The sequence below is a fragment of the Momordica charantia genome, assembly GCF_013281855.1.
Source record: "Momordica charantia cultivar OHB3-1 chromosome 10 unlocalized genomic scaffold, Mcharantia_2.0 BLBB01000010.1, whole genome shotgun sequence".
Classification (NCBI taxonomy): domain Eukaryota; kingdom Viridiplantae; phylum Streptophyta; class Magnoliopsida; order Cucurbitales; family Cucurbitaceae; genus Momordica; species Momordica charantia.
The window spans coordinates 13,742,837-13,814,925 of record NW_028275158.1 but is presented as its reverse complement, the minus strand read 5'-3'; the positions used below and the strand labels follow the sequence as shown (position 1 = coordinate 13,814,925).

At 37.8% G+C, this 72,089-nt stretch overlaps 2 protein-coding genes, 1 long non-coding RNA gene, 2 other non-coding genes and 1 pseudogene across 6 annotated transcripts; 1 reads left to right on the top strand and 5 right to left on the bottom strand.

The window, feature by feature from the left end:
- LOC148208609 (uncharacterized) overlaps positions 1-1,687 on the bottom strand; it is a 2,961-nt pseudogene extending 1,274 nt beyond the window's left edge.
- Positions 1,688-7,244: 5,557 nt separating this feature from the next.
- Positions 7,245-9,920, bottom strand: LOC148208608 (uncharacterized). Its single transcript, XR_015788457.1, has 2 exons — positions 9,251-9,920; positions 7,245-9,160 (listed from the first exon to the last, which is right to left on the bottom strand). It is a non-coding gene; the product is annotated as an uncharacterized LOC148208608 (long non-coding RNA).
- A 7,922-nt stretch (positions 9,921-17,842) lies between these two features.
- Positions 17,843-17,949, bottom strand: LOC148208607 (small nucleolar RNA R71). The gene has a single exon (XR_015788631.1). It is a non-coding gene; the product is annotated as a small nucleolar RNA R71 (small nucleolar RNA).
- A 13,726-nt stretch (positions 17,950-31,675) lies between these two features.
- Positions 31,676-31,782, top strand: LOC148208606 (small nucleolar RNA R71). Its single transcript, XR_015788583.1, has one exon. It is a non-coding gene; the product is annotated as a small nucleolar RNA R71 (small nucleolar RNA).
- A 14,426-nt stretch (positions 31,783-46,208) lies between these two features.
- Positions 46,209-56,203, bottom strand: LOC111023901 (syntaxin-51). Its single transcript, XM_022301402.2, has 6 exons — positions 55,993-56,203; positions 54,976-55,173; positions 47,793-47,998; positions 47,613-47,713; positions 47,478-47,522; positions 46,209-46,415 (listed from the first exon to the last, which is right to left on the bottom strand). The coding sequence occupies exons 2-6, from the start codon at positions 55,164-55,166 to the stop codon at positions 46,284-46,286; spliced, it is 675 nt and encodes a 224-aa protein (XP_022157094.1). The 5' UTR covers positions 55,167-55,173; positions 55,993-56,203; the 3' UTR covers positions 46,209-46,283.
- Positions 56,204-56,610: 407 nt separating this feature from the next.
- On the bottom strand, positions 56,611-63,765 carry LOC111023898 (DNA topoisomerase 1 beta). 2 transcript variants are annotated; one of them, XM_088118831.1, is made up of 16 exons: positions 63,491-63,765; positions 61,862-63,052; positions 61,507-61,701; positions 60,843-60,923; positions 60,133-60,192; positions 59,855-59,949; positions 59,535-59,691; positions 59,316-59,441; positions 59,133-59,213; positions 58,943-59,033; positions 58,707-58,840; positions 57,880-57,948; positions 57,711-57,799; positions 57,404-57,511; positions 57,150-57,318; positions 56,611-57,033 (listed from the first exon to the last, which is right to left on the bottom strand). In XM_088118831.1, the coding sequence occupies exons 2-16, from the start codon at positions 63,005-63,007 to the stop codon at positions 56,965-56,967; spliced, it is 2,670 nt and encodes an 889-aa protein (XP_087974957.1). In that variant the 5' UTR covers positions 63,008-63,052; positions 63,491-63,765; the 3' UTR covers positions 56,611-56,964. The 2 variants fall into 2 exon arrangements, with proteins under 2 accessions (XP_087974957.1, XP_022157086.1); XM_022301394.2 differs by having other exon boundaries at positions 57,404-57,507; positions 57,710-57,799; positions 63,491-63,764.
- Positions 63,766-72,089: the final 8,324 nt, after the last annotated feature.

The window sequence follows — 72,089 nt, the reverse complement described above, 5'->3', positions numbered from 1 at the left end:
AAGAAACAAAGGAAGATACAGGAAATGGTAAACGATGCATTTTACCACAGAGACAGTGTTAACAAACACAGCTAGAAGATTTACAGTGAGGTAAATTTAAACTACGAAGTATAGTATTGAGAACAGAGTGATTGTGATGGCCTAACTGGTTATGCCATGATCAAGAGGATACCGTTGAACTAACATGAGCAACAGGAGAACGAGGGATAGATAACGGGTTCCTCAAGCCATTAGAAGGAATAGGATAGGGACCATTAATACAAGGACCTTGGAAGAGTATCATGCCCGAAGACCTGTCCTGAATAAGAAAATAATCAGAATGGAGAACAACAAACAATTATTATCGAGACAAAGCTGATGGACAAAAAGCAAATTGAAGGAAATTGTGGGAACATAAAGAATATTTGTAAGATTGAGAGTAGAATAAAGAGTTACAAGAGTACCACAACCTGTATGGGCAATAGGCAGATTCTGACCACTACCAACACCAACCTGATCTTCACCACAGAGACATTGGCTAACTGACTAAGATCAAGGGTCACATGAGCATTGCATCCTGAATCAGTAAGCCATGAGGAATACATCGGAGAAAGAGTGGCAAAGTTTTGATAAGCAACCATGGCAGCTAATTGGGCAGGGGGATGACACCCTTGGAAACTATAGTTCATTCGATTGAAACAATCGAGAGCCGAATGGCCTGTCTTATGGCAAATCTGACAAACAATTCATCCAGTAGAAGTGTTCAGGGAAGGAAGAAGACCACGACCACAGCCAACATTGATTGAGGAATTGCCAAAAGGAAAGAAATTACCCGGAGTAGAAGGCTTGCCTCTGTTGGAAAAGCGTGATTTACCAGAAGATTGATCACGACCACGGCTGATATTCGGGCATATTGGTAATAAAAGTAGCCGGAGCAAAAAAAAAACTCATCATGCTTGGATTGTTTATCTATTGAAACCTCTTCAGCAACAAGAAGAACATGGAGTTCAACAAAAGTGACCAATTGACTTCGTGTGCGCATAGAGGTGCGAAACATATTATACTCAGGAGGCAAACCGTTTCAAGCATAAATCACCAAGTCTTCATCATCCACAATAACAGCAACATTAGCTAACTTATCTTTAAGTTATTTGATGCGTTGAATGTATTGGCCAATAGACTCAAAAGACTTCTTCATTATGGTTTGCAAATCTGATTTTAGACTCACAACATTTGAGCGAGAATCAGAGGAATAGTGCTTGACCAAATTATCCCAAATCTACTAGGAAGAATCAGAGTCGACGACATAAGCAAGGGCGGCAGGGGAGATTGTAGCATTTATCACCGTCATGAGGGCATGATCTTTCACAATCAAGTCTTTAATGGAGATGGAAGACAGAAATGAATCAGAGGAAGATTTAGAAGAAGTCGATGGTGGAGAAGGTTTAGTAATTGATCCATCGATGAAGCCAAGTAGCTTGTGCGCTTTCAAGATCGAGGTTAACCGAAATTTCCACAGAACAAAATTGGTCGCATCAAGTCGGATCGATACAAGGTTGCATATGTTCGACAAAAGGAAGATTTGGGAAGAAAATTCCTTAGGAACAGACGATTCCGCCATGCATCTGTAGTTGAAGAAAGAACGTGTAAGGCAATGGACGCGTGGAAGAGGATCAAGAAGACGCAGGTCAAAGGCTAAACTGATACCATGATATAATCTCTCAAATATCAGAGAGTATTCCTTGTTATTATAATAAGAGAGTATTTACAGATATTTATAGACTTTAAGATACCGTGATATATAACAACTACTCGTAAACTAATAAATAACTAAACAACGGATATTAGTTATTAGTCACACACAGTGACTAGTTTTCTTTTAAAAATGAATTTGTAAACCACTTGAATGAGCAATCGGGTATGGGATAAAATTTTGGTGAATTTGTTGGTAAATACAATTTAAAAACACAAGTAAAAATATATTTAAAAAGTCAACCCTCCTACTAATTTTGAGTTCTAAAAAGATGAATTACACCTACCAAATGGGGCCCATAATTATGCTCAATTTATGCATTGGTTCAGCTCTTATTTCATACCGCTTTCGATTTGTTTAGAAGCTTAGGCTAGCGTTTACATCTGTCTATGAAACCCTAGAATCCTAAATAAATCAAACTTCAACTTATGTTTAACAAGTAAGAGAGCCTATGTCTAGGATCTTGTTTTAGTTCTTGTTTCTAAGTAACTTCATGTTTTACCTTGATGGAATGCGTTTGAATCTAACCTTTTCAAAATTAAATTCAAACTAATGTGATTTAACAAGTGGTCAGTAAGAAAATCAACTGGAATAATTATATCAATCAAAATAAACAAAGAGTGTGTAATATGTCGTGCTCATTGATAGATGTAATTTATAATGATAAGAACTAAAGAATCCGTAGGAGGGTTGAAGAAATGATTTAGCTACTCATGGAAGTAAAAGAAATAAAATAACAAGAGAAGGTAACAAAATAATGCATTTCCATTGAAATTAGAAAGAATGTACAAAATTAGAACAAATTGAATTGTAATAAAATAAACAAAGAATAATTGTAGAAAAAATAATTGAACAACAAAACTTAAATGCACTACAAAAAAACTCAAAAACTAAAGTTTGATAACAAAGTAGAAAGGACGAACAAAAGCATGGAAAGTTAGGTGGTTCAGATGATCCTTCCGAGCTTCAATTTATAGGCTTGGGGGAATAACAAGTTGATGAATTCATAGGAAGTTGGAACCAATTATGGTTGTAGAGATTTGAGGAAGTGAGACCAAATCTTGGACTAATTACTTGGTCAAAAGTGGTTATTCACATTTTGATAATCTAGGCATCGAATGTGGCTGAAGCCTTGTGAAGCTGGTTCTTTCAAAGTAATGTGGCTGACGCATTCCTCTAATAAGTTGGGAAATCTAGGAGTGCGATGCGCCTGACGCATTCTGATCATAAATCTTCAATTTTTCCTTACAAAATAAACATATTTACACAAATTAGCCTTCATTACCTATAACTAAATGCTCAAGTCCTTAATCACAAAATAAACACATTTTTACTATCTTAGATGCATAATCATATACTTTTCATCCTAAATAACTCTCAACTAAGCATGCAAATCTATTCTTTTTAGCTTTTAATCAAGGCTTATCAATTTAAGATTTCATTAACCCAAATCCAATAAACTAACATCCAAGGTTATGTCATGTAACTGGAACAATATATAACAGATATATAGTATATGTTTAATATACATCATATATATTTAATATAAGATGTATATATATACAGTATATATTCGGTATATAGGTCAATAATGTTCCAGTAGTAACCTAAAGGGTCAATAGTATATGGATAAGGTTGGGTACCTTATCTTGGTAACACTATGGATACGGCCTACTTTTTAATAGTTACAAATTACTTGATCCAGGTCATTCTTGTGGAGACATGCACGTGGGGGTATCATATAAAATGAGTTTGTATAATACCAGACCGCGAAATAATTAATCATTAACTGTAACACCGTTAGCTAATAGATTAATATTTCAGTAGGATGACTAGGTAACTCGATCTCAATCCTTAGTCAGTTATGGGCTCCTGCCTGTTAGGGCTCGTCCTTTGATTTATTGGGTTAGACTGGCCCGAGTCGCCAACTCAATATTCCTACCATTTTGAGGACAATACTGAGTGGGGAGTTGGGAACATAAGTTCACAAGATGGAATTCACTCCTCCCTGATTTTAGGGAAGTAGATGACCCTTTAGTGCTGACTCCGAGACTTGAACAATGGGCCCGCCCTCTCACTGACCCGAGAGGAACTTCCAGTTATTGGTTGGACCATAAACGGGTTATTCATTAGAGGATCAACGGTACTTAAGGTCCAAGATGTAACATAGGGGAAAATGGTAATTTGACCCAACTGTGATTACGAACACTCGTGAAGGATTGACTTACTGATAATGATCAAAATTCATGCATGGACGAAAAATATTCTACAGTAAGAAGAGTGCAGCTATGGGTTTTTAGTGGAGTGACCGACAGTTAACGAATGTTGATTAATATGGTTAATGAGTTTAATAAATTAATCTTGTATCGTTGGAGCTTCCGATCTGTAGGTCCATTAGGTCCCCTTACTAGCTCGTAAATGATAGTTTAAAACATTTAGTCTTGAAAAGAATTTGAATTGTTCAAATTTGTCAAAGGGAATTAAAGTTAATTGTATGAGATGAAATTAATATAATGTAGGTTGATACATTATAATATAAAATTAATTTTGAATTGGATTCAAAATTATGAGAGATATGGGTATTATAATTTGATTCTAATATGGTTGATTAGTTTTAATTTAATTTAATTAAATCAATTTAATTAAATTAATGTGATATGTTAACTTGGTTAAATTAAATTAATAATTGTTTTTGTAATTAATTAAATTAGATTTAATTAATTATTAATTTAATTAAAATTATTTTAATTAAATAAAAGGAAAAAAAAGGAAAATGAACCTCCCATGGTGGGAAGTGAGGAAGCGGTGAGTGGAGAAGTGGTGACTTCCCCCACACTCCTCTCTTATAAAAGGGAGGTTCTCCCCTTCCTTTATCCCCGGTTGAATGAGTTTCGAAAACTCTAGCGAAAATCCTCTCTCTCAATGTCTCGATCTCCCTCGTAGTTTTAAGACGGTTCCCACAAATCAAGTTCTTAACATCTAAAAGATAACAAGGAAGGTCTTTTGGTGGCGTTGGTGTCTACATTAAAGAAGTGTCTTCAAAGGTATGTTTCACTACTTCCTTTTAATCACGCTTATGTCTTTTCTTTGTTGTAATTCCAAAACAAGATCGAAGCACTCACATTCACACGCTTCTGCTGCGGGATTCGATCCCTTTAAGACCTACTTAAGCTCGACTCCTTTATTCTTGAAGCCTCTATCAAGTGGCAAGCTCATCCCATACTTGGTAGTGTCTGAAGCCACTATTAGCATAGCCCTTGTGAAAGAAGATCAAGTGTTGGGTTTTGTTCCCTAAACTCGTGGCTTGTATAATGAACAAATTATTTATTCAATAAAATAATAGTTATTTTATTTGCATAACTCAAAATCCAATAAACAAACATCCAAAGTTATTTGATGTAATTTGAACAGTATGTGGTTCACATACAGGTGAATCATGTTTCAGTAATAACCTAGAAGGTCAATAGTATATGGATAAGGTTGGGTACCTTATCCTGGTGACACTATGGAAACGACTCACTTTGTAATAGTTACAAACGATTTGATCCAAATTTTTCATGTGGAGACATGCGAGTGGGGTATCCTATACAATGAGGTTGTATAAGACTGAACCATGAAATAATTAATCTCACTTTGTAACACCGTTGATTGACAAGATTAATATTTCAAAGGGTGACCATGTGTAACTCGATCTTAATCCTGAGCGGGCTACGAACTCCTGCCTATGACAGATCTTCTTTCGATGTGTATGGGTGAGAATGGCACGAGTTTCCAACTCAATAACCCTATCATTTTGAAGATGAGACCGAGAGAGGTGGGAACATAGCTACGTAAAATGGAATTCACTCCTTGTCCTATTTTTGATAAGTAGATAAGTTGTTCCCTTAAGTGCTATCTTTGGGTTTTGAATAATGAGACCCCACCCTCTCATTGACCTGAAAGGGATTTGATTTATGGTTGGACCATAAACAGATTGATCATTATAAAATCAGAGGTAATTGAGGAGTGAGAAGTAATTACAGGAGTAAATGGTAATTTAACCTAGCTGTAATTACGGACAACTCGTGAAGTGTCACCATCATAGGTACTCAAGATATTGTGTCTGGAGAGGTAGATAGATAGGACTACTAGTTGCTCGATCAGGGCCCTAGCTTTATTGCGAGCCAAAAACCTCAGCAGATCCTATAAAGAGAAATCCTCTCGGAGAAAGTTTTTGTCGCCGTTAAAGTCGAGAGAGAAGTCTCTAAAGCCGCTATGGTCTGGGCTCTCACTCACGTCGTCTATCCTGGAGACTCTATTACGCTGCTCGCCCTATTAGCTAGCCGGCGGCAACCATGGAAATTCATTAATTTCAGCCTGTCTCGGGTACTCTATTGTACGGCGAAACTCGCTAATAATATATATCTGTTTTCTCAGGAACCAGACCTACATGCTCGAAGAAGAATATATATCTCTGGTCATATTCTTGTGTAACTTCTGTCGTCCTGTTCATTGTGGTTCCTCGGCCCTGCTAGTCATTTGCTTGCTCGAACTGTACACATTCAAAGAGGGAACAAGCTAAACAAGCAAGCCATCCAAGTTTATAGAGTCGGAAGTTCAAAAGAACTTCCAGGTTTCCCTGTGACTAACTTAGCACACTTCTGGTGGTAGCCATTGAGCTAAGTCTCCAAAAAGAGCCACTCACATATATAGGCATTACGGAGGAGCTTCGCTTTCTGCTTCGGTTGGCGCGTTGCAGTAATGAAAAAAAGAATGAGATTAGTTCGGTCTTAAGTCTTTGGGTGAATTCATTTGGGTATCGAAGTTTTCATTATTGCCATCCCTTGCTTGGCAGCGGTGAGCTTGATAGTAGCATAGGTCGATCCTCGGGTTGTTTTTTTAGGGCTAGAGCTTGATTCCCACTCCCAGTAGTCTTTCTTCAGTAATTCGCTTGGAAAGTAGTCTTTCGTAAGCAGGAACGTAGCGCTTCGCAAGTGAAGGTGCAGGATGTGCTTCTTCCCTTTAGAGCGGCTTCTGTCATTTTCACATAAATGTTGTAATAAATCCTATCTCTACTTTTGCTAACGGACGCTAGAATTGGGATATCGAGAAAGAGGGAGGGTTCAACAAAGAAAAGTAAGAAAACGTAAGCCCTTGTTTGGTTTGTATAGGCTAGGTTTACGTTTTTCAACTGCATCGTACCGTACGATGATGGGAGAGGTCCGTACCTCCTTTAGATATCTCGAGCCCCCGTGCTCCTAATGTCGAGCTAGAACGACAACTACCTTGGAATCTGCGATCACACATGAGTACCTCGCCTTCCAAAAAAAGCGGCTGCTAATTGGCACTAATGCTAATGGGGACCATCGATCAAGAAGGACTTCGGTGTGAACGCCCCAGAACATTTTACACTATTCTAGGTAACGTTATCCATTTTCCCCTGTCAAATATTATTTTCTAAATTCGAAATAGACAACTCCCTGTGAACAAGTTATAGAAACATAGTTCCAACTCAATTCGATACATCAAACTATAACAAAAAAATAAAACATCAATTCTATAAACTATCATCCAAGCGTCCCCCGGGACAACACCACCAGGCAACATCCATTATTCCAACTAAACGTTTTCAATGAATGGAAGAAAATAAAAGAAACACTTATTCCGAATCAAGTTTAAACAATAGGTGGGATCTCCCCTCAATTCACTTGAAACAAAAGTTTATTACCAAACAATCATGCAAAAACCACCTAATCCTAAACTAAGCAATTAACACTACGCAGCCTATGGTCCTCTCTTGTCATGTCTCCTTTACGTCATCGCCATGGTCGCCAATGAACTCTCCACCTGAAAACAACAATTCTAGAGGGGGGGGGGGTGAGTATATAAAATATACTCCGTAAGTAGCCCTCATCAAGCACACACAAACATCATGCTCAAAAGCCATAAAGAAAACATACATCGTCATGCTCAAAACCATAAGAAAAACATACATCGTCATGCTCTAACATTACATTATGCGAACAACTATAGACATGCTCTACAATGACATTATACATTCAACCATAAACGTGCTCTATAACACCCGATGCTACCCACCATCATATGCAAATCAACTACAGTCCACATGGCACCCTAGCACTTCAAGCAACTCTATGTTCATCTCAACGATTCAAGCTTTCCAAGACCATTCTGTTGGCAGTGTCGGCCCCTGACCATTTTTACCCAGAGCCCCGACACTAGTGCATCGACCCTCGACCAATTATACCCGAGGCCTCGATGCCTTTTCAACTATTGGCGTACTGGTCCTTGGCCTCCAAGCAACTCCTAACCTATCACACTATGTTAGTCCTCCAAGTCTAACTCCTCGACTCGTATCGACCCTTGCAATTTATTCCCAAGGCCCGACATTCATCTACAGAGGCTTGGCGTTCGACCTTGCCATTTATCCCCAAGGCTTGAACTGTGCATCGACCCTCGACCATTTATACCCGAGGCCTCGATGTATTACAACCTATTGGCCCTTGACCATTTATACCCAAGGCCCCAATAGTTCTCTTTTCGAAAGACTCCTCGCATCGACCCTCGACCATTTATACCCGAGGCCTTGACGCTCCTCTTTATCCAATATTGGCGTATCGACCCCCCGACCATTTATACTCGAGGCCTCTATACCCAATTAGTGACGTATCAGCCCCCGACCATTTATACCCGAGGCCCTGACACTCACCCATTCACTTCATAACTTCCAAAACTCCACATATCATTTCTAGCCTCCAACCAAGATTCCAGTACTAATTCCCTAATAACACCAACCCCCACAACGCTCATCAACAACACTACCACTAGTATGATTCCAATGCATCTCTCAGCTCACCAACACAATTCAACATGCTTCCACAACATAAACATCATTCTAATAGCAAAACAATAAACCAAACATGCCTTCACAACATATCAATTCTCAACAACAGGGCCATAGTGAGTCCGGTCAAAATAGAGCATAGTCAACAATTTTTTTTTACACGATTGGAACTCAACACAATTTACCCAAGCACTCATTATCCAACATCTGTAATAAAAAAACATTGCTAGGTATAATAAAACTATAAGGCATGCCAAACACTTCATACAGATTTCAGACAGCAAACATCCCCACCATAAATTCATTTTAACGAATATTCTCTGCAAACACACATCATTCCACGACAGATCTCAGCAGCTCGACAATACAAAATTTCTACTATTATCACCAACAGACATTCAACACTACCCAGACATACAAACCAACATAAACAAGAGTTACACTGCACAACAACGTATCAGAACCAATATTAAATATCATAAACAGTACGTCGGCAACCAAATAATAAAACATCAACACACGCACCCGCCCCCGTGCTACTTACAAACAATTGTCCTAAAGCTCCTAAGCTTGTTGAACACTTCCTAAAAGAAAAGAGTACGATCTCGAGGTTAGAAGCCAATTAGGAACATTTAAACATAATTGAAACCAAGTTTAGGTGAGTCGTTACCTACCAACTCACAGTAAAACCTCTTGGGTTAGAAATGGGTTGACGCCGAAGATGTTCAGGCGCCCAAAAACAACCTGCAGTGGCCTTGTGCTTGCTGGTTCGACGCTGGAAATCAATGAGTAATGCCGATTTGGGTTCGAATCAGAGTGGGTAACTCAAATATAGTCCCGTTTGGGTATGGGTTACTCGAAACCAACTCCGAACAAGAACGAGTCAACACCAAGTGTCACCGGAACAAGGAAACCTTCGCTGTTGGCATTGGGATTGCAAGAACGGGTCGTCGGGGCTTCGATTCGTGTGCTGGCCGCGGCTGCTGAGAAGTCGTCGGAGATCGCCCAAATCGCCGCTGCCATCCACCTTGCTATGCCGCCGTGGGACGCCGGGAAACACGAAGACGGCGCCGCTTAACACACTGTGCCGCCGCCGTCGGAGTCGTCGAGGGACGGGTTTTCGCCTAACCAAACGCGCCGCCGTCGAGGAGAACAACGGATTGGGTCGCCAGATCTGAAGCAAGAAGGGTGAAATCGCCGGTGAGTTGCTACGTTCGTGGGTCCACCGTTCGCCGCTGCTGTCAGGGTCGCCGCTGCCGTGCTCGCCGGAGGGACGCTGCGCAAGGAGGCTGGGGCGACTGGTTTATCGAAGAAGAAGAAGAAATTTGGGGCTGGCAGCTGGAGAAAAACGAAGGTAGGGGAAGGAAGAAGAAGAAAAGAAAAGAAAAAGAAAAAGAAGCAAAAAGAAAACAAAATAGGTTTAGGGTTTTCTTTTTTTTCTTTTTTTTTCTTTTGTTTTGAAACCTATAGCCCAATTCCCAAATCTCAAATGAGGCCCAACGAGCAACACAAAGTCCCAAAACAATAAGCCCAAAATTTCATTTCGGGAATCAAATAAACCCACAACAATCTGAAATAAAACAGTTAACTTAAACTCTAAAAGCCAAGAATAATAATCCAATGAATAGAAAATTAAGAGTCCCAAACCATGGATTAAGACCTAAATAAAAATCTTCTGCACTGATCGAGAACATAATTTGTCCTAATCCAACAGAAATAAACTAAATTCGAATTTACCCAACTCAGAACTCCAGAATTATAAAATCCAAGAATTAAAATTATCAGTTTCGGGCAAAAAAAATCCAAAGGCACTAATGATATCTTAAAATAAACATACCCGAGAATGCGGGACGTTACATTCGGAGACAGCAATCTAATTTCGAAAAAAAAATAGAAATATAGGGCCAACTCTTCTAATTTCATTGCGCCTCTAACCTTACTACGCTACCCAACCTGCTGATAAAAGGTCGAATTTCGCAGGGCAGCAGGCACGAAATGCCGATCAAATCCGTTAAAGTTCGCCTAATCAAAGCAAGCAAACAAGAAGATCTGACTGAGTTGATGATGGACCGGATCTCGAAAGGCGAGAGGCTTTCATAAAGACGTATGAGAAAGGGAGGGTCGAGAGAGGCTTATTGCACGATCCAACCAACTCAGGTAAGCTAATAAATGCTGCATAAGAGAGTGGGAGGCCGGCCCCTGCCCATCTGGAGGTGCACACCCATTTAGAAAGATATCAAAAGGGGTAAAGAGAAAAGAAAATGGAGAACTACCAAATCCAAGTCATTGGATTTGTTCGTACCATTCTGTCATCGATCACTACTGGGTCGGTTGGTGAGTCACCCAAAAAAAAGCATCGATCAAGGTCAAGCATATATGTTTTATGAAATGATCAGCGGTCTCATTGATGCTATGCCCTGCATCGTCTTCGTCTGTGTTTATTGAGCTTTCTTCACTTCAGCGCTATGCGCTTTGCTTCGCTTTATATTTATAGAAGAGAGAGACCGTTGTCTTGAGAGTGAAAAGCAAGCGCAAGCGATAGAAAGTCTCGTCCCTCGCGCGTTCGCGCGAACGACTATAAAATGGTGATCTCATTAGATCATTAGTGAAAGAAGGACCAACGACGATCCTATCCTAAAAGAGAAGGAGGAGTAGGAGAAGTCAGTCTTCTTTGAAGATCGAGGAATAAATCGGACAATTATGCCATTCGGAAGAAGTCTTCTACAGAGGGAAAGCCTGTTACGAGTAAGTGGAGAGGAAAGATCTTCAGAGATTCTTATCTCATTCCATTCTAGTGGTTTGACCAGTAACCAATGGCGAAAACTCAAAAATCCATGGTTTCCCGGTAGAACCATATTTCGCCCAAGTTGTTGCGAAACCGGAAAAAAGAAGTGGTTTTTCGCACAACTTGCTCATAGTGCAGGTCCTACTTGTATATTGTATTTGGCCGAAGAAGTATCGGACAGGTTGGAGTTCTTACCTTCTTGGGACTCTATGGACCAAGATCTGCTTTCATTATATGGGCAATACCGATCGACTTTAGTAGATCATATGGATGTAGAAAAAGCTTCGGACTTGAATGAATTGGAAACATCTCTTTTCCATTTCTATTTACCCAGTTCATATCTTTCTTTCGTGTGTTCCCGGGAGGAATTCGATCTCGGGATACCACCTAAATAACAGCGGCCAGAGGGTCAAATAGGTCGGGAAGAAAGAGTCGGAGGTCGGGTCGGACGACATACATCTTGGTTGGTTTCACCACCACTAGAGATTGGACATATATTCAATCTTTATTCGATGGGACAAAAAAGAGATTATTATTAAATAATCATTTTTTTCTATTATTATTTAATTTAAATAGCTGCAAGACCAAAATAGGATGCAAAAAAGCGAAAGCCCTTCTTTTAACTTCCTCCCAGATACACGGCTTACATACCCAGCTCAACATTCTTGGAAAACAATCGAATCGAGGGTCCGGTGGAAAATTAGCCATTCAATCTTGTAAACTAATCGAGACCGAAATTGGAAAAAGAGATACGAACGGAGAGGAATAACCAATCGATGAAGGAACATGAAACCATTTTGTTTCAATAGAGGTACGAGAAACGGTTGCGGGCAATGAAGTAGGTGAAGTGGTTGGATTTTGCGAGCTGTTCCAACCACGGCTGGATGTGATTCTAAGAGCCGAACGAGAATGAATACCATACAGAAGAGTCAAGACCAGGCTCCCTAATAGAATGTTTAACCGATCCATTCCGGATCGACTGAATTGGTACGAAAGTTTTAACATGGGAAAACCACAGAAAACACAACTTATTTGAATAACCCGTGACCTACCAATTGTAGAAGTAGGATCTTTGGCAAGCAATAAGCACTTAAATAATACAATTCGAGTGTACCATATTCTTTCTCATTTTGAGGAAAAGGTGTGGGAGGAAAAGGAAACAACGGAGGGATCCAAATCGGACCTAAATGGGAATGACATGAAAAGTCTTTTTCAAAACCTAGCATTAAGGGCGTTACGACGATATACGAGAGGAATGGAGAAAAACTTGTGATTGGTGTGGAGGGGAAGATCCGTTTATGATATAGTGAAAGAAAGAGTCCTCTCATTTCCTTACTTCTTCGTTCTTTCTAATTCATTCACTTCAAGGCTGGTTCTGAACGCCGCGTAACATCATCTTCAACCAACCTCCACCGCCTTGTCTTATCCCGCCCTTTCGGTGCGTTCACGAAAGAATTGCTTATACACTAAATAGTTGCAACTATATGCTTACTAAAAGACTGACTTAGGTCAGCGTGAAACTAAGAAAGAGAGATGTGCCTAAAGCGGCATGCAAGCAAACTGTGCAAGCTAAGAGAAAAGGAGAGATGTTCTAAATTACTATCACAATCAAGCCGCCCCCTACCCTATCTCTAAAACTCTAAAAGGGCCCGTCACTTCGTTCGTACCTTCTTGGTTTAGGCTTCCAACTGAACTGACTTTATGGCCTTGCCGCCCGCCACTAGCAGAAGCTAAGCACTTGAAAAGCGCGCTAAGAAACGTTGCTTCTGTCGGCCTTTCTGTGCAACAGTCCACCAGTAGCGTAGGAGAGGGTTACCGTACATACAAGAGTCTTCCCGTTTTTACGTAAGCTTTTTATTACCAGTCAAGTAGTACAACAGCAATATCTCATCTTATAGCCCGGCGCGGCGGGTCACCTTTTGAATTCGGTAGATAGAAGAAACTATTATCGAGATAAAAACGAGAGAGTTAGAGTAGGTGAGTGAGTGAGTCCTCACTGACCTGAGCGATTTCGATAACCTAGCAGGCCTTATATTTATTTGGTAGGTAACATCGCCAAAGCGTATCATCAGATTTGACTACGAAGGAAGGCACTCGAAGTGAGACGGCACCGTCTTGTGCAACGTAACGATAATTGGCCCTCTATCATCTTCGAGACGGTAGACTTGGTAAAAGGGCCCCGACGGATTTCCAGAATTCGAGTTCGACCGCTGCAGCCCCTTTTTGGGGGATCAAGTTCCCGGCCTGAGACGCGTTCGTTGACAAAACCACCATAGGAATAGAGACCTTTCCCTCGAGCGGAGGCGAACTGATCAACGAGAAAGAGGCCCTACTCACTACAAACGAATACACCACAAGATCGAACTGCACTCATACCTCTCTCGCATCAAGTTGACCGACCCCCCCTACGTAGTGATTCTATCAATCATGTACGTAGGGGGGCCCTCCATTCTAATTGGTATATCATGAAAAAAGAAAGCCATTTGCATCAGGCGTCTCGTTTATTCATTTAAATTCAATGAAAAATACTTTCTTTATGTTTTCGTGCATTTACTTTCATTTAATTATGTTCTAAATTAGTTATCAACCTCCTTGTGGAATGCCTTAGTCAAATGATTTGATTTTCAACACGCTCGGGATTTTGGCCAGATTGCATCTGGCACTTTTTTGGATTGGTTTCTAAAAACTTCTCTTTACGTCTTTTTTCCATTTGGCCAGTGGGAACTTGATTTATATACTAAAGCCCAACCTTGGGAAATGTGAGTTAGGTAAAATAATAGGAAACCAATATGGGATGTGACTTAGGAATAAGCGCATAAAATATGGTCCTAGGCATAGGCCCTCTGACCCATAATGCAAATGAGTTGGTAGATATTCTCTAGGATTGTAATCACACATAGGAATATGATTGTAGGTTACCCTAGCCTCTGCAGCAACCAAAAGCGGTAGTGAAAGAGTAGAACTCAAATCCCAAGAAAAGTCAGGAATTGCGCCTGGTGCATTTTCCCAACATAGTGTGTTTTCCATGTTTTGCATCAAAACTAAGGTAGGAGACAAGGAGGTTGAGTTTCATTAAATTGCTTGATAGTTAAAACCCCAAACAACAACATTTCACCATTATTTTCTTCCTAAATCACAATTGCATATTTGAACCATTTCACTGCATTACTTGATTTTGAAAAGCAACAAGTCCCTGAGGATTCGACCTTGGATTACTTCTGAGTATTACTTGTGACCGTATGCGCTTGCACGAGTCTCTAATCTTTTTAAAGGTAGAGAAAATCCCAACACCTTTCTCTATCTTGGAAAGGTGACCCGCCGAAGACGGGAGCCCTTTAACATGTTTACGAAGACCTCCGACTTATTAGAGAAAGGGGGTTCGATCAGTAGAGGGGACGACTTTACCTCCCCCGAAGAAAAAAAGCCCCGCTCGAAGGACGACTGATCCCGTTGATCATATAACTGGGAGGGAACGTGTCACATTAGAGGTGAACGATCAAAGATGTCCTCTAATTACCACGATGAGGCTCCTTTGATTTTAGTAGACTAAGCTATGAATATGAATGAAGAAATGAATGCCGGGCTCTTTCTTTCACTGCTAACCCCAAGAAGTTTCAACATGCTGATACTTTCAGTTTCGTCGAGCCCCGAGCTTGTGGTCCTCCTTTTAGTGTGGGTTCAATTGGATGAATCTGTCAAGTCAAGGTCAACGTACGTAGCAGCAAGGATGGTGCATCGCCTATTTCTCGTTCTTGCTCGGGAGCCAAAACGAAAACGCCTGCTACCTACTGTACTGGACCTTCGACCAGGTATTCGACCCTTGTCGAATCGGAACCAACCACCCCACTCTAATAATAGGAGAAAGGAAAACGCTTGAACAGTTGAATGGTCGCCGTCCTTCCGTACAGAGATATAGATTCATTCTTCGTACCTGGTCCAACTTCACAACCCTTCGCGGATTGGTCTGAAGTCAGTCTTGTTTGGTAAGACGGAATTTGACAAAGAAAAGAGAGTGCTCAACCGGAACAACGGCCAACAAAGACCGTAATTACATACATAACAGCTCATCCCCTTCCCTTCCCTTCTTTAAGGCTTTAAGGTGGAACCTGATTACGCTTGTTTACATGCGTAAAAAGAAGGTTTTAGATGCTGTTTTTACAATGTTTCAGTATTGTTTCGGATTTTTCTCGGTCGTTTGAGTTCCAATTCATGCAAAATTCATATATTATGGTTTGTGGTTGGCTTATATTGTATTTATGACATTTTAGGACCATTTGGGTGTGCAAATTAATCAAAAGAAGCAAAAAGACGGAAAAACTTACATGGGAGGCGCCAGGCGCCTGGGAAGCCTGCAGAAAAACTGGTTTTCTTCCAACTTTGCCCTTAATGAAACGCGTCTTCCAATGCGTTTTGGTGGTTCCAACCGATGCATACGTGTAGAAGAAGTGTTCCACTATCAGTTTGAGCACGATTTGGTCAGTCAAAAGAGTTGGAAATGGGTGATTCACCATCGTTTTAGGACCTACCTAACCAATTCTGCACAGCTATAAATTCCAGCAACTTCTCCACCAAAATCATCAAGCCTTGCTTCCTTCTCTTGATCATTTTTAGTGTTTCTTTGTTGCTTTCTAAGTACTTTTGAGTTGCTTTCATTAGTTACTTTTGGTTTTTAAATCCCGAGCACTTTACATTCCTTTATTGAGCTTGTTTTGTTTCCATTTGTACTTAGTCATTTTCTACTTATTCAAATATATAAAAATCCAGCACTTTGCTTATCTTCCCTTTTTTGCCTTTACTTTATTTTTAGTTAAGAGAGTTGTGTTTTTGGAGGAAAGAGCACGTGACACTCCCCCTTGCTTGAAAGAGAAGGGCGAAGCTCTCAATCCCGATAAAAACTCTCCGTTAGTTAACTTTTGTTTTTCACACATGCATTCCACATTCAACCATTTTACTTGCTGTATTTTCTTCAATATGTCTTTCTAAATTCCCGTCTCTAGCCCAGTTATGGATAGTTAGCCTTTTATGTCTAAAAAGGGTTGCTAAGAAGTAGTGTTTTTGCTTTCCATTCATTGCTCAACATGTTCTCCCAAAAAGTTAGGATTTAGAGAAGGCCACTGTAAGTCTTAACAAGTCAATACTGAAAAGGTTGCTTATTTGCATTGTTGAGTGGTTAAACCGAGGAGAGGAGCGCCTTAGACATAAGGGTTTCGCTTAAGTAGCCTAGACATAGGACCTTAACCCGAGGTTGCGACTATTTCCATCCTAAAACTAAGATATCTCTCATAATAGACATATTAGGGAATGTCTTAGGACTTTGAACTTGCTTAGACATAAGTCAAGTGAGAAGCGTAGTCGTTGGTTTCTAAAGTAAAATGCATATTATCCTTAGCATGTCCTTGATTCTTTGTTGGCTAACTTGAAGTAATTCGGGCTAGGTTTTATCATTATAAGTCCAAATCCCAAATCCAAAACCATTATTTGTGACCACTTCCCATTTTACAAGAATCACTCATTTCAACATTCACTATTCTTTAAAACTTTAGAGTTTGGAAATTATTTAGAAGTCCTTGAGGATCGATACTTGGATACTCCATCCATTTTATATTACTCTGACAGGTGTTGGCTTGCATCTATATAATTGTTACCACGCTTAGTGCGTACGTTCAGCATAAACGCCCAGTCAAGTTTTTGGCGCCGTTGCCGGGGACTTTAGTTTTAAAATTATTTTCAAATTCTTTTAGTTTTTATTTTTGTGAATTGTTGTTGGGTGTAATTTCCATCCACCGTTTTTGTTCTATATTTTTGGTCGTTTATCTCACAAGGGTAAGTTAAAGTGCATGAGCACAAGATCTTTTCTTCTACCCCTTGACCCTGAGATTGAGCGGACCCTTCGAAAAGCTCGAAAGGAGCAAAGACTTCGAAAACAACTAGAAAAGCAAAAAGAGAGAGAAGGTGAAATCAGTCCTGAAAGTGAGGTAGAGAGTACGAGCACATCAATGGCAGATATTCCACCTCGTGATCCGGTTGATCCACCTGCTGTTAACGGTAATATGAGGGATCATGCGAGAAATGATGAATTCAACCATATCCAGATGGCGGACAACAGAGACGTGGCAATGCGAGAATATGCCGCCACGGCTTTTCAGAACTTTGATTCAGGGATAGTCAACCCTATTCCAGCCCACGCAAACTTTGAGCTTATACCAATGATGTTCCAAATGTTGCAGACAATTGGACATTTTGGAGGGCAGGAACATGAGGATCCACATGATCATCTGAAATCATTCATTCAAATTGCAAATGCATTTCGATTACCTGGTATAACAGACGATGCTCTGAGACTAACACTTTTTCCATTTTCTTTGAAGGACCAAGCTAGAGCATGGCTCAATGCATTTCCACCGGGATCCATCACCACATGGGGGTCGGGTCGTTAGTGGAGAAGTTCTTAACAAAATTCTTCCCACCTACTCGCCACGCTGATATCAGAGAGGAGATCATCTCCTTTAGACAGTATGATCGTGAACCTGTTCACGAGGCGTGGGAGAGATTTAAAGAACTAATCAGGAAATGTCCGAACCATGGCTTGTCGGCATGCATCCAGATAGAACATTTCTTTAGAGGTTTAGATCATCCTACTAAGATGATGCTAAACAATGCTGCCAACGGAGCCTTTACAAAGAAGACATTCAACGAGATAGTTGACATCCTAAATGACTTAGCTTCACACAACGAACTATGGTGTTCGCAAAGATCTAGGGCAGCACCAATGAAGCAAGATCCAGCTAGAGTTTTGGCTCTGGACATTGCGACCTCGATGCAAAAAGAGATGGTTACAATGAACCAGAGGCTAAAAGAGATGGCATTGGGAATAAAAAATCCATTAGCCACGCCGATACAACCTGTGCAGTCGGATTATTGCACTCCTGCCCCTGTTTGCCAAGTCAACGATCTCATTTGTTCATTTTGCAGTGAAAACCATATTTATGATAATTGTCCACATAACCCTGCTTCTGTTTTTTATGTAGTACATGGGAACAATAGGAACTTTAACCCATATTCGAACACCTACAACCCAGGTTGGAGGCACCACCCTAATTTCTCATGGGGAGGTCAAGGAGGTTCGAGCGGTTTTAATCAAGGGCAGAGCCAACAGAACAAGCAGCCCTATGTTCCACCTACACAGCAATACATCCCACCACCGCAACAGCAGTACAATCAGAGAACCCAGACTCTACCAGTTCAAAATAACAACTCAAATCTTGAGAATATGATGAAGGAGTACATGGCCCGAACCGACGCAGTGATACAATCCCAAGCGGCATCAATGAGGAATTTCGAGACCCAATTGGGACAGCTCGCCAATGAATTGAAGAATAGACCACAAGGTTCTTTTCCAGGCCATACTGAATTACCAAAACGAGAAGGGAAAGAACAGTGCAAAGCTGTCACCCTCAGGAGTGGACTGGCATATGATGGACCAACAATGCCAACAACAGATGTACAGATTCCATCCACTGAACCAACTGTAAAGATACCAGAAAATCCAACAACACCAGAAAAAGAAAATATTAGAAAAGGTAATGAGGACACCCCGAGTGTTCCTCCACAGGTACAGCCTTCTTTTACCCCTACTCCCCCGTTTCCACAAAGATTAGTTAAGAAAAATAACGATTCCCAGTTTAGAAAATTTTTAGATATTTTAAAACAACTGCATATAAATATACCATTAGTAGATGCTCTAGAGCAGATGCCAAATTATGCTAAGTTTTTGAAAGATATAGTTTCTAGGAAGAAAAAAATAGGAGAGCATGAACTGGTAGCCATGACAAAATGTAGTAGTGAAGCTGTAGGCAGCCCGCTACCCATGAAATGTAATGATCTTGGCAGTTTTACCATTCCATGTTCCATAGGAGGAAAAAACTTAGGTAGGGCATTATGTGATCTAGGCGCTAGCATTAATCTTATGCCATTATCAGTTTTCAAATCTTTAGGCATAGGAGAAGCTAGACCTACTACGGTTACCCTCCAACTAGCAGATAGATCTATCATAAGACCTGAGGGAAAGATAGAAGATGTTTTAGTCCAGGTGGACAAATTCATTTTCCCTGCGGACTTTATCATTCTAGATTGCGAGGCAGACTTAGACGTTCCCATTATTTTGGGAAGACCATTTATAGCAACTGGGGATACAGTTTTTAATGTGAGGAAGGGAGAAATTACAATGAGGGTAAATAATGAAGAAGTTAAATTTAACGTTCTAGATGCCATGAAATTACCAGGAGACTTTGAAGAGTGCTCTGCTATAAATAGCTTGAATCCTATTATGTTTGATGACTTTTATGACTTATTAGTTACAGAGATTGAAGAAGAGCTTGATAAGATAGCAGAAGGACCAGAAGATGTGGCTAATCCTATTGAAAAAATACAAAAAGAAGAATGCAAGTCGTTACTTCCGTCCATAGTGGAACCACCCACGTTGGAGCAGAAGCCATTGCCGTCGCATTTGAAATATGCGTATCTAGGGGATAACGACACTTTACCAGTTATTATAGCTTCCAATTTATCACCTACTAATGAATATTCTTTATTGCAGATTTTGGAGAAGCACAAAAAGTCCATTAGATGGACGATAGCAGATATCCGAGGGATAAGCCCGGCCTTTTGCATGCACAAAATTCTATTGGAAGAAGATGCTAAGAACTCTATTGAGAGTCAAAGGCGGTTGAACCCGAAGATGAAAGTGGTTGTAAGGAAAGAAATTCTTAAATGGCTTGACGCCGGTGTTATATACCCAATATCCGACAGCAGCTGGGTAAGCCCAGTACAGTGTGTACCAAAGAAAGGGGGTATAACCGTGGTGGCCAACGAGGAGAATGAGCTCATCTCAACCCGAACTGTGAGCGGGTGGAGAGTTTGCATTGATTATCGCAAACTCAACAAGGTAACAAAGAAAGACCATTTTCCTCTCCCGTTTATTGACCAGATGCTCGACCGTCTGGCAGGTAAGGATTTCTATTGTTTTTTAGATGGATATTCGGGTTATAATCAAATTACTATTGCTCCAGAAGATCAAGAGAAGACAACATTTACGTGTCCGTATGGTACGTTCGCTTTTAGGCGAATGCCCTTTGGACTATGCAATGCACCTGCGACTTATCAGAGGTGTATGATGGTCATCTTCTCTGACATGGTAGAAAATATTCTAGAAGTTTTTATGGATGACTTTTCTGTTTTTGGAAATTCTTTCGACGCTTGTTTAGTTAATTTGGAGAGAGTATTGGAGAGATGTGAACAAACAAACCTAGTCCTAAATTGGGAGAAGTGTCATTTCCTGGTACAAGAGGGTATTGTTTTGGGTCACAAAATTTCCAAGCAAGGAATAGAGGTAGACCACGCTAAGATAGACATCATTTCAAAGCTACCTCCTCCTACAAATGTCAAAGGGATTAGAAGTTTTTTAGGGCATGGGGGATTTTACCGCCGCTTTATAAAAGACTTTGCTAAAATTTCTAAACCCTTGTGTCAATTGTTAGAACATGATAGACCATTTGTTTTTGATGATGACTGTTTAAAATCATTTGAAATGTTGAAAGTTGCTCTAAGTTCAGCTCCTATAATTATCGAACCTAATTGGGATTTACCTTTTGAGCTCATGTGTGATGCCAGTGATTATGCAATAGGAGCTATGTTAGGACAACGTAAAAACAAGATCTTGCATCCTGTGTATTATGCTAGTAAGACTCTGACCGGTGCACAACTCAATTACACTACTACTGAAAAGGAACTGTTAGCAGTTGTGTTCGCCTTTGATAAGTCTAGGTCTTACTTGATAGGCACAAAAGTCATTGTTTTTACTGACCATTCTGCTTTAAAATATTTATTTGCTAAAAAAGATGCTAAACCACGTTTGATACGGTGGATTTTGTTACTTCAAGAGTTTGATATTGAAGTTAGGGACAGGAAGGGTACTGAAAACCAAGTTGCTGATCACCTGTCTAGATTGGAATCCCCGCTCTGTGATGATAGAACTGTTATACGTGAACAGTTTATTGACGAGCAACTCTTGCGAGTTGATTCAGTTCCGTGGTATGCCGATATAGCAAATTATTTGGTAAGTCGAATAGTTCCTTATGAGTTCAACAAGCAACAGGTAAAGAAATTTCTAAATGAAGTTCGATGTTATCGTTGGGATGAGCCTTTTTTATATAAGCTAGGACCTGACAATATCTTACGCAGGTGTGTCGCAGAAGAAGAGCACGAGGCGATATTAGACGCTTGTCATATGTCTCCATATGGAGGACATTTTGCAGGACACAAAACCGCAGCCAAAGTTTTGCAAAGTGGGTTCTTTTGGCCCACTCTGTTCCAAGATGCACATAAGTTTGCCCAGGTTTGTGACAAATGCCAACGGACAGGTAATATATCTAAACGCCACGAAATGCCTCAAACCCCGATCCTGGAGATTGAAATATTTGATGTGTGGGGTATAGATTTTATGGGTCCATTTCCATCTTCTAATGGTAAGCTTTATATATTGTTAGCAGTAGATTATGTTTCGAAATGGATAGAAGCGATTGCAACTGCTACCAATGATTCCAAAGTTGTCATTCGTTTTCTGCAAAAGCACATTTTTACGCGTTATGGAACCCCGCGTTGTCTGATAAGCGATGGGGGGGCTCATTTTGTGAATAGGTCTATGCAAAAGTTGCTGACTAAATACAATGTGCGTCATAGGGTTGCAACAGCATATCATCCTCAGTCGAATGGGTTAGCCGAAATATCTAATAGGGAGATAAAAAACATTTTAGAAAAAACTGTAAATCTTAACCGTAGGGATTGGTCTTTTAAGCTTGATGATTCACTTTGGGCATATAGGACAGCATTTAAGACTCCCCTCGGCATGTCCCCCTATAGGCTAGTTTTTGGAAAAGCATGTCATTTGCCTCTTGAGCTAGAATATAAAGCATTTTGGGCTACTAAGAAATTAAATTTTGATTTGTTGGCTGCAGGTGAAGCGAGGAAGTTACAATTGTTGGAATTAGAAGAACACAGGCACTTTTCTTATGAGAATGCTAAGTTGTTTAAGGAAAAAACTAAACAGTGGCATGATAGGCGTCTTCGGCCGAACAATCTTCAAGAAGGTGATCTGGTTCTGTTATTCAACTCTAGGTTGAAGCTTTTCCCTGGAAAACTTAAGTCTAGATGGTCTGGTCCCTTTCAAATTTTTAAAGTCTACCCATATGGGGCAGTGGATCTAGTTGACTCTAAGGGAAATGTTTTTAAAGTAAATGGGCAGAGACTTAAGCCGTATTTTGGAGAACCAGTGGATAGAGGAAAAACCTCTATTCAACTTTCAGGTCAATAAATTTTTGCGAAAAATGTTTTTTCCTTCTTATCCGTTTTTGAAAGAACAAAAGTAAAGGAAGGAAGTCTTTGTATCTTGTATTTTCTCTTTGTTTCATTATAAAGTTTTTCTTATTAAGAGAATGTTTGTGAAAACGTTGAAAAAAAAAAAAAGAAAACGTTGAAAAAAAAAATAAATCACGCTGGCGCCTAGCGCCTGCCCTGTTTTTCCAGCATTTCGAAAACTCTCAGGTTCAAGAAGTCGTGCAACATATCTACAACTTAAGGGCTTCATTGGATTTTGCGGTTTTACCTTCATGGCCTCCAGCGCTAGCTGCTATCCTTGGTCATCCATCTCCCATTACTGACACTGATCCTAGTCCACAACCTCCGACTTCATGAAGGGGAGGTTCCTTCTTTGCTATTTTTTGTGTTTTATTCTTTTGGTTAATGACGTAGTTGCATATTCTAGCATTACTACGCATGTTTTTTTTGTATTGATTATGTTTCGAGCTCAGTTGAAGCATGAATAAATTAGTATCGTTTATCTTCTGATCACTTAAAGTATGCCTTCACTTAACCTTAGTTTAGCTTTTCACATGCCTATTTTGAAGCATCTGTGCTGTGCATGTGATTTCATGTCGATGATGATTATAAGAGATGGTTGAGTTTTCTGTTCTATGCCTGACTAAGCTTTGAGCTATTTCCTTTGTTTATGTGATAAACTCATTTTCTTTTATGTCTTTTTGATCTTTACAGACTTTAAGCTTTTTCTTTGCCCCTATATAGGAAGTCCTTGTCCTTTTTACTGTTAAGTTTTTTTTCATCTGATGCAAAAGTCTTTTCCCAGTGAGGACACTGTCTCTCTTAAGTTTGGGGGGGACAGTCGTTGTGTCAGTCGTTGTTTCAGAAAGATAAGGTGTTATTTATATTTGAAAAATCATGCTATTTTCTTTTGAAAAAGAGTCAATTGGAAAAACAAATGCTATTAAAAAAAGAAAGTGTTGAAAAGAAAAAAAAAACACAAAACAAAACAAAAAAAAATTGCAAAAGAGTAAAAAGAGTCTTGTTGAGAGAAAATAAGAGTGGGGAAAAGACTTGTGTTAGAAAGAAAAGAGTGGTAAAAACAATGAGAGTTAAAGAAAATGTATTTATGATTCCCGAGTCCTACTGCAGACACCCATTTAGTTTTAGGTTGGGTGTTGACTTTGAAAATAGCAGTAAAGATGGTGATAAGTGACTTCGTGTTTCTCATTGTCGTCGTTTTATGACCTAGCTGTTAGTTCAAAGTCTTTCTACGAGTAGCTGTGGTTGAAACCGATGTTAGTGTGTGGAAACCTCAGGGGCTAGTAGCCGGTCTTTCAGATGTAAAAGTCTTAGTGTAAGGAGGGAGTGTGCAGATTCCTTAGGGGTATTTGAAAACGTTTTCTGTTTTGGAAAGAGAAAAAAGATTTTGAAAGAGAAAGTTTTTATCATTTCAAACTTGGTTTATAGTGACTAAGTTTACAAAGGCAATAGAATGGTAGGCTTTGACATCTTTTCCCTGAGACAATTTATGATTGAACATCTCGGTTGCTTTTGCTTTTCCTTGTCCATGTGTTAGAAAGCTGATTAAAGTTGCTAAGTTTTGCTTGAGGACAAGCAAAAAGTTAAGTTTGGGGGTGTGATTACGCTTGTTTACATGCGTAAAAAGAAGGTTTTAGATGCTGTTTTTACAATGTTTCAGCTTTGTTTCGGATTTTTCTCGGTCGTTTGAGTTCCAATTCATGCAAAATTCATATATTATGGTTTGTGGTTGGCTTATATTGTATTTATGACATTTTAGGACCATTTGGGAGTGCAAATTAATCAAAAGAAGCAAAAGGACGGAAAAACTTACATGGGAGGCGCCAGGCGCCTGGGAAGCCTGCAGAAAAACTGGTTTCTTCCAACTTTGCCCTTAATGAAACGCGTCTTCCAATGCGTTTTGGTGGTTCCAACCGATGCATACGTGTAGAAGAAGTGTTCCACTATCAGTTTGAGCACGATTTGGTCAGTCAAAAGAGTTGGAAATGGGTCATTCACCATCGTTTTAGGACCTACCTAACCAATTCTGCACAGCTATAAATTCCAGCAACTTCTCCACCAAATTCATCAAGCCTTGCTTCCTTCTCTTGATCATTTTTAGTGTTTCTTTGTTGCTTTCTAAGTACTTTTGAGTTGCTTTCATTAGTTACTTTTGGTTTTTAAATCCCGAGCACCTTACATTCCTTTATTGAGCTTGTTTTGTTTCCATTTGTACTTAGTCATTTTCTACTTATTTAAATATATAAAAATCCAACACTTTGCTTATCTTCCCTTTGCCTTTACTTTATTTTTAGTTAAGAGAGTTGTGTTTTTGGAGGAAAGAGCACGTGACACTCCCCCTTGCTTGAAAGAGAAGGGCGAAGCTCTCAATCCCGATAAAAACTCTCCGTTAGTTAACTTTTGTTTTTCACACATGCATTCCACATTCAACCATTTTACTTGCTGTATTTTCTTCAATATGTCTTTCTAAATTCCCGTCTCTAGCCCGGTTATGGATAGTTAGCCTTTTATGTCTAAAAAAGGTTGCTAAGAAGTAGTGTTTTTGCTTTTCATTCATTGCTCAACATGTTTTCCCAAAAAGTTAGGATTTAGAGAAGGCCACTGTAAGTCTTAACAAGTCAATACTGAAAAGGTTGCTTATTTGCATTGTTGAGTGGTTAAACCAAGGAGAGTAGCGCCTTAGACATAAGGGTTCCGCTTAAGTAGCCTAGACATAGGACCTTAACCCGAGGTTGACTGGGCGTTTATGCTGAACGCACGCACTAAGCGTGGTAACAATTATATAGATGCAAGCGCACACCTGTCAGAGTAATATAAAATGGATGGAGTATCCAAGTATCGATCCTCAAGGACTTCTAAATAATTTCCAAACTCTAAAGTTTTAAAGAATAGTGAATGTTGAAATGAGTGATTCTTGTAAAATGGGAAGTGGTCACAAATAATGGTTTTGGATTTGGGATTTGGACTTATAATGATAAAACCTAGCCCGAATTACTTCAAGTTAGCCAACAAAGAATCAAGGACATGCTAAGGATAATATGCATTTTACTCTAGAAACCAACGACTACGCTTTTCACTTGACTTATGTCTAAGCAAGTTCAAAGTCCTAAGACATTCCCTAATATGTCTATTATGAGAGATATCTTAGTTTTAGGATGGAAATAGTCGCAACCTCGGGTTAAGGTCCTATGTCTAGGCTACTTAATCGGAACCCTTATGTCTAAGGCGCTCCTCTCCTCGGTTTAACCACTCAACAATGCAAATAAGCAACCTTTTCAGTATTGACTTGTTAAGACTTACAGTGGCCTTCTCTAAATCCTAACTTTTTGGGAAAACATGTTGAGCAATGAGTGGAAAGCAAAAACACTACTTCTTAGCAACCTTTTTTAGAAATAAAAGGCTAACTATCCATAACCGGGCTAGAGACGGGAATTTAGAAAGACATATTGAAGAAAATACAGCAAGTAAAATGGTTGAATGTGGAATGCATGTGTGAAAAACAAAAGTTAACTAACGGAGAGTTTTTATCGGGATTGAGAGCTTCGCCCTTCTCTTTCAAGCAAGGGGGAGTGTCACGTGCTCTTTCCTCCAAAAACACAACTCTCTTAACTAATAATAAAGTAAAGGCAAAGCGAAGATAAGCAAAGTGCTGGATTTTTATATATTTGAATAAGTAGAAAATGACTAAGTACAAATGGAAACAAAACAAGCTCAATAAAGGAATGTAAAGTGCACGGGATTTAAAAACCAAAAGTAACTAATGAAAGCAACTCAAAAGTACTTAGAAAGCAACAAAGAAACACTAAAAATGATCAAGAGAAGGAAGCAAGGCTTGATGATTTTGGTGGAGAAGTTGCTAGAATTTATAGCTGTGCAGAATTGGTTAGGTAGGTCCTAAAACGATGGTGAATCACCCATTTCCAACTCTTTTGACTGACCAAATCGTGCTCAAACTGATAGTGGAACACTTCTTCTACACGTATGCATCGGTTGGAACCACCAAAACGCATTGGAAGACGCGTTTCATTAAGGGCAAAGTTGGAAGAAAACCAGTTTTTCTGCAGACTTCCCAGGCGCCTGGCGCCTCCCATGCAAGTTTTTCCGTCTTTTTGCTTCTTTTGATTAATTTGCACTCCCAAATGGTCCTAAAATGTCATAAATACAATATAAGCCAACCACAAACCATAATATATGAATTTTGCATGAATTGGAACTCAAACGACCGAGAAAAATCTGAAACAAAGCTGAAACATTGTAAAAACAGCATCTAAAACCTTCTTTTTACGCATGTAAACAAGCGTAATCACCAGACCATCTAGACTTAAGTTTCCGAGGAAAAAGTTTCAACCTAGAATTGAATAACAGAACCAGATCACCTTCTTGAAGATTGTTCGGCCGAAGACGCCTATCATGCCACTGTTTTGTTTTTTCCTTAAACAGCTTAGCATTCTCATAAGAAAATTGCCTGTGTTCTTCTAATTCCAACAATTGTAACGTCCTCGCTTCACCTGCAGCCGAAAAATCAAAATTTAATTTCTTAGTAGCCCAAAATGCTTTATATTCTAGCTCAAGAGGCAAATGACATGCTTTTCCAAAGACTAGCCTATAGGGGGACATGCCGAGGGTAGTCTTAAATGCTGTCCTATATGCCCAAAGTGAATCATCAAGCTTTAAAGACCAATCCCTACGGTTAAGATTTATAGTTTTTTCTAAAATGTTTTTTATCTCCCTATTAGATATTTCGGCTAACCCATTCGACTGAGGATGATATGCTGTTGCAACCCTATGACGCACATTGTATTTAGCCAGCAACTTTTGCATAGACCTAGTCACAAAATGAGCCCCCACATCGCTTATCAGACAACGCGGGGTTCCATAACGCGTAAAAATGTACTTTTGCAGAAAACGAATGACAACTTTAGAATCATTGGTAGCAGTTGCAATGGCTTCTATCCATTTCGAAACATAATCTACTGCTAACAATATATAAAGCTTACCATTGGAAGATGGAAATGGACCCATAAAATCTATATACCCCACACATCAAATATTTCAATCTCAAGGATCGGGGTTTGAGGCATTTCGTGGCGTTTAGATATATTACTTGTCCGTTGGCATTTGTCACAAACCTGGGCAAACTTATGTGCATCTTGGAACAGAGTGGGCCAAAAGAACCCACTTTGCAAAACTTTGGCTGCGGTTTTGTGTCCTGCAAAATGTCCTCCATATGGAGACATATGACAAGCGTCTAATATCGCCTCGTGCTCTTCTTCTGCTACACACCTGCGTAAGATATTGTCAGGTCCCAGCTTATATAAAAAAGTTTCATCCCAACGATAAAATCGAACTTCATTTAGGAATTTCTTTACCTGTTGCTTGTTAAACTCATAAGGAACTATTCGACTTACTAAATAATTTGCTATATCGGCATACCACGGAACTGAATCAACTCGCAACAGTTGCTCGTCAATAAACTGTTCACGTATAACAGTTCCATCATCACAGAGCGGGGATTCCAATCTAGACAGGTGATTAGCAACTTGGTTTTCAGTACCCTTCCTGTCCCTAACTTCAATATCAAACTCTTGAAGTAACAAAATCCACCGTATGAAACGTGGTTTCGCATCTTTTTTAGCAAATAAATACTTTAAAGCAGAATGGTCAGTAAAAACAATGACTTCCGTGCCTATCAAGTAAGACCTAAACTTATCAAAGGCGAACACAACTGCTAACAGTTCCTTTTCAGTAGTAGTGTAATTGAGTTGTGCACCGGTCAGAGTCTTACTAGCATAATATACAGGATGCAAGATCTTGTTTTTACGTTGTCCTAACATAGCTCCTATTGCATAATCACTAGCATCACACATGAGCTCGAAAGGTAAATCCCAATTAGGTTCGATAATTATAGGGGCTGAACTTAAAGCAACTTTCAACATTTCAAATGATTTTAAACAGTCATCATCAAAAACAAATGGTCTATCATGTTCTAACAATTGACACAAGGGTTTAGAAATTTTAGCAAAGTCTTTTATAAAGCGGCGGTAAAATCCCCCATGCCCTAAAAAACTTCTAATCCCTTTAACATTTGTGGGAGGAGGTAGCTTTGAAATGATGTCTATCTTAGCGTAGTCTACCTCTATTCCTTGCTTGGAAATTTTGTGACCCAAAACAATATCCTCTTGTACCATGAAATGACACTTCTCCCAATTTAGGACTAGGTTTGTTTGTTCACATCTCTCCAATACTCTCTCCAAATTAACTAAACATGCATCAAAAGAATTTCCAAAAACAGAAAAGTCATCCATAAAAACTTCTAGAATATTTTCTACCATGTCAGAGAAGATGGCCATCATACACCTCTGAAAAGTCGCTGGTGCATTGCATAATCCAAAAGGCATTCGCCTGAAAGCGAACGTACCATACGGACACGTAAATGTTGTCTTCTCCTGGTCTTCTGGAGCAATAGTAATTTGATTATAACCCGAATATCCATCTAAGAAACAATAGAAATCCTTACCTGTCAGATGGTCGAGCATCTGGTCAATAAACGGTAGAGGAAACTGGTCTTTCTTCGTTACCTTGTTGAGTTTGCGATAGTCAATGCAAACTCTCCACCCACAAACAGTTCGGGTTGAGATGAGCTTATTCTCCTCGTTGGCCACCACGGTTATACCCCCTTTCTTTGGTACACACTGTACTGGGCTTACCCAGCTGCTGTCGGATATTGGGTATATAACACCGGCGTCAAGCCATTTAAGAATTTCTTTCCTTACAACCTCTTTCATCTTCGGGTTCAACCGCCTTTGACTCTCAATAGAGTTCTTAGCATCTTCTTCCAATAAGATTTTGTGCATGCAAAAGGCCGGGCTTATCCCTCGGATATCTGCTATCGTCCATCCAATGGCCTTTTTGTGCTTCTCCAAAATCTGCAATAAAGAATATTCATTAGTAGGTGATAAATTGGAAGCTATAATAACTGGTAAAGTGTCGTTATCCCCTAGATACGCATATTTCAAATGCGACGGCAATGGCTTCTGCTCCAAAGTGGGTGGTTCCACTATGGACGGAAGTAACAACTTACATTCTTCTTTTTGTATTTTTTCAACAGGATTAGTCACATCTTCCGGTCCTTCTGCTATCTTATCAAGCTCTTCTTCAATCTCTGTAACTAACAAGTCATAAAACTCATCAAACATAACACGATTCAAGCTAGTTATAGCAGAGCACTCTTCAAAGTCTCCTGGTAATTTCATGGCGTCTAGAACGTTAAATTTAACTTCTTCATTATTTACCCTCAATTGTAATTTCTCCTTTCCTCACATTAAAAACGGTATCCCCAGTGGCTAGAAATGGTCTTCCTAAAATAATGGGAACGTCTAAGTCCGCCTCACAATCTAGAATGATAAAGTCCGCAGGGAAAATGAATTTGTCCACCTGGACTATAGATCTATGTGCTAGTTGGAGGGTAACCGTAGTAGGTCTAGCTTCTCCTATGCCTAAAGATTTGAAAACTGATAATGGCATAAGATTAATGCTAGCGCCTAGATCACATAATGCCCTACCTAAGTTTTTCCCTCCTATGGAACATGGAATGGTAAAACTACGAGGATCGTTACATTTCATGGGTAGCGGGCTGCCTACAGCTTCACTACTACATTTTGTCATGGCTACTAGTTCATGCTCTCCTATCTTTTTCTTCCTAGAAACTATATCTTTCAAAAACTTAGCATAATTTGGCATCTGTTCTAGAGCATCTACTAATGGTATATTTATATGCAATTGTTTTAAAATATCTAAAAATTTTCTAAACTGGGAATCATTATTGTTCTTAACTAATCTTTGTGGAAACGGGGGAGTAGGGGTAAAAGAAGGTTGTACCTGTGGAGGAACACTCGGGGTGTCCTCATTACCTTTTCTAATATTTTCTTTTTCTGGTGTCGTTGGATTCTCTGGTATCTTTACAGTTGGTTCAGTGGACGGAATCTGTACATCTGTTGTTGGCATTGTTGGTCCATCATATGCCAGTCCACTCCTAAGGGTGACAGCTTTGCATTGTTCTTTCCCTTCTCGTTTTGGCAATTCAGTATGGCATGGAAAAGAACCTTGTGGTCTATTCTTCAATTCATTGGCGAGCTGTCCCAAATGGGTCTCGAAATTCCTCATTGATGCCGCTTGGGATTGTATCACTGCGTCGGTTCGGGCCATGTACTCCTTCGTCATATTCTCAAGATTTGAGTTGTTATTTTGAACTGGTGGAGTCTGTGTTCTCTGATTGTACTGCTGTTGCGGTGGCGAGATGTATTGTTGTGTAGGTGGAACATAGGGCTGCTTGTTCTGCTGGCTCTGCCCTTGATTAAAACCGCTCGAACCTCCTTGACCTCCCCATGAGAAATTAGGGTGGTGCCTCCAACCTGGGTTATAGGTGTTCGAATATGGGTTAAAGTTCCTATTGTTCCCATGTCCTACATAAAAAACGGAAGTAGAGTTATGTGGACAATTATCATAAATATTGTTTTCACTGCAAAATGAACAAATGAGATCGTTGACTTGGCAAACAGGGGCAGGAGTGCAATAATCCGACTGCACAGGTTGTATCGGCGTGGCTAATGGATTTTTTATTCCCAACACCATCTCTTTCAGCCTCTGGTTCATTGTAACCATCTCTTTTTGCATCGAGGTCGCAATGTCCAGAGCCAAAACTCCAGCTGGATCTTGCTTCTTTGGTGCTGCCCTAGATCTTTGCAAACACCATAGTTCGTTGTGTGAAGCTAAGTCATTTAGGATGTCGACTATCTCGTTGAATGTCTTCTTTGTAAAGGCTCCGTTGGCAGCATTGTTTAGCATCATCTTAGTAGGATGATCTAAACCTCTAAAGAAATGTTCTATCTGGATGCATGTCGGCAAGTCATGGTTCGGACATTTCCTGATTAGTTCTTTAAATCTTTCCCACACCTCGTGAACAGGTTCACGATCATACTGTCTAAAGGAGATGATCTCCTCTCTGATATTAGCGTGGCGAGTAGGTGGGAAGAATTTTGTTAAGAACTTTTCCACTAACGACCCCCATGTGGTGATGGATCCCGGTGGAAATGCATTGAGCCATGCTCTAGCTTGGTCCTTCAAAGAAAATGGAAAAAGTGTTAGTCTAAGAGCATCGTCTGTTATACCAGGTAATCGAAATGCATTTGCAATTTGAATGAATGATTTCAGATGATCATGTGGATCCTCATGTTCCTACCCTCCAAAATGTCCAATTGTCTGCAACATTTGGAACATCATTGGTTTAAGCTCAAAGTTTGCGTGGGCTGGAATAGGGTTGACTATCCCTGAATCAAAGTTCTGAAAAGCCGTGGTGGCATATTCTCGCATTGCCACGTCTCTGTTGTCCACCATCTGGATATGGTTATATTCATTATTTCTTGCGTGATCCCTCATATTACCGTTAACAGCAGGTGGATCAACCGGATCACAAGGTGGAATATCTGCCATTGATGTGCTCGTACTCTCTACCTCACTTTCAGGACTGATTTCACCTTCTCTCTCTTTTTGCTTTTCTAGTTGTTTTCGAAGTCTTTGCTCCTTTCGAGTTTTTCGAAGGGTCCGCTCAATCTCAGGGTCAAGGGGTAGAAGAAAAGATCTTGTGCTCATGCACTTTAACTTACCCTTGTGAGATAAACGACCAAAAATATAGAACAAAAAAAGTGGATGAAAATTACACCCAACAACAATTCACAAAAATAAAAGCTAAAAGAATTTTAAAATAATTTTAAAACTAAAGTTCCCGGCAACGGCGCCAAAAACTTGACTGAGGTTATGCTGAACGCACGCACTAAGCGTGGTAACAATTCTATAGATGCAAGCGCACATCTGTCAGAGTAATATAAAATGGATGGAGTATCCAAGTATCGATCCTCAAGGACTTCTAAATAATTTCCAAACTCTAAAGTTTTAATGAATAGTGAACGTTGAAATGAGTGATTCTTGTAAAATGGGAAGTGGTCACAAATAATGGTTTTGGATTTGGGATTTGGTCTTATAATGGTAAAACCTAGCCCGAATTACTTCAAGTTAGCCAACAAAGAATCATGGATACGCTAAGGACGATATGCATTTTACTTTAGGAACCAACGACTACGCTTTTCACTTGACTTATGTCTAAGCAAGTTCAAAGTCCTAAGACATTCCCTAATATGTCTATTATGAGAGATATCTTAGTTTTAGGATGGAAATAGTCGCAACCTCGGGTTAAGGTCCTATGTCTAGGCTACTTAATCGGAACCCTTATGTCTAAGGCGCTCCTCTCCTCGGTTTAACCACTCAACAATGCAAATAAGCAACCTTTTCAGTATTGACTTGTTAAGACTTACAGTGGCTTAATAAAGGAATGTAAAGTGCTCGGGATTTAAAAACTAAAAGCAACTAATGAAAGCAACTCAAAAGTACTTAGAAAACAACAAAGAAACACTAAGAATGATCAAGAGAAGGAAGCAAGGCTTGATGATTTTGGTGGAGAAGCTGTGCAGAATTTATAGCTGTGCAGAATTGGTTAGGTAGGTCCCTAAAACGCTGGTGGATCACCCATTTCCAACTCCTTTGACTAACTAAATCGTGCTCAAACTATTAGTGGAACACTTCTTCTACACGTATGCATCGGTTGGAACCACCAAAACGCATTGGAAGATGCGTTTCATTAAGGGAAAAGTTGGAAGAAAACCAGGTTTTCTGCAGCCTACCAAGCGCCTGACGCCTCCAATGATAGTTTTTCCGTCTTTTTGATTCTTTTGATTAATTTGCACTCCCAAATGGTCCTAATATGTCATAAATACAATATAAGCCAACCACAAACCATCATATATGAATTTTGCATGAATTGGAACTCAAACGACCGAGAAAAAGTCCGAAACAAAGTTAAAACATAGTAAAAACAGCATCTAAAACCTTCTTTTTACGCATGTAAACAAGCGTAATCACTTCCCGTTTCCCGGCTCACTCATTATGCAAGCAAGCAGCGGTTCAACGCTACACCGCTTTTGCATCAATTCCTTCCCTATTTTGGGTCTCACTCCCACCTATTCCTACCGTCGAACGATAGAGAGCATATAGTTCTTTGTTCATCCGTAAACCATATGGTTTAGGGATGAATTAGCTCACGCGAAAAAATCGGTCGCTTCATGCATGTTCCAGATTGTGGCTACGACTTTCTCTCCTGGCACCTCAACCGCTAATGCATGCATCCATCTAGTTCCATTTTTTACCCTGCCCTCCCCTTCGTATCTATTGATCGCTATCCATTTTCCTTGCAGCCATCCCGGGAGTGGAGCTATACCGAAAAAGATTTCAAATTGATATCAGTCTTCTATGTTCTCACCCTCCCTGTTCCCCAGCAACTTCAAGGCAACCAAAGGGGACGTAGGGGGAGATGGAACAACGTCCAAGTTGTGACAACCCAGCAGTAACAACCTGCTTCTCAGCAAAAAAAGTTCCACTCCCAAACCTACCAGCAATCTCAAGTTCAATGTAAACCATCTCCACAGAAAGACTCCTGTGCTCCACTCCAATTAGGGCAAAAAAATCGATCTCCTTCATCCCAACAACATCAAAATAAGCCAGCCACACCAGGTAGCTCCCATCGCTTCGACAGTCCAGAGTGCTCCTGTTCAACATCAACAGTCAAGTTGGAAAGGTCAAAGCAATGGCCAGCGTAGGCGTCGACAATTGACTACTTCTTTTGCGGACTGGGTTCTCTTTGACAAGTAAAGTTCATTAAACATGATGGGCTTGCCCACCCGCCTCCAGAACCTAAGCTTCTAGGCTATGACCCCAACAAATATAAAAATTCCATCCGGGTATAGCACTAACATATGCGAGCTATTAGGCTTTTTTTTTCAATACCTCGTTGACGAGGGTAAGAAAAAACGTCGATGGGAATTCGAGACAACCCCCAACATCCACCGCTGCTCCATCGAACCTCTCTCTTCACATAGTCAGGAAGTGGGTTCGTGAACCATGTGAAGAGAGAGGGCAAGGCTCCCATGGAGAGCCAAACGTCTTCAAGCATGCCAAAACAACAACAAGCTAGCCTTAATAAGACTTCTCATCCTTATGGTGCTGTGCCACCCTGTTATGGAACAAGCAGTCTACGGCACCTAAACAACCGCTAGTGACGATTCCTTCTCCTATGGTTATGCCCATTTTTGTAGCACAAAATTCTCAACAATATTAGACTACTCCAAACATTTCAGTCCTCGAAGTTATCGCTCCTTCACCTCGTAAACTCGGTAAAGCGGCTTCGCTCCTCGAGAACCGCTCACCCCTTCACTGGAAACGACTTATGCTACCCCACCCCAAGCAGCGGTCAGGGCCTCCATCAACATGGCGAGGAAGCCTAGCAGAATGGCTATCCCATACTTGGCTAGGCCCATTCCATTGAGGCTTGATGATCTTTGCATCAATACCCTTCCCTTGTGCTACAGACAGCATCAGTCAATACCACCAACAAAATTCTCATTCGCAGCCACAGTCTCAACCAACCTGTTGGGATTCAGCCTGCTTTTTCGAAGCCATCCTTTTATATTATATCTCCTACAGACCCAACCTGTTGAAGAAAATCTTCCTGCCCTGATCTCGATCATGGAACTTCTGTCCACTTCACAAGTCCATCGAGCTGTCAAAGGCTAGCACAAGCGAGCGCTCCTAATTCCATTTCACCTGAGTGAGGGTTTGCAAGCTATGGTGGGCTGTCTATTTTCTCCCCAACAAATTACCTGAACTCAGAAGGATTTTGACCGCTATCCCCATACTCGACCCCTGCATGTAGAGGCCTTAGTCGACCACTACCAAATAAAGAGGATCGTCGATCGAAACTGGTGCAGGATTTCATATTTACATATTGGGTACAACCAGGCAGTTGAATTTGGACCCTTCCAGGTTTGCTCCTCACTACAGCTGCTTGTGCATATGACGGGACCACTCGAACCGCGCAAGGTATAGTAGTTCGACTGAATCTCCAAGTGGGACCCCTTGTTCGGTTAACTCTATTCCATGTAGCGGATATACTACAATCGAAAATGTTGCTAGAATGACCTTGGATCCACGCCAACTTGGTTGTGGCATCCTCATATCATATCAGTATAAAGTTTCCTATGAACGGATGATGTCTCTACCTTAATAGCGACCCCGTCAACCCAAGCTTCATTTGACGTTCAGTCCCTTCTCCTCGATCATGTATTGATCTACGACCATTCTTGGTATCCTTTGGTGGATATCCCACATGAAATTCGCGATGAGGGTTTCAAACCTCCTCGAGACCACGTTGATATTTTAGAAAAAGGTGGGCTTGGGCACAAGCTCAACTTCTTCGATTAGGCTACCACCCGGGGCTTGGTTTAGCTGAGGATGGGATTTGCTACCCGATGAGTCTCCCTACGCTATTAGGCACCTTTGGTCTAGGCTTTGACCCCAAAGTCCACTTTGAATTGAGAACGTTCCACTGTGGATTCATAGACTGAACGTCGACAGGTTCCACTGCGGAAAACCCCTCGCTACACAAGTGGCGTCACCGCATTTGTTCAGTCGGGTCGCCCTGCGGTGATGAAGGCTGACAAGCACGATTGACCGGAACTGGAGTCTCACGAGGGATTCTGCAGTTCCATGGCTGCATATTCAGTCGAGCACATGTGACTGAGTCACCCGTACCTGAGCTCGAGAAACATTCTTTATACTGACCGTGTCTGCTTCAACTTCACCCGTCACTCGTGTCGTGTAGTGTAGCAAGACTACAAGTCAAGTCTCAGCAAGGAAGATTTTGAGCCCCAACGACAAAGGAACGGGCATTTTCGGGGACTAGCCCGCTTCCCATTACTCGACGAGGGAAATTCCTCGCACATAATTAAGGGAGCCATTGAAAGGTGACTGAAACACCAGAAACGGCGACTACCCGAGCTAATGATAGAGGCAAGAACACTTTCCGGCTAGGCCTTACTATAACCAACCTCACAGATCCCACTCAATCTTTTACACCGATGTATCATACTCTCTCGACCAGGTCATCATAGAAAATACTGCTAAATCTTTCCGAAGTGAGAGAAGGAGGGAAGGCGGCTACAACTAACAGAACAGCCAGTTGAAAAACGCTAGCTAGCTAGGCTAGCATGCAATGGCTTTCTCTACGTTGGGCTCGCTTCTTCAAGCCGGAGCCCAACCTATACAAGACAAGGTACTGCTCGCTTTCTCTCAGCCACAAGTGGCTTATTTATGTAGTGGTCGGCATTCCTACGTGCTCCTCCTTGCTCACCGACTTAAGAATCTAAAAGTGACCTTTGGATGTTGTCGTGACGCTTTGGTTACGAAGGTTGTCGGGGTCTAGGTTTATGGATGGATTCAGTCAACGAAATTCCCTCAAACTCAATCAATATCAACAACATGTCGTGACCGGTTAGGCTTGGTTCATTTTGTCAGAAAAGAAAGTAGGTTTCGGGGGTTCATTGATTAGTAAACCTCCGGTGCTGGTAAGGTCGGGACCGTGGTCGTTCGTCTCCGGTTTGCCGGTCGATAAGATCTTTGAGATTGACCAGCCAGCTGGTTTGGTTTGGCTATTCCTTTCTATTGGAAAGGAGTCAGCTGTCTGCTCGAGTCACCTTCTTCTAGGCTTCGCTGGACGACACGGCATTCTCGTTCAAATATAGGTCGGCCGTACTTGTGATGGTTTCCAAGGATCCAATATGACCACTTAGGTCTACGTTGCCACGATATTGTTCTATGGAAGCGGGCGGGCAGTTAGAAGTTTGGCCCGGTTTTTTTTGGTGTCATAGGGGAGGGATTGACCTTTCTAACGCATATTCAGTCGTACCGGCATGGCCCCACTGATTTTTTTTTCGATCGGAGCATCCAGCAGCGCAACCCGGTTCTACTTGACTAAGCCCCGTGCTCGAATTACGGGGACCTACACATATTAGTACAGTATACTGGGGTCCCCGGCCAGAACCACACGTGCAAGTTTCCCTGCATGTGGCTCGTCCGTGCTTTCAGAGGCGCTGCCTGTGACTCAGCATGGGAGAAGGGAGCGGAATTGCACACTTTCGTGTTCAGAGCATTGTCCGAGTGAATAGGCAGCGCCTACCACACAAAGGTTTCTTGAAGAGGCTGGGCTGGTTCCTTTTCTAGCCCGCCAACAATTTGATTTAGATGTTGGGGCAACATGTTATACAATGCATAAGAGTGCAACTATGGGTCTTTAGTGGAGTGTCTCATAGTTAATAAATGTTGATTAATTTAATTAATGAGATTAATTAATCTCAGGTCATTGGAGCTTATAATTTGTAGGTCCATTAGGTCCCCTAACTAGATTTTTGAAAGAATTTGAAGTGTTCAAATTATATAAGGGAATGTAGGTTAATTGTATAAGATACAATTAATGTGTATATAAATACATTATAATTTTGAATGAGATTCGAAATTAAACTATAAAATATGATAGATATATTTGAATAAGATTTGAATTAGGTTTATATTAATACTATAGCTTAAAATTAATTTGAATGAGATTCACATTAAAACTATAGGTTACGAGAGATGTGCATTTTAATTTGATTCAAATATATGATATTGATTAAATATATAATATTTAATTAAAATCAATTAAGTATTAAAATAATTAATTATTTAATTTAATTTAATGTAATTACATTTTTGCAGGGGGTGGAGGAATGGTAAAGTGGGGCCTTCTGTATAAATGCAGGAACTTTGCATTTGAGAAAAAAAAGTTACTCTCTCACTCTCTCAAATATCTCTACAAGAAATTCCCTCTGTTTCGAAAAGGTTCCCACACAACTGGTCCTCACCAAAGAATAGTGAGAAATACCATTTGGTGGCATTGGATTACTGTGGTTTTGAAGAGATTCTTCAAATGTAACTTTCTCACCTTTAACGTTTTTTTTCTTTTGTATTTTTCAAAAGGAAAAATCAAACCACTACATTCCCACGCTTTTGTTGTGAGATTTGATCCCTTCATCAAGATCATCAGAGTTTGATCTACTACACCAGTAAGGTCATGATAGATGAGAAACTCGATACCCATCTATCAAGAAGTTAGTTCTAGCACTAGTCACCTTAGCTCGGCGCCTCCACCCTTATTTTCAAGCTCATTCGATGACAGTATTGACTAACCTTCCTCTCAAGCAGATATCCATAAGCTTGGAACATCTGGCAAATTGATGAAATGAGCACTTGAGCTTTTTAGTTTTCTAATTTTTAAACTCAATGACTCGTTTGGTAACGTTCTCATTTCTTGTTATTATTTCTCATTTTTAATAAAGAAAAAGAGAATTGCATGGCCTCACACTTTAGATTCAAAAATGATAAAACAATGTTTTTAGTTATGTTTTGGAACAAATTGGAAATAAGAACCAGAAATAATAAACTTGTTCTTGTTGTTTTCAAAATTTCTATATGATTTTGAGAATGATTCTAAAAAATGAAAAACAAGAAATATAAATAGTTTCCAAAATACTTAGATTTCTTAATAAAATTTAAAACGAGAATCAAGAAACAGAAATATTACCAAATAGGTCCAAAGCTTCTTAACTTTACTTTCAGTTTTACATTTCTTTTGTTATCTTTTTCAAAACTAAGCCAACTTTTAAAAAATTTCTTTTGTTATCTTTTTCAAAACTAAGCCAACTTTTAAAAAATATAAAGTAAAAGTAAATTTCAAAAAACTTGTTTATGCTTTTTTAAATTTGGTTATGCTTTTTTAAATTTGGTTAACATTTCAAATATATGGTTAAGAAATGTGAATACAAAATAAAGAAATGGCAAGAAAAAAAATGAATTAAAATGAAATTATTATTAGATAGGCCAGCTTTCGTATTAAAATTTTTTGTTTAAAATTTAATAAATCTACAACGTATCATTCTTTTTAAAATATAACGATGATTTCAGTATTTCTTTTCTCCCTAATCTAATATATCCTTTGTTTGAAAATTGAATCGGTTGGTTGAACCATGCACAAATTTAGAAATCACAATTTTCACCCAAAAAAGGATAATCTTCTTATTCTTTTGAAAGAAACATCATGGATTCTCATTCTCATTTATTATTTTACGGCCCACAACTTTTTCATTCATTACTATACCGTTTTTACTCCATCTATCTATTTTATTAGTGAGACTCACTTTTTTAACCAGTTCTACCTTATTTATTTATTAATACTTTTTCTTTACTAAAAATATCTTACCAATTTTCTTTAGCATATGTGATTTTTTTAATATAAAAATGTGAATTTTTACCTAATTTAAATTGGTCATTATTTACTATTTAATTTATTGAAACAGTATTCTTATTAGATAATATACAGATGATCTATATTTTCTAATAATAACTTTTGTTTTAATTTTTTTTAAAAAGGTTTTTCTTAGTACTACCCGTTTTAGTTGATAGGATTTTATTATAAAATTTACTAACTTTAATTAAAATTTTCAACTATTTAGGCTTACTTGTTTATTCTTGATTAATATTAATTCAAATGTTAAAATAAATTTTATTAGTATTAAACATCATAACAATAAAATTTACTAATATTTTATATCAGAACTTTGTTTTTAAATAATGTAAAAAAATCAAAAACAAAAATAAGGTAAATTTGAAAGTATTTGCAAAATGTATGTATAGCGAATTTATGTCCAATAGACACGAATTCAGGAAACTCGCATCCATCATGTGACGTGGCTCCAACTGTGTCAAGTTGTAGCCACGCCAGCTGTAAAAAAATCTTGTAGTTCAGTGGTCATTTATGTCTCCACCCTCTTCTTTTCGACCCCACTTTGTGCAAACCCTATTTTCAGTCTGGGATCTCCCTGCCGCTGGTCCCGCTGCCTGTCGCTTCAGGTACTGAACCTTTTTTTTTCAATCTTACCACTTGCTTTTTTTTTTTCTGTCTTTTGGAATATAGTATATTATTTGTGTTTGCTTTTTTCTAATATTTTGTATTTGTAGTGTTTGATTTGAACATATTTTATTTATTAATATTATTTTGTGGCCTTAAATATTAAGTGATTTGCAAGTTTGTGACTTTTTTTGTTTCTTTTTTGCAATATGGTGTATTATTGGTGTTTGATTTTTGGAACATGTTGAATTCTTTGGACTTTTTTTGTATGACTTTTTTATCATTGTTTTGTACTATTGTATGTTATTTATTGGTTGTGTAAAAAGTTGCCTATTTTTTTTATTTGGATTTGTGAATTTTTGTTTGTTAGTAGTGTGCTAAGTATTATTTTTATTTATTTGTAGTGGATAGTTTTGATAATTATTATGTTTTTGTACTATTAGTTTTAAATTGTTTTGTTTTTAATTATTTTGTACAGTTCTAGGTTAAAGATTTAGACTCATAAATCAAGTTGATAAAATATGTCATTATCTTGTGATAATATTGTGGTCATTGAACTTGGAAATGGTGGAGATACTGATATAAAAAAGTAGAAGTTGATGAGTTGTTTGGAATGAAATTGTGCATGAATGCCTCAATATACTATTAGCCTATAACATGTTTGTACTATGTCATATTTTTTTGTGTTTGTACTATTAATATATAACATGTTTGGACTATGTTATTTATATTTTATTCTACATGACAATTCCTAATATCTTCATTGTTTTTTATATTTAGCCTTAAATATGGATCCAGGACCTATAGATCCGACCCAGTTTTGTTTACAACGTACACATCGATCACAAGAAATGTGGAATAATGGATCTACAGTTATTTTGAATTGTCTACGAGGCTGTAGTTTGTCGCAAAATTAGTTTAGATCAACGTATGATTAATTTACAACAATCTGGCTTTTGGGGAGTCGCTCAAATAGGATTCATCCAGTTAGACTGACATCTTATCATCGCTTTAGTTGAGCGGTGGAGGGAATAAACTCATTCATTTCATATGTGTGGTGGAGAGTAATTAACCATTATATTACGGGATGTTGCAGTTCAATTTGGGTTACTGATTGATGGAGAGCCCATTACTGAATCTTTGCAATATGATTGGATTATGATGTGTGAGGATTTACTAGGAGTCTGACCTATCGAACTTAAGGGGTCTAGATTGAATATTCCATGATTAACATCACAATTCACAGAATTACAACAGGATGATGATGAAATTACAATACAGAGATATACTAGAGCGTAGAGATATACTAGAGCGTACATTATGCAGCTTATAGGAGTGTTTCTGTTTCCTGATAAATCTAACACATTTGTGCATCTCATGTTTCTTCCTATCCTAAGCGATTGGAGGCAGCAGGACAGTATTCCTGGGGTAGTGCATGTCTTGCATGGTTGTATCGAGAATTGTGTCGAGCTAGTCAATCTGATGCTTTAGAAATAGCAGATCCACCAATACTTTTGCAAGTATGGGCTTGGGATAGATTTCTCATCATTGCTCCACAACACCATTTAGTGACTCCTGAACAACACGTAGGACGTCCTCTTAGTGCCCGGTAAGTTTATTTTTTTTTCTATGTTATATACTCAAAATTTGTATAATAGACTATATGTTATATATTTAATATTCATTCATCTCATAAACTTGTATATGGAATGGAGTTTTAATTGCTTCTTAGCATCCATAAATATGTTGATCCAATATTGCATATGTTTTGATCGACTTATGCCCAATCAGGTAAAATTTGCATTTTATTTACTACTTATGAATAAATAAATATCTATGTTATTAATACATTTATTATTAATTTCATATTAATTGGCAACCATATACTCACGATATTATGACTTTATTGCCTGAATATTATCATAAATGGTAGAGATATATGGTTAACTGCAAATTCTCTTATATGTTTTCATATTATCGAGTTTCATTAACCAAATTGGGTCTTAGACAATTTGGGCTAAGATAAACTATTTCATCATATTGTGATACGGACTCACAATTACATATAGACTTGCGAGGAAAACATGATCAATAGGCGACACCAGCATGCAGCATATATAATAGTGTGGCGTCAACGTCGTGACTGATGTGTAACTAGTAATGTAATAGATCGGCCGACTACCTTAATTGAGTATTTAGATTGGTATAATTCTGTAACGAGAAAATACATTACACATGAAGGTGCTTTTTACGTTCAAACGGTGAGTATTACATTTCTTAAATTAATTATTAATTTAAATTTATATGCTTTTTTTTGTAAAACTTTTTTGTCAGTGAAGTGCTGTAGAACATAGTATATCGTAGTTGGCTTCTTTATGTGAGAACTTTATTCAAAGCACAAACATTTGAGAGGGTACTAGTAGAGCAATTTCTTCCAACTTTGAGAGGAGGATAACATTCAAGATCCAGAACCTCCAATAGTTGAAGATCGATTCCGACTATTCCAGTTCAGTAATATTTTATTATGATTCCTACACTTTCAACTCATATAGACATCGCAAGTTCAATTCATCCACAGCGAGTGGCGGATCCAGGATTTCAGGCTAGAGGGGCACAAATATAATAAACATAATGAAAAATTATTTAGTTGAACCTAGTGTATCAATTTGCACCTTACATTTGGATGAGAGTGCTAACTTTCACCTGTGTAAATTTTGTTGAAAGTTTTCGCATAGTTATTTAATAGTAGATTTTTTATATTACACCAACTTCATTTTAGAAACTTGATCTTTTATCAATTAGTGAGTTTTTATTGAATAGAGGAATAAAAATTATGACATGTATCTAAGTTTAGGGTTATAAATTTAAATTTATTAAAAAATATATGTTCCATAATATAAACACAATTACACATATTTTATTAAAAAAAATTTAATTAGACATAAAAGTAAAAATATTTTATTTTAAATGAAAATATTTTTTAAAAACTAAAATAGGCTGAAATTTAGAATCAACTTATGGGGCACGCACACACGTTTTGCTCGCCAGAGAAGACAATGACCATATGGTACATGAATTTTTATCCATATTCTATAATATTTTGGTTTATTTATTTTTCAATAACTTGTGTAATGAACTCCGATTAATGAATTTGAATTATTTTTATAATTGAAGTTAAATTTAAGTTTGTAGGAATACTTTCCAAATTCAGCCTCCAAATTGTTATGGTTTAAATAATAAATAACATTTAAAAAAATAAAAAATTTGGGTGAACTCAGGTACGTTGTACACGTTTTACATTAAATCGTGTATAACGTACACGATTTAGATAAGTTGTGTAAACGTACACGACTTACTTAAATCGTGTACGTTTGTACGTGATTTCAGTTTGTATGAATACTTTCCGAATTCAGCCCGCAAATTGTTATAGTTTAAAAAATAAATAACATAAAAAATAAATAAATAATTTGGGTCAACTCGTGTACGTTGTACAAGTTTTACCTTAAATCGTGTACAATGTACACGAGTTTAATACTCGTGTACAACGTACATGATTTAGGTAAGTCATCTAAACGCACCTTAATATCAAAATTAAGAGTGCCACAGTGGTAATTTTGAGCTCCAGCCCCCCTCAACATCTTTGAACATCCTAGTTCGAATCTCAACTCCATTGTAATATTTTCTTTTTCATTTTTGTTTAATTCGTAATTTTACACTTTTCGTTTTATCTTTTTTAATTCGTTTTTTTCTTTTTCATTTTTTTTAATTCGCAATTTTACACTTTTTTTTACTTTTTAATTCATATACCTACGTTCTTTTTCTTTTTTTTTAATTCGTATTTTAGTCCCTTTTTGTAATTTGTACTTTTTATACTTCGTATTATTTAGCGTGATTGAGCTTACACCTCCGTGCTTTTATTTATGTTTTATGTTTTTGGTGTTTGTTAGCCTCCAATACTGCCTTTTATTTTGTTTTAATTTGTATTTTTGTTTTTTGTTTTTTAATTCTTATTTTTTCTCTTTTTTTTTTATTCGTATTCTTCTAGTTCCAGTGCCCGTGTTCAAGCATAATTCGTGATTCCCCTTAATTTTTCATATTTAGTTTTTTTTTTGAGTTTTATAAAAGAAATAAAATCATCAATTTTATTTTCGAAGAAGAAAAAGAAATCATAGATTAGGTCAATTTAAAAAAATATATATGAAAAATTAAGATAAATGACAAATTTTCTATGTTAAAATTTTTTACGACAACCAAATATGTCAAAAGTTGATGGGACCTTTATGATTTAATTGTTGGTGACAATTCAAATGCTTTTTGTTTTTCATTTATACATTGTCCTTGTCGTTACAAATGGGTAATACATATATTTTTTTAATAAATTCTTGTACTGATATATTTTTTCCATCTTTAAACCATCATTTTTTTGTATTCAATTATTCTTATTTTATATAAGTTTTAATTTCAATTTTGCAACATCTAAAAAAGTTTACAATTTTAATTATCCAAGGTACATTTTTATTATCTTTACATTTTATATATTACTACTTTTACTCTTTGGAGATTAATTTTTAATTTTATTATTATTAATGTTCTTGTAGAGCCAACATCATGAACTTAGCTAATCAGTAATTAACATTATCTCCAACTAAAAGATGATGGGTTTGAATTTCCACTCTCACTTATTGTACTAAAAAAATTAATGCTCGATAGATATTTTATATTAAACTTAGAAAAATTATCAACAATTCTTGCCAATTTCAGGATCCGCTAGCATGTGCATGACACTTGGACATGCCACTAGGAAAAAATAGATTTTGTTGATGAATAAGTTTTTAAAATAAAAATATTACTAATAAAATTAATTAAAATTAATGCTAAATATATCAAATGCTCCTTAATTATCTAGATTTTTCTCAAATTTGTCTTTAATCTTTTGAAATTGTCAATTTGATCAGTAATGTGATAAAAATTCTCAATAAAATTCTTCAATAGAAAGAATATGTTAAATAATATTTCATGCCACTTAAAAAAAAATTCATGTATCAAAGTAGCACCTTTAAATATTAGAGGGTAAAATTAAGAATTATAAAAGATTAAGAACTACATTGAGAATACTTAAAAGATTACCGACCATCAGATATATTTAGTCTTGGACAACCAGATATATTTAGCCTAATTATTATTCTTCAGCTGTCCTTTCCCCTTTTCACAATGTTTCCAAACTTGCTGCCCTTTCCTCTTTTCACAATGTTCCCAAACTTGCTAAAGAATCACAGCGTGAATGACACTCCGAATATTTAGTTAATACATAATTAGTTAGAAATACGAAAAGGAGTATTATAGTAATTATCATTCGTCTCATTTTTAATCCAATTATAGACCGTTCATAATAAACAACATCAAGTTTTCATACATAGTAAAAAACATCATTCATATTCGCATTGATACCATTTTGATTGATTTTCATTCCTATTTTTTATTATTTCAATTCTTGAGGAGTAAAAAGGATCTAACTTAACTTCCATACCATATGATATGAAGCCCAACAACTTCGTAATATAAGTTGACAATTTCGATATTAATCATGAAATGAAAAATCTTATATCCACATGGTTATGTTATGTTTAATTTACAAGTATTGAATGAGCAGCCATACGACAGCAATGAGAACCACAATACCAACCACAGACACAAGCATGCCCATGCAGGAGCAGCTCCCCTTGGTTCGCTTGTTCAACACTGCCAGTCTCTTCTGCACCCTCTGTTCTCAGATCAAACAATAAAAGTAATGGCCAAAAATGGAAACCAAGATTTAACTAAAGAATAACACAACAGTTCGATGTAGAGAAGAGATTGTTGTGTCGCTACTCGATGATAAGTTTATATGTTTTATCATTCAGCCCTTGGCTCTTACTTTCATTTATATCCTTTCTCTTGTCCCATTTAGTCCACCGATGGAGTCATACATGTCCCATTTATTAATCAAATCATGTCTAGCGAAATTCTCATGTGAAGACCTACCGACGTGTTTATCCCTAAACCTTAAACTTTAATTGTAGAGTTGTAAGCTCTGTTAACAGTGTGGCAAATAGTGGTCAGCACCGATCATCCTGCTATGTGATACTCGGTTGAGTTCTATTAAGATAGACGATGTTTCAAAGAAGATGAGTCAGCTTGGAGTTGGACAAGAGCAAACTCCTAATGTGCTTTAGACTGGGATGGATGAATGCCTATTTTATAAGAGGTCAAAGTGGTTTTTTTATTAGATGGGAGCATTTTAAGCAAACGTAGTTTCACATCAACTAGAGGTGAGAAAAAAACCTTGGTATATTTCTTTTTAATAACCGGGAGTCGGCTTTTACTACCCTTGCCTACTGGACTGGCCCTTGAGGGCTAACCTTGGTATATAATTATGAACAATAATTTTGATGGTACAAGGGGTCTATTGGATAACATTTCTAAATAAAGCCTAGTGAGTTTACAAAGCAGACTATCATTTCATTATGAAAATATGGAAAGGCTTATTGTCCAAACATGCTTATTGTCCAAACAAGCGTGGGTCCTCATGAGAAATAATCTCGAGAAAGCTAAGATCGAAATAATCAAGCACAAACAATCACTGAATATTTTCTATAACCGTCGTTTTAATGTGAAGCTCCCAGATCAGTTAATCAATTTTTCTTGTCATTGTTGTAAAAGAGACACCACAGTTAACACAAAGATTACCACATATCCAACTTCAACTAGTGAAGATGAACACAAAATTATCTCCACATCCTAGAGATATCTAAAGCCAACAAGAAAAAGTAAGCGAGAATTTTACCGCTAATCTCGAGTCAGTAACATCTACGTGTTGGTCTAGGTCATCCTGCAGAGTAGAGTACAATTAGATGGAAACTTAATATATCCGATGGAGAATGAACTATAAAAGAATGGATCTAGCAAACAGAAACCATACTATTAGGCGAGTATGAAGATCAAGCTCTTGATTAACTGCAAATGCAATATGTTTTGTACTTGTAATAGTCTCCTCCAGCTTTTCAAGACCTTCATCTTGCTCTGTTTCAGAATCATATCAGAGAAGACCCAAAAGGGATGCAGCTGGGTATATAATAATGGTGAAAAGAGAGAAACTTACCCTTCATGATTTGTCTTTGAAAACCAACAAGTCCTTGATTGTCCAGTCCAACTGTTTTGGTCATCACATCCCCCGATTTCATATCTGGGCCAAGCAAACTGTCGCGGTTAGCAAAGTTTGACATCTTCAATATTGAAGCCATCTGGTTTACTTTTGATCTAATTTCTGCAACCATGTCTTTACGCCGATTTATCTCTTTTTCAAACCTGCATGCCACCAGAAATGATAAACTTGAACTTAGGAACTATAATTAAAATCTGGAAGCAAAAACAATTTTTACTCTACTCTGTTCAATTTCCACCAATTCACCAACTAATTTTAACAAAAACTCACTAATTCCAATGAAATCAAGTCGTGCACAAAATCAAATTTGATCAATTATTACTCTGGATTTTAAACAAACGCAAGTTATATTGATCCATGACAAAACCCGTCGTAAAATGATCTAATGTTGAGGTACGTTCCATAAAAAAAGACATGACATACTGTGGCTGCTTTACAGGAAGCTTCAACAAAAGAGACTGTAAGTGATGTAACTATAAGTAACTACTCTAGTTAGCTTTGAGTTAGTTAGTTAGTTAGATAGTTAAGTTGTTAGTTCTTCCCTTATCCCTAGGATATTTCCTATAAATAGCTGGTCATTTGTAACTTTTCCTACACTTGAATACAATCCTAGTTTTCTCTCAAAATTGCCTACACCAATTTGGTATCAGAGCAACCAACGTCCTTGGGTAATTGTCCATGGCGGGAAGAAAGAATGCTCCGGTAAGTGGAGATTCTTCACTCGGTGACAAAGAAGCGGAACCAACCACCGCTCTCTCTCCACGGTCGTCAACCATTCGCTTTCTGATGGTTGAAGGAGCTGTTGAAAATTTACAGCGGAATGTGGTTGAGATTAAACAAATCTTGAATGTTTTGGTAGACAAGATTGATGGCCTGCCGATACAACAAGAACAACCAAGAAAAAAGAATGGCAAGGAGGTTCAAGAACAGGGGATTGCTGTGGATTGCGACACACAACACCAAGTGCCAAGATTGATGAAAGATCCTCTTTCTCTTAAAGAACCTCAGCCTGCTCTCCGCCAACATTCGCAATTAGGCCACAATCCGAACCAAGAACCCTATCCCAGAACCCTTTCTAACCATCAAGAACTACACTATGCCCTTCCACCATTTCAAGAAAGACAGCAAGAATAGCGTACGCGTCGTCGGTTTGTTCAACGTCCTCGCCGACGACAATTCCTTGAAGATTCATCCAGTGATGAGGAGGATATGCCACTGTGGGATGACCGGCAACAGCAATACAATCCTTATCAACCCCGCGAACCCAGTGAATATAAGATGAAAGTCGATCTTCCTCCGTTTGATGGCAGATTAGACATCGAAGGCTTTCTTGAATGGATCAAGAATGTGATACGAATCCATTTGTGACCAATTACATATATCAAAGGAGCAATTATTACAAGAAAGGCAAGGAAGATTCAAGAGGCTTTCACACTGCACCTTCAAAAGCTTGTTAATGCACAAGAACCAACAAAGAGTTTTGAGCCCGAATTTATTCATAATGTTACTTCAATGAGTCAAGAAGAGAATGGAGCAAAGATGACACGGGAAAAGTTGTCTATTTTGAGAGATGGCACGGAGGACAAAAAAAGTGTGCAGATTCGTGAACAGGTGCCTTTGCAGATTGCACCTCTTTAGAGTTTGTGAAGTCAAAAGTTGTCAAACCATATCCAAATGTGAAGCGCCTCCTACAGCACATAGATAAGACCATTTGAAGCATGACTACGTTTTCTGATCCGCATTTAAGTGTCTAGAATGATGTGCAATCAAGTTTTAATTTGCATGTCTTATTTTCTACAATTTGCATTAAGTAGTATTTTGAAAAACTTTTGGTGTTCTTATGTTGAACGACCATTTGGCCTATTTAAAGGCTTGTAATGCTCTTGTTATGGATAACTTAAGATTAAAACATATTGAAATTCAAGAACTTTTGTTCCTTAACACTTTTGGTGTTGCTTCTTTCAAATCTTGCTTTAGGTTTGATGTTAAACCGATTCATTGGATTAGTCTCGATCAAGCTAATTCTGGAGTGAGTCGTCTTAGGATCTAGGAGTGACCATCGTAGATTCTAAGTCCGATCTAAGAGTGATTCATCTTCTAACCTTACTCTTGGTTGGAATCATTCGGTAAGTTAGTCGTTTTGTGAATGTTTGCAAGGATCCTAGAAGGACCTCTAGCTTTGTAAACACGAGCAACCTTGGCGCTTATCATTTGGTATCAGAGCATTGGTCGACATCCTTGGCCGGTTCTAGAGGTGAAATATCTTTACTTTATTTAATTTTATTTTTCTGTTATTTTCCTTTTTCGAAAGTAGTTTCTTACAAAGTGTAACAAGACATAACTTGTCTTGAAATTCTTGAAATTCTGTATTTTGATCAAAAAAAAAAAAAAAAAAAAAAAAAGAAAAAAAAAAAAAAAAAAAAAGAAAAAAAAAACAGAAGCAAAAGAAGAAAAAAACAGTAGCAAAAAGAAACAAAAACAGTAGCAAAAAGAAAGAAAACCGTAGAAAAAAAAAAAGCATTCGAAGATCCGAGGCACACGAAAGGTTCTTTTCATTATGTTGTGTTTTGTTTAAATTATCAAGTTGTTTATCCTAAGATTGAGTTTCTGTAGTCTTAGTTTGTGAGAGTTGATCATTGAATTAGTTATATCAAGCTTTAAGCAAGATTGCACCAAAATTTAAGCCAACCCTTACATCTTTGACCTAGTACCAAAAGCCTACCCTTGAGTGATAAACACGAGTGTCCTTGAGTGAAATCTTGGTGAGAAGAGTGGTAAGGTCCTTATTATCATTATTATTGTTTCTAACAAAATGGCACAGGATGGAGTACCACAAGTACCGCAAGATCCTAACATGGTGATTCTTCAAGCAATTCAAGGAATGATGGAAATGATGATGGAAGATAGACAAGAAAGGAGAGCGCAACAACAAAGAGAAGAACGAGCCTTACAAGAAGATGATGCGTTTGACCTTGCTGAACAAGAAAGACAAGTTGGAGGAAGAAGAAATGGGAGAGGAAGAGGACGAAATAACTTTGCCAACGTCATGCAACCTAGAAGATTGGAAAGATTAAATGAAAATAGGGATGGCGGAGTTAAACTCAAAATTCCACCATTTAGTGGAACGGCGGACCCCGATGCTTACTTGCGATGGGAAAGGAAGATAGAACGTGTATTTCATTGCTCTACATATAGTGAAAATAAGAAGATGAGACTTGTCATTGCCGAATTCATTAATCATGCTAATGAATGGTATCAACATCTCAAATCCGAGAAAAGAAGGAAAGATGAGGATCAAATAGAAACTTGGGAAAAACTCTAAGAAGCCATGAGAATGAGGTATGCTCCCAAACATTATAAAAATGATTTGAAAACTAAACTGCAAGCTTTGAGGCAGGGAACAAAAAGTGTTGATGAGTATTATCAAGAGATGGTGATTTTAATGGAAAAAGCACACATTCGAGAAGAAGAGGAGAAGAAACCATGTCTAGATTCCTTGGAGGTTTGAATCTGGAAATTGTTCATCATATTGATAGAAATCCACCACCTTACTTGGAAGATATGTATCACCATGCTATCAAAATTGAAGATCAATTGAGGAAAGAAGAGGAGCATTCCAAATGGAATGAATTCATGCAACCAAAAGGGAAGTTTGGTGCTGTCAAAAGAGTGAAGGCCGAGAGCTCCAATGCCAAAAACAATGAAGTTCCAAAGGAGGTAAGGGAGAAGACTAATTCTCTTACATGTTGGAAGTGCAAAGGGTTTGGACACGTGAGCAAAGAATGTGTCAATAAAGAAGTCATGGTGATAAGAAATGGTGTTGTTGATTCAAATGATGCTTGTGAGAAATATGATGCAAAATTTGAGGAAGATTCTAAAGCACATGTTGATGAATTTATTGAACAAGATCGCAAAGATTCTGATTTTGATAAAAGTGAGTTCAAAGAAAAGAGAGAAAGAGAAGAGTTAAGAGAAAGGAATTCAAAGGAGAAAGAAGAGGAAAATAGCAAGATCCAATCCATTTGTCAATATAAGTCAAATCTTATAGCATTGTTGCATAAGGACCCTTACTATCAAGCTCACATATTTTATCCTAGTCTTTCAACCTTTCTAAGATTTTTGCAGGAAGTTCCAACTTTTCAATTCAAGCATGATCGAATACAAGAAACAAAGGAAGCTATAAAGGAGCCAAGAAGAGTTATCCTATCATCTTCTCAGGATCTTGAGATTGTCTTACAAGGTAAGTATAAAATATATCTTGATTTTAAAGATACTAACTTGCTTCCTTATTGTGTAGGTAACCATGGACCTAAGAAACCTAAGGTGAAAGGCATTGTGGAAAACTACTTATCCAAGAATTTGTATAAAGAATTCCATGGTCGAGAAAGCAGAATGTTATGTTGGAGAATGCAAATGCAAAGTACCAAGTGGAGGAAAAATAAATCCGAGCACAATTTCAACAAACCAAGTGATTGGGTTTGGAAGCACTTTTGGAAGGAACGAAGAATTTGTCCAAGTCCAAACATAAGAAGACTAAGAAGGATGATATTACATGAAGACTTCAAGATTGCACTTCAACGAAGTCAAAAAGTGGTGTTAACTCAAAGAAGGCAAACAAGAAAGGGCCATAGAAATTTTCAAGAAGAAAGAAGTGACATGTCCAACGAAGAAAATCATAAATCTTCAAGCTCCAATATACAACTCACAAGGTAAGGAACAAGTTGTTAAGGCTTATCATTGGACTAACTTGATTCGTTTTGATGAAGGAAATGAAAACCTTGATTTGAGGACAAATCCTTTTAAAGAAAGGGGGGATGATACGAATCCATTTGTGACCAATTACATATATCAAAGGAGCAATTATTACAAGAAAGGCAAGGAAGATTCAAGAGGCTTTCACACTGCACCTTCAAAAGCTTGTTAATGCACAAGAACCAACAAAGAGTTTTGAGCCCGAATTTATTCATAATGTTACTTCAATGAGTCAAGAAGAGAATGGAGCAAAGATGGCACGGGAAAAGTTGTCTATTTTGAGAGATGGCAAGGAGGACAAAAAAAGTGTGCAGATTCGTGAACAGGTGCCTTTGCAGATTGCACCTCTTTGGAGTTTGTGAAGTCAAAAGTTGTCAAACCATATCCAAATGTGAAGCGCCTCCTACAGCACATAGATAAGACCATTTGAAGCATGACTACGTTTTCTGATCCGCATTTAAGTATCTAGAATGATGTGCAATCAAGTTTTAATTTGCATGTCTTATTTTCTACAATTTGCATTAAGTAGTATTTTGAAAAACTTTTGGTGTTCTTATGTTGAACGACCATTTGGCCTATTTAAAGGCTTGTAATGCTCTTGTTATGGATAACTTAAGATTAAAACATATTGAAATTCAAGAACTTTTGTTCCTTAACACTTTTGGTGTTGCTTCTTTCAAATCTTGCTTTAGGTTTGATGTTAAACCGATTCATTGGATTAGTCTCGATCAAGCTAATTCTGGAGTGAGTCGTCTTAGGATCTAGGAGTGACCATCGTAGATTCTAAGTCCGATCTAAGAGTGATTCATCTTCTAACCTTACTCTTGGTTGGAATCATTCGGTAAGTTAGTCGTTTTTGTGAATGTTTGCAAGGATCCTAGAAGGACCTCTAGCTTTGTAAACACGAGCAACCTTGGCACTTATCAGAATGTAGAAAGTTTTTTTGAATACATGTCGACTCCGGATCACAAGAAGGTAAAGTTGGTGGCGCTAAAATTGAAAGGAGGGGCTTCCGCTTGGTGGGAACAATTGGACACCAACCGACGGCGTTTTGGGAAGGTGCCTATCCGTGCTTGGGAGAAGATGAAGAAACTTATGCGTGCCAGGTTTTTACCCATCAATTTTGAACAAATCTTATATAATCAATACCAAAATTGTAAACAGGGCACACGATCGATAGCAGACTACACCGAGGAATTCCATAGATTGGGGGCAAGAACCAATCTTGGAGAACCCGATCAATACCAAGTAGCTCGTTTTATTAGTGGTCTTCGGGCGGACATCAAAGAAAAGCTTCAGCTTCAACCAATTGGATACCTTGATGAAGCCATTGCCACTGCCATAACCGTAGAGGAACAACAAGCTCATCGGTTTAGAGTACAATATCAACGAAGAACACTGGGAGACGTTCCAATTGGTTCTTCTAAAAAAGGTACATTCTCCCTCGATAAAACCACCCCCGGTTCTGCCTCCACTTCAAAAGGTAAAGGATCTGAGGATACCCAACCTACTGACCAACCTATCAAGAAGACATCCAATGTTTACAATAGACCTACATTGGGAAAATGTTTTCGCTGTGGACAAGTAGGCCATTTATCCAATGAATGTCCACAACGTAAAATGGTTAACTTTGTGGAAGATGATCAAGATTTGGGTGAATCTTGTGGCCATGACTCCGACGGCAATATTACCTATCTGGAACCCGATGAAGGAGATCAAATTTCTTGTGTGTTGGAAAGAATTTTACTTACCCCTAAGATACAACCTACTCCACAACGACACTCCTTATTCCGTACGCGATGTACTGTCAATGGTAAGGTTTGTACTATTATCATTGACAGTGGCAGTACAGAAAATGTCGTTTCTAGTAAGCTGGTTTCAAGCTTAAACCTCAAAGTTTCCCCCCACCCCACGCCATACAAGATCAGTTGGATCCGAAAGGGTGGTGAGGCCCTGGTTAATACCCTGTGTACTATTCCCTTATCCATTGGGACAAGCTACAAGGATCAAATTACATGTGACGTACTCGATATGGATGTTTGTCACATCCTTTTGGGACGTCCTTGGCAATTTGATACTCAGGCCATCCATAGGGGTCGTGAAAACACATATGAATTTACATGGATGGGGAAAACAGTGGTTCTACTCCCTCTAACCAGCCCTACAAATTCAAAAAATGTGGACAGAGGCAATCTTTTTCACATTTGCAATGCAAAACAACTTCTGTTTCAACAATCTGCTCCTATTTTGAATTTGATAATAAAAAGCTTTGATAGTTCAGATACTATTACTACTTCTCCCATACCACCGGAGGTTGATCAAATCTTATCCACCTTTCCTGACCTCCTTAATCCACCAGAGTCTTTACCTCCATTGCGGGATATCCAACATCACATTAGTCCCCAAAATAGTGATCTTCCTCCGAATGGCAGAGGCATGACGCTGGGCTTCTGGTCCAGTTGCAGGAAGGGAGCTCCTTTCAGAAATCATGCCATTGATATCATCGCCAAGCTTAGAGGCTTCATTATATTCCTTTATCCATAAATCAGAAGATGCCATCACCGGCCTGACAAGTAGAGATAGATCAATGGCAATAAATTGGACTCTGATCCTCATTAGAGTCGGAAATATTATATTCCTACAATCAATATTCAATGTATAAACTATGATCTTTATGAAATCAAGCAACTAAGAGCCTGTTTGATAACGTTTCCGTTTCATGTTTCTCGTTTTCAATTTTATTAAGAGACCTAAACATTTAGCAGCTATTTATGTCTCCGGTTTCTCAATTTCTTTTAAAAACATTCTCAAAATTGTATAGAAATTTTGGAAACAAAAACAAGTTTCATGATTCTTCCTCATTTCCAATTTACTCTAAAGCATAAATAAAAATATTGTTTTATCGATTCTTGAATCCATGGATATAAGAAACAAGAAACGATAATGTTACCCAACGGGCATAAAAGCTTTGTAATGAGAAGTTAGAAGTTACCAATGACCTAATCAAATATTGCAATGAATAGTAACAATCTATCTCAAATTGATATCACGAAACCAGAAGAACAATTTTACTTCCCTCGTTCATTTTACCAGAAGAAACAAAACCAAAAACAATGAAGCAAACTAAATAACGGTCTGCCGGAAAAATCTAATCCGATATATCGGAAATACAAGGGTGCGTAAATCGGATAAGCAACCGCAAGAGGTTCCACAATCCAATTCAATATGGGGCAGTTTCCAGAAATTGATGTGGAAAAATGAAGAAGACGGAGGCTTAAAAAGAAAATCCAGAGAAGTTGGAACCCAGCCCGGAACAATTAAACATCGTAGACGAAGCAGAATTAAAGGTGAAAGGAAGTGAAAATCTGAAGAACTGGAAATTCACCTGCTGGAGAATACGAATTGTGGTCCAATATGAGTTGAATCGGATCAACGTCGTATTGACCGCGGCGCCGTCGACGTTCTCGACAAGATTCTTCGCAACACTATGAATGGGGAACATCCACAAAACTACGTCGTTTTCGCTTTCTCATTCTCATTCCGCTGTCTTGTTTTCGTGGATTATGGATTGGCTTGGCAGTTGGCGTGGCACAGAGTTCCTTAATCTTAATCCTTCCTTTTGATTTTTTTCTTTTAAATTTTTTTTTTCATTTTAGATAATATTTTAAAAATATTTATATATTGATTAATAACAAAATAGTTTTAATATATCATCTCGACTTGGACGGCAATGGTTTAGTGGTACTGGTACCGCCGTCCGGTCATTTTATTTTATCTAAAAAGTTGCGTACAAAATTGGTAAATAAATAATATTTTGAAGATCTGTCTATTAACTTATTAGTACATGTCGATCCATGAATCTCATTTAGAGGAATTACCCTCCAAACAAAGAAGAACAGCAATATTTAATGAAAATTGATACTATAAGGCTAAAAAAGAAAACAAACAAGATTTAAAAAGAAAAAAGGGGTGCAACAGGCCAAGGAAAATGTAAAAGAGAGAGTTGAGAAAAACCAGGTATAATCAAATTTATAAGGGTATGTGTTAAAATGTTCAACAATTAGTATAAGGCTGTTTGAAAGCTTTGATAACCAAATGTTTTCATTGCACAGCTTGGTGGGGATGGATGGGGAGTGTCAGAAATGAGCCATTTACCCCAATATAATTAGATTAGATAACCATACATCATTGGCCTTTCCTCTGGAAGGAACTAAAGAAAAAATTGAATGTAATGCAAAATAGTACACTTCAATTTTTCCTACTCCATCTCTTCTTTCTTTCTTTCTTATTTTTCTTCCGATGCTGCACGGTGGGCAGGCTGAGGATGATTTGAAACCGCCACAATATAGACAAACAATCAGAATCTGAAGTCGGGATCGACATCCATTGCCCACGCAAACTTCGCCAGAAGAGACTTGTTGAATATCTGTGGAGGCAGTCAGCACAATAAAGAGTGGAAAATTGATGAAAAAGAATATATACACAGCAAAAGAATGGGACTCAAACTGTCAAACCGCGACCATCAAAGGCTTGTTTGCTCACCTTTTCAATAGGGACTTCGTGACGCTTGCACCATGCGACTGTGATTCGAGGATCGAGGTAATTGATTTTTGACGTGCCCAACGCAACGGTTTTCAAATCCTCTTTAGTCTTCATATCTCGCTCTATCTTCTCAATCTTTGCATTTGTTTGGGATATCTTCTTCTCTAACCTGTGCCACGAGAACACAAAAGCATAAAAACTACTAACGAAGATGTCAATGGAGGGTGGGGTTTAAAGTAAATCAAGCAGTTTACGCTTCAGGGGACAAGTTTCTCTTTTGCTTTCCGTCAGCATCTTTTAAAGGGGGCTTCCCTTTCTTTGCTCTATCTAAATCGATTTTCAGCTCTTTCAGAAGGTCCTGCAGAACAAATGATGGATCAGCTAAATGCACTAGTGTCCAACTACAGAAAGTGTACTAGCACTGCAGTATTATTTTCAATTGCTATTATGAGTACTACACAGAGAACTCAAAATTGGAGAACATGATATACTAAATGACATTTTGATTCCCGTAGAGCAGCTAACCAAGGTCAACCACGAGTAAATAATATGGTTATTACCCTAAGCTCAGATATCTTCTCATTCAATCTCGACATCTGTGCCCCATGAGATTTCGAAACAGTCCGCTGATGATTACAAATGATTGCAACCTGTAGTTGGCAGCGAAGATGATCAGTCAATGGCATGAAATTAGTCTACCAAAACCCACAAAAAGAGGAACTGAATTTACCTCCTTGTTTGCGTGCTGGTAAGTGACAATCTTCTCTGAAACATCTCCATCTTTAGTTCCTCTATTCAACTATCATGGATCACGCCAGAAATAATCTAATTAATAATCTAATCACATATAAGTAGAGAGAAGGAAAACCACATAAGTAAACGAGTCATCTTAGAAAAGGAGCATAATGATTCACGTCAACTTAGCCTAAACCAACGACATCGAAAGCCCTATCTGGAGTGTGTTCACATTAAGGAAAATATTTTTCATTGTCACTCTTCATTCAGATTCTGAAGAACCATCAAATAAATAGTTTATGGAAGCTAGATAAGAAAAATGATTTTCCACCGACGGCTGAACTGAAGTATAAACGTTGAAACATATGATACCCAAACTTGATATATGACGCTATTCCTATCCCAAAAAATTCTATAGTTACTCGTCTCTTCCCAAATGCATGAATGCCCCACGGATGTTCACCACTGCAATAGTCTTGAGAACTTTAAGAGGCATTTGGTATGCTGTTGTCAGAATAGGAAGCTTGAGAATAAGAGAGAAATTTTAATTTGCACTAGGATTGAGCCTGAAAATGGGAAACCTGGGAATAAGATTTGAGCAAATGAGATTCCTATATTTGGATTGAAAAGCATGGGATTGTGGAACCAAATTCTGTAGACCCATGCCTAAATATCGAACATCTTAAGAGTTATTCTCAAAAGAATAACTGTATTTACTGCCGTAGATTACAACAAATTTTGAACTCACAGTCAGTTCCAGGTACATTTAAAACCAACAAATTATGGGAAGAATAAAAAACTGATTCTCCAAATATATTTTACCATGTCATCAAGTGTGATAGAAGCATTATATGTACGAAATACTTTCGCTGTGAGACCAGGCATGAGATTCTTCAGGTGAGCATTCAATTTATTCGTATCCAGCTTGTCAAAAAGATCATCACTTCCATTTTTTCCTAAAGCAAGTAAAATACACTACAGCCTCAGTCATGGCATAATGCATTGTCGAATGAAAAAATAAAAAATAAAAAAGGAACCGAACAAACAGACAAGCTCACCAGTTTGAAATTGCATAATTGCTTTAAAAACAGGGAGCTCGACCTCAACAGTGTTTTCATATTTGATTGAATCTTTACCGAGGAAGTTGAACTGAATTTAACAAGTCAACCGGTCATCTCTTGAGGGCACTATAAACAAGGTACCTCTCAACTCTCAAGCTCCTATTTCAATAAGCTGAAAGATACTTACCTCCAGAAGATTTGGAGGCGTCGCTTTTACATTCTCTACTTTCAGTGTACAGCAGCCAACTGTATCAGCTTCATCATCATCCTGCAGTAGGGATCAACTACTTTATAACTCTTCCAGATCAAAACGTTTGAATACCATAAACGTAGCATGCATGGGAAACATAAATAGGCTTGATAACATTACTTTCTCATTTCCAGCCCTAAGCGCCAGTTTATCAATGAGATAAGTAGCAACTGCAATTTGTCTTCGTGTAGAGTCTTTGCTTGTAAAATCCTTCGTATATGCACTCCTTATGTCTTTTATGTAGTCCTACACAAAAGATCAAGGTTTCAACAGACGATGATGATTCCCTACTACTAAATCTTCAACAAAAAACTACAAATTTATAATGGAATAGCACACCTTGAGCACTCTTGCTTTCTCGTATTTCTCCTTGTCACTCTGGCCTTTTAATGAACTACTAGCAGCCAGAAACACATACTTGAACTCTTTTGGATTTATTGGATCGTTCCAGAAAGCCAACCACGTAACAGTATTGTCATGCCTCACTTCCTTCCACCTGCCAAAGAACCCAATATTGAATGAAAAAAATAAAAATGATAAAACCAAGAATTCTTAAACAGTTTAGGCATGTGTCTCATAAATTTCTAGAAGACCCTAACTCCACAGTCCACAATAAGATGACCTCAATTTATTTCAGGTGGTGTAAAGAACAACCAAACCTTTCACCAGGTATAGGACATTCGGGGATCGGAGCATCTTTTCCAATATTAATTGTGATGTCACTTGGGCGAATGCGTTTTTTCAGCTTTCCCATCTGTAAAGACAACCAGGCTTTAACAGACGAATCAAGAAACAATATCCAGATAAGGGTGAATTATGAACAACCAAATATCAAAACATCTACTCATACTCCCACGGAGTACCTTGAAAAATTAACTGAGTTGTGTTATAAATGCTAGAAAATATGAAACAGCTTTCTGAATTCTAAACACGGTACCTTTGGATGTTCTCCACGGCCTCGGAACAATCCAGGCGGTTCAACTCTAAAGTTCCCAACCTGGGATCCATATTAAGAATAAAAAATGCGTGTAAATGCTCTATTGAAATGATTTAATGGGTAAAGTCGTAGATAAAGACACAAAATAGATGGGTATGATGAACTTTGAGAAGTGCATAATATCAACTATGACATGAATTTAGTAATTTAGTATGAAGCAGACATATGCGTACAATTATCTTAACATATGACAACCTGCATTGTAGTTAATCAAGCATTTCAACTTTCTAGACAGTAGAACTGGGCGAAGTTTCTCATTTGCTTTCTAGAGTACAGTTGACAACATAACAGAATTCCTCTCACTTCAAAACCAAGTACTTGAAATCAAAATTTTGTCCTCTAGTGTGTACAATTGCGTGGCTGCATGGTTGGTTTCAATACTCCAATAACTAAAAGAAGTCAAGTGAAATTAACCCCAAAAAAATAAAAATTAATTATAGGCCCTCGGTTGGGGCCAATTTCCAATTAGTGTTTATTGTAAAATGCAACAAGTCTATCACAGAATCATTAAACCGAGCAACATTAGTTCAGTGCTCTAAGGTTGAGTACATTGTAAAAGATCAATGATGGAAGGTTGTTAAAGTGAAAAAGAATATCCTCAAGATTAGCTTCCTCAAAAAATCAAGCAGAAAAAGGTAAATGAGAATAACCTTCTCCTTAACCCCATCAAGAATAGCCCACATGTACTTTTCCTCCTGTTTCAGTTTCTCCTCCTTCAAAGCTTTCTTCTCCTGGACAAACAAATTACAGAAATGTGAAACCAAAATTAATAAAACTGAATGCATGAAAAAGGCACAAAACTCATAGTTAACTTAAATAGTTCATACTAAATTGCAGATCGATCAATTAGTGATGACAATTTTTACAATATGCATCAAGTTCATTCTTAATTAGAAAAGAAACAAATTAATTTGAATTATGAAAACATATTACATATCGGATAGAAGTAAAGACAAGACTATTATGGTTTGACATTAAATGGCAGCCCAAAACGGTACGGAATAATAAATAGAGTAATGGATTAACATGTCACAAAAACCTACAAATTGAAATTAAAGGAAAATCACAAGCAAAATATATTAAAATATAAAACAAAGGATGGATTTCCAAAAACCCAAAAAATAGACCAGACACAAAAAAAATCGTAAATTTGGAAACGAGACCAGTCATTCTGTTTAATTGGAAACATCCACCTTCTTAGGTTTTGCTAATTAAAATGTAAATGGAAACTTAAGAGACACAAGGTTTGCATCAAAATAGTAGATGATGACAAGGTATATAACAATCAGGAAGATTGAAACATCATGAACTTACTTCTGCAGTCATCTGTTTTTTCTTGTCCTTTTCTTTCTGATACCAGTCATATATTGGGGTAAAATCACAATCATCCAAATTCTGAATTACATGATTTCTCCCAAGTACTTTGCGCCAGTCATTCCAGAAATTTTCTTTAAATTTAGGTTTTAGCATATAATCTGTATCCTTCATCACAGCAAACATGGTTGCAACCTGATAACAAAAAAAAAAATCACATCCCAAATAATTAACCTCAATTCATTGGTAAACATGAACTATACATTAGATAAATAACACACAAAGATAGAAAATCAAATATTACAGAGAAAGAGTGAAACATGTTTGTGTGTGCAACACGTGAGGTGGGGCATACCTCCTCTTGTTCAGGAGTCAAATCAATAGGCTTCCCTTTGTAGAGCATCTTCACCCCATGAGTCTGGTATGGAGGTGGGAAAATGACACCATTGTGAACCAAGGTAGTCCATTTTTTCTGTCCATCACCAGCGCTAGGCAGCAACTTAGTTGACTTAACATACTTGGATTTCTTAACTTGTTTTTTTGATTTCTTGAATGTTTTCTTGATTGAAGAAGAAGCAACTTTTGTTACTGTTTGCTTAGAACTTGATGACTTATTTACTGATGTAGATGACTTCTTTATTCTTTGTGAAATAGGAATATCATCGTCGTCGTCATCTGCTTCTTGTTTTGCTTTCAATGATACTTGCTTAGTACTAAGCGGAGTAGATAAGTCAGAAAGCTTTGGCTTTTTTGTTGAAGATTGAGAAGAGGGATGGGAATCTGCATTAGCAAGAGGTCTCTTGCTGGAAACAGTAGCAGGCTTTTGCAGCTTATCCCTTGAGGTCGAACCATTCTGATGAACTTTTGAAGCCAGTGGTTTCTTTTCATCAAAACCATGTTGTTTACCACCAGATACCCCTGAAGCAGACTTGATTTGAAATCTCGATGCCAAATTAATTTCATCATCTGAATCTGCTGGTGGTTTTTTTACTTTATTCTTTGACATTGTTGGTACAAGCCCTTTACTGGGCTGGCTGGAGTTCCCTTTCAATCTAAAACTCAATGGTTTATCATCTTCAGAATCACTATTTTCTTGAGTAGGACGTACAGAATCATTTTCCTCTTTCACGGCAGCATTTATTGAATGTTTTGGCCTATCCATTGAATCTGAAACTTTTAAAGTTGTGTCTGGTGATTTAACAGATGGTTCCTGGATAGAGGAATTTGATGCCTTCTGACTTGCTACTACAGATTTCACAGGCGATGTCTTCGGCAACGAAGTCATCCTTTTTTGAGCATTAGAGCTTTGACCATTGGCTGAACATAAATCAGAGGTCTGCCTCGCAGATAACTTATTCAACCGCTGAGGTTGTGCATGCTTAACTGCCGAATCTAACTGATTTTGCCTAGATGTGCTAGTCCTCTTGAAAACTATTGGAAGGTCGTCCTCATCATCATCATCATCAAACACTGTTGCTTTACCAAAAGTCTCAACGGCCATTTTGCAGCTATTTACAGAGAGCCAGGAATTGTTTTACATCAGTCTCTGGGGAGGTGAAGAAAACAGATGAGTTTCTCCAACAATAGCCTTTCCATGAACACACGATTCCAAACCAAACACCTCCACACAAACTCAATAACATTTAACCTAGCTATTACACTTAAGATGTTCGTTCGCAATACAACATTCATTACAGGGCAAAAAGAAAGAAAACACTTGGGGTTCAGAAATGTAACCAAAGGGTGTTTATTACAAGAACTATTTCATGTTATACGAAGGAAGTTAGACCTAGAAAATTCGAGAATCAAATGAGCAGAGAATTGGAGTGCAGAAATTGAATTGAAAAGCAACTAAATCAGTTGAGAAAAGTCAGAAATCATGTGGCTAGGTTTGGAGAGGAAGAGAGAATGGAGTTAGAACCTTGATTGAGCTGAAGCAGAGTGGGATTGGGGAAATCTGAAGCTTGAGAGCAAGAGAGAGTACCTGAACCAGAGGTGAAGAGGGTGGCCGGGGTCAGCTTTGGAGTGCCTCCTCAGTCCCGTCGAGTTACGCAATCCGGTCGGGCACGGCGGCGGGCACGGCGGAAACCTAATGTTTGTTGTCGTGAATCAGAAAAGGAGAGGGAATTGGTTTTTCCCCGTCGTGGGTTGTGCAGAAAAAAGAAACAAAAGAGGGCCTTCGGCTTCCACCCAACAGATTTGTGGTTCTTTTTATGCACTTGATCATTTTAAGACACACCCTCCTCCCCCTTTCCCTTTGCTTTTCTTTTATGTTCAAAACGCAGTTTTTCCTCTAATCACAATATCTATAATCTAGGTTAAAACTTCAACTACTTTTTAATCCCTATTTACTTTTTTTTTAATTTCCCCTAAATTATCTGTTATCGTCTCTAATATTTTAATGTTTTTTTATTATATTATTTTTATTGGTGAATCTTAAATTCATAGGTTTATATTGCATGATGTTTAGTGAATTCACACTAGAGGGTGAGTTATGTCACTAAGGGAGAAAATTTTCTAATTTTATCTTAGGAGTTGTCAAAATTTCAACTTTTTTCTCTTTCTAAATAATCTAATTTCTCCACTAAATTTATGCCAGGTAAGTTTATCATCCACCAATTTTAACATTCACCGATACAAAAAAATATATATTTGATTGAAAATGTTTAGAAGGTAAGGGATTGAATTGAAATTTTTTAAACAATAAGAACTGACTTGAAAAAACACTCAGGTATGAGGGACTAAAACATATATTTAGTTAAAAAAAGGTTTTCTATTGTCTTTTAAGCTTTAAGTACAGATAATGAGATGAGAAGTAACAAAAATCGAAACCAACATGAGTATACCTTGATGGATAATGCACTAATTACTTTTTTGAGGTTGGAAGTTTATTATACTAAGAAAATAGTAACATAAAATCCAACATATTATTTGTTGATATGATAAATGAAATAAATGATGTAACATTAACATAGAGGTCAAACAAATCAATTTGTCTAAAAACATGAGTTTTAGTCCATTTTAAAACATTACTTTCAGTATTAAAAAGATATTATTTTCATTGAAAAGTAGAAAAAGACTTAAATAACTTGTAACGTTGTTTATTATTATTATTATTATTATTATTATTTTGTTATTTTCACTCATGATAGGGATTTTTTTTTAGTACAATATGTGGGGAATTGAATTCACAATCTTTTAGTTAGAGATACATGTTAATTACCACTAAGCTATGCTCGTTTTGACCATGATAGGGATTTATGATATGTTTTAACTCGAGCATATAGATGACAACTAAGTTTTTAAAAGCATAGAGAATAAATTGAAATTAAAGTTGGAGCATAGAGATTAAAAATATAATTTAACCTAAACGTTGTTTAATTAAATATGTAGAACGGCTAAAATATCATCTGTTAGTATAGTTATTTAAAATTTAAAAAATATATGGAGAAAGGGATTCCAACCTTTAACATTTTACTTAAGGTTGCTATAAAAAAAACATTTTAATTAAGGTTATTATCATTTAGTAAAATAGACACTATCTTTAAATTTCATCAATAATGGTTTTAAATTTTCAATTTTACTATTAAGATATTACCTCATTCAATTTGTAATCCAATTTTTTTTTATATCAAAAAATGAAGAATTCAATTGAAAGTGAAAACAAACACCTTATTTTCACTTTTGGTTACAAATTGAAAATTTTTTAATTTGAATTCATAATTTGAACGTAATGAATTTATGAATACATAGTCTCTGTTTACTTAAAAGGGAATGAGAATCAAATTTTTCATTCTCTCACAGTGTTTACTAAATTTTAGAAATGGAATCAACTGTAACTCAGCTCAAATTTTGTAATCACCCCTAGCAAGAGGGTGTTGGATTTAAAGGTGTGAAGGAAAATGTAATTTAAAGAAACTTATTTACATATGCATTGTGAATATGTTTGTGGTTTTGTTTCTTTTAATATTAAATTTGGAGTTATTTATTTAAATGAAAAAGTTGTTTCTTTATTTTGTTAATTTGTAACTTTATATATGTTAAAGTTACATATGTAATATATGCAAAAAGATTACATATGTGTTTAATTTTGTATATTAGGTTACATGTTTGGACAACTATATATAGTTGTGGGTTTGTTCATTTTGAGATATCTAAGCATACCTCAATTGAGTATTCTCCTCCTCTCACAAGAATTCTCTCTTCTTTTTGAGTTCTTGTTCTTGTTTTTGTTTGTGTTAAGAGTAAGTGTCTAAGAGTTCTGCCATATCCGAGTAGTTCGAGGTTGCTGTTCTACCGGAGTTAGTCGTTGTATCCTGCTGAGACGATCGCTGTAGTTTGCTAGCAACTTGTGTAGAGCGAATAATTGTCTTCAGGTCAGCACTATTGAAGCGTGCCTCGATTAATTTAATCAAGTTTGTGGTGTTCATCAAGTTGTCTGAATGTGTATTGTTGTAGCCAATTACGTTGTAATCTGTTTACCAGTGTTATTCAGTTTACATATGCATCGTATATTTATCCAACATTCTGAAGACAATTAGCATGGCTGCAAACACTTCCACCAATGGTCCTACGATGATGGGATCAACCATTGTCAAATCACATGCTAAAAAATCAGAGAAGTTCAAGGGAGAAAACTTCAAAAGATGACAACAGAAGATGAGCTTCTACCTTACCACCCTAAATCTTGCTCACATCCTAAAGGAGGTATGTCAAACTATTCCCCTAGAAGCAATCACTCTTGAAACTGAAGCTGCCAAGCAAGCATGGTTGCATTCAGACTTCCTTTGTCGCAATTACATTATGAGTTGCCTAGATGACACCTTGTATAATATCTACTGCAATGTCTTTGATACTTCAAGGCCGTTGTGGGAGGCATTAGATAATAAGTATAAGTTGGAAGATGCTGGTACTAAGAAATTCCTTCTTGGAAAATTCTTAGATTATAAAATGGTTGATACCAAAATTGGTAGTCAACCGAAGAATTGCAAATTATCATTAGTGATTTGCAAAGTGAAGGATTGGTCATTAATGAACCATTCCAAGTTGCTACTGTGATTGAGAAATTGCCTCCTACTTGGAGATAAATTCAAATGTTATCTCAAACACAAGCGAAAGGAGTTGTCCATGGAGAATCTTACTTTGAAACTCCGCATTGAAAAGGACAACAGAAAGGGAGACAAAAAGCCACTAAAGTTGAAGATAATGCACATATTGCTGAAGCTTTAAGGCGTCATCCCAAGAAGAATCAATCCAAGACAAAGAATGTGAATCTTGAGCCAATGAATGACGCTAACAAGCGCATTTGTGTAATCTGCTAGGTTTGTGGCAGAAGTGGCCATAAAGCTGCAAACTGTAGACACAAGAAGGGACAAAGCTCCAACAACCAGGCCAACACTATGGAAGATGACGATTTAATTGTTGTCATCTCTAAGGTAAATATGACCTCTGACACTAAAGGCTGGTGGATTGATACTGGTGCTATTAGGCACGTTTGTGGGGACAAATCGCTGTTCACCACTTATGAGAAGCTAGATGATAGTGATAAACTGTACATGGTAAACGCTTCAATAGCCTCAGTGGAAGGTAGAGGAAAAGTCCTGTTGAAATGGACTTCTGGAAAGATACTTACCCTCACTGATATGTGGCATGTGCCAGAGATTCAAAAGAATCTTGTGTCAGGAACTCTACTTAACAAAAATGGGTTCAAACTTGTATTTGAGTAAGATAAGTTTATTCTGACTAGGGGGTATGTATGTGGGGAAATTGCTATTTGAATGATGATATGTTTAAATTGAATGTACTGGCACAAGTGCCCAATAATAATAATAAAAATAACAACTCTTCTGCTTATATTGTTGAGTTGTGTGATGTATGACATTCTAGATTAGGGCATGTCAATTATCATTCTTTACCAAAGAATGGTAAGTTTAGGACTATTGCCTAACTTTAACATTGAAAATAGACACAAATGTGAAGTTTGTGTTGAATCAAAGTTTTCTAGAAAGTCATTTCCATCTGTGGAAAGAAGTAATGAGTTACTTGATTTAATTCACCGTGATGTATGTGACTTGAAAAGTATTCCCACGAGGGGTGGTAAGAGATACTTTGTCACATTCATTGATTATTGTAGTAAACATTGCTATGTATATTTATTACATAGTAAAGATGAGACTTTAGATGTTTTCAAAACATATAAGACAGAAGTTGAAAATCAACTTGAGAGGAAAATAAAAGTGCTTAGATTAGATAGAGTTGGTGAATATGAATCATCATCACTTTCTGAATTTTGTGAAGTTATGGTATAATCAAGCAAACTACGGCACCTTAAACACCACAACAAAATGGTGTAGCAGGAAGAAAGAATCGAACTTTGAAAGACATGGTCAATTCCGTGTTAAATAGTTCAGGTTTACCCCATAATTTGTTTTGGGGGGGGGGGGGGGGGGGGCTTTGCTTACAACAAATTTTTTTATCTTGAACGAAATTCCACATAAAAAGACTAATAAGTCACTTTATGAAGTGTGGAAAAAGAAGTTACCCTCATATAAAATACTAAAAGTGTGGGGGTGTTTGGCAAAGGTACAAGTTCCTTTACCAAAAAAGACAAAACTTGGACTTAACACAATTGATTGTGTCTTTATAGGCTATGCTATACATAGTGCTGCTTATAGATTGTAACGCCCCGCGTTCTCTGACTCGTCTTTTTAGAGATAAATAGTGTCTTTGGATTTTTTCCCTAAGCTGATAACCTTAATTCTTGGATTTTATAATTTTGAAATTCTAATTTTTGGCTAAAGTAGAATTAAGTTTAATTTCATTGGATTGAGATAATTTAAGTTCTCGACCTGTGTAGGAGATTTTTAGTTAAATCTTAAATTCAGGGGTTTTAGGATTTTTCTTCATAAATTCTACCTTCCTTTGAATTATTACACTTGGGTTTTAGAGTTTCAGTTAACTATTTTATTTTGGATTGTTGTGGGTTTTATTTGATTTCTAAAGTGTAATTTTGGGGCTTATGGTTTGGACCATTGTGGTTTTAGTTGGGCCTCCTTTAAGAAGAAGAAATTCAAACAAAAAAAAATAAAAAAAAAATAAAAAGAAAAAAGAAAAAAAGAAACCCTAACAACATCTTGTTCTCTTTTTCCCTTGCTAGCCCCCCTCCCCCTCGATTTCTTCTTCCTCTTCTTCCCCACACCAGCCGCCGGATGATTACGCTTGTTTACATGCGTAAAAAGAAGGTTTTAGATGCTGTTTTTACTATGTTTTAGTTTTGTTTCGGACTTTTCTCGGTCATTTGAGTTCCAATTCATGCAAAATTCATATATGATGATTTGTGGTTGGCTTATATTATATTTATGACATTTTAGAACCATTTGGGAGTGGAAATTAATCAAAAGAAGCAAAAAGACGGAAAAGTACCTCAGGAGGCGCCAGACGCCTAGGCTGCTGCCGAAAATGTGGTTTTCTTCCAACTTTGCCCTTAATGAAACGCGTCTTCCAATGCGTTTTGGTGGTTCCAACCGATGCATACGTGTAGAAGAAGTGTTCCACTATCAGTTTGAGCACGATTTAGACAGTCAAAAGAGTTGGAAATGGGTGATTCACCCTCGTTTTAGGACCTACCTAACCAATTCTGCACAGCTATAAATTCCAGCAGCTTCTCCACCAAATTCATCAAGCCTTGCTTCCTTCTCTTGATCATTTTTAGTGTTTCTTTGTTGCTTTCTAAGTACTTTTGAGTTGCTTTCATTAGTTGCTTTTGGTTTTTAAATCCCGAGCACTTTACATTCCTTTATTGAGCTTTGTTTTGTTTCCATTTGTACTTAGTTATTTCTACTTATTCAAATATATAAAAATCCAGCACTTTGCTTATCTTCCCTTTTCCTTTACTTTATTTTTAGTTAAGAGAGTTGTGTTTTTGGAGGAAAGAGCGACACTCCCCCTTGCTTGAAAGAGAAGGGCGAAGCTCTCAATCCCGATAAAAACTCTCTGTTAGTTAACTTTTGTTTTTCACACATGCATTCCACATTCAACCATTTTACTTGCTGTATTTTCTTCAATATGTCTTTCTAAATTCCCGTCTCTAGCCCGGTTATGGATAGTTAGCTTTTTATTTCTAAAAAGGTAAAAAGGGTTGCTAAGAAGTAGTGTTTTTGCTTTCCATTCATTGCTCAACATGTTTTCCCAAAAAGTTAGGATTTAGAGAAGGCCACTGTAAGTCTTAACAAGTCAATACTGAAAAGGTTGCTTATTTGCATTGTTGAGTGGTTAAACCGAGGAGAGGAGCGCCTTAGACATAAGGGTTCCGCTTAAGTAGCCTAGACATAGGACCTTAACCCGAGGTTGCGACTATTTCCATCCTAAAACTAAGATATCTGTCATAATAGACATATTAGGGAATGTCTTAGGAATTTGAACTTGCTTAGACATAAGTCAAGTGAAAAGCGTAGTCGTTGGTTCCTAAAGTAAAATGCATATCGTCCTTAGCATATCCTTGATTCTTTGTTGGCTAACTTGAAGTAATTCGGGCTAGGTTTTACCATTATAAGTCTAAATCCCAAATCCAAAACCATTATTTGTGACCACTTCCTATTTTACAAGAATCACTCATTTCAACATTCACTATTCATTAAAACTTTAGAGTTTGGAAATTATTTAGAAGTCCTTGAGGATCGATACTTGGATACTCCATCCATTTTATATTACTCTGACAGGTGTGCGCTTGCATCTATAGAATTGTTACCACGCTTAGTGCTTGCGTTCAGCATAACGCCAGTCACCGGACCCTTTCTTCTCCGGCGAAGCAGAACGCCGGTGGCGGCTGACATCGAGCAGCGGCCCTCCGTGCAGCTCTCCGGTGAGCGACAGCGACGCAAACGAACTCCACCGGCGTTCCTCGAACCTACAGCGACGACGTTTCCTCGAACAGCAGTGGCGGCTCTCAATCCCGAACGGCGGCGCGACTTGGAACTTCTTCGGCAGTCGTCGACGGCAAGAACGACGCGCCTTCAGGCCTTTTCCGGCGTCTCACACGGGTCTGGAACCCAAACCCGGGGCGGTTCCGATTTACTGTAGTGGCTGTGCCGTTTCTGCGGCGTTCCGACGGCGGCCCGTGGCCGTGCGGGGTCCGACGACCACCCACAGCCCCGATCTGTGGCCTTTGCTTCCCCTCGACGACTTTAGACGCTTACCCGCACCTGTCCGGAGTCCGATTCGCGGTACCCACCCCTATTTAGACTCAAGCCAGCATTACCCATCGCTTTTAACATCGGAACAGCAAGCATAAGGACATTCGAACTCAGTTTTGGATGCCCGAACCTCCTTGGCGTCGACCCTGATATGAACCAAGGAGCTACCGTTGTTATGACTCATGGACCGATTACAAGATCGAGAGCTAAGAAACTTCAACAAGCTTTGCTACTTCATGTCCAAGCGTTCTTGAACTCGACAAGAGAAATAAAGGAAGATGTGCAAGAAGTTAGAACTATGCACTTCAATTTGGTGCAAGTTATGCATTTTTAAGTGTTTTTATGGCAAGTTAAAGTCCACTTGGTCAAGGTCAAAGTCAACTCCATCAAGACAAGTCAAAGTCAACTCATTCAATTCGAAAACCAAGTCAAACACTCACATCCCTCATTATGGACGGGATTGCAATTATTTTGGTTGGCTTTCCATGTTCTTAACCTTTTCATTTGCTTGTCTTTTCATTTCTCGTAAGTTATGTCTTTTCATTTACAAGTCTTTTCATTTCTTGTAAGTTACAAGTCTTTTCATTTGCTTAAGACTTTTCATATGGCTTGCTAGGATGGCTATATATAGCCTTGAGATGTCTTGTTGTAACACATTTTTGAAGTGGAATGAAAAGTGAGTTTTCTCATTAGGTTGGTTGAGAGATTTATCTCTCATTTCTTGTGCAATTTCTTGTGTCTTTAGAATTTGCATGTTAGGATCATTCAAGCGGTGTTGATCATACCTCTTGTGGAGTGATTCGAATCACGAGTTTAGAAACAAGTTTTCTCTACTCTTGATATTGATCATCAAGGTAATCCGTTCTAAAACTTTTCCTTGGGTTGATTCCATACTTGTTTTCGGGGTTTTTGGGATTGAGTTCTATGGGTCTTGTTCGTTAGCAAGGTTCTTAGATCCAACTCTCAAGGGTTTCTTAACATTTTGGTATCAGAGCATTAGGCTCTTTGATCGGATATATGTTTCCTTGCATTTATCTCTTTGAATTCTGTGTTCCTTGCTTATGTTTTATTATATCTAAGCATATGCATTCTGTCAAAAAATTACAAAAAAAAAAGTATCAATTCCATTCATCTTTTCCAATTTTCGTCTGCTGCATTATTATAGATCTGGATCTTATCTACAAATCTGTCTTCTTTGAAGTCTTCTGATTCGACTTTCTTAGTGGTGATATTCGTGCACTTTGCTGATTGATTTATAAAAAAAAAAAAACTGAACATGAAAGCATTTATTGTTAGCATTATTGTGCTTTTGCTGATCCATAACTGAAAAAAAAAAGAAAAAAAGAAGAAAAAAAGCATAGAAGACCCCATTTGTCATTACTTCTTTGTGTA

Bases quoted from the DNA above. Each gene is read 5' to 3' on its own strand.
- LOC111023901 (XM_022301402.2), bottom strand. From the start codon at position 55,166: ATGGCATCTTCTGATTTATGGATAAAGGAATATAATGAAGCCTCTAAG. The intron at 47,999-54,975 runs GTAAAGACTCTG...GGTGGCATGCAG, and splicing joins TTGGATATCCCGCAATGGAG to GTTTGAAAAAGAGATAAATC. The intron at 47,714-47,792 runs GTAAGTTTCTCT...ATTCTGAAACAG, and splicing joins TCAAAGACAAATCATGAAGG to AGCAAGATGAAGGTCTTGAA.
- LOC111023898 (XM_088118831.1), bottom strand. From the start codon at position 63,007: ATGGCCGTTGAGACTTTTGGTAAAGCAACAGTGTTTGATGATGATGAT. The intron at 61,702-61,861 runs GTATGCCCCACC...TTTTGTTATCAG, and splicing joins TGACTCCTGAACAAGAGGAG to GTTGCAACCATGTTTGCTGT. The intron at 60,193-60,842 runs GTTATTCTCATT...TATGGATCCCAG, and splicing joins TTGATGGGGTTAAGGAGAAG to GTTGGGAACTTTAGAGTTGA.